Raw genomic sequence first — 72,089 nt, forward strand, 5'->3', positions numbered from 1 at the left:
GCAACGTTTACGGTTAGTGGTAAACTGTAAGCATTGGGTTCTCGTATCCCCATCTCTTTTGAAAAGACATATAAAAACCATCACAACCTATTTTGAATTTAGATGATTTGTTTAATAAACAGCATGAATCCAAAATAATTTTGTACAATGTATCCTGACCAAAAGAATGCTTTAATTTCTTGAAATAGCCTTTCTCCATAAGAAAAAGCAGTTAAACTGATTTAATGAATAAATGTGGGAACTTGACTTTCCTGGACTGGCATCCTGGCTCTTGCCAGAAGCTGGGAATTTCAGAGCAACTCCTTTCCCTATACACTTTTAGGGTGTTTTGCCAGTGAAATGAATTCGTGTGAGACTTGGAAAGAAGGGGAGGCCAATATTCTAATGGTCAGGGCAGTCAGACACAAAGATGCTAAGGTGCCTGGTGTACTCCAGCTTTTTCTCAGTCTCCTCCACTGCATATCCAGCTCATCCTCCTGGTTATTGGCCCAGCTGACTAATTTGGGCAGTTAGGTACTTGGCATCAGGTCTACTATGGCTTTGGCTTCCACAAACCTTTCCACATGACCACCTTCGCACCCACTTTGGCAAACAGATATGTAGGGATCCTCAGGTTTTTCAGCAAGCTCCACCCTGTCCAGCAGTACCAGCGCTTCAAGTACAAATGCTTAGGATAGTTCAATTCTTTGGTGCCTCCCTTCTAGACCTTCCATTCCCAGCTTGTCATATACCTATGTAAGCTTGAATGCTGTATTAAACCACTTGTTTCCATAATACCTGTCTCTGTATTCCTTTCTAAATCCGACATGAATATTCGGTCAACCACTACCACCACCATTCCAAGAATGAAAAGGTGGAGCTGTCAGAGACCTGCTTCTAATGTAGAATGTGTGTGTGTGTGAGTGTATGTGTGTGTGTGTGTGAAGGAGGGTGGAGGCTAGGGCTGCTAGTAATGTGGTTACATCTATTTCCATCAAGATGCTGTGAGAAGAAAACTACTTCATCTATCTCTAGGCCAAGAAGCATAGGTACTATCAGAACTAATCAAATAGAACCCATTATCCAATGTAAGCCATATCCATTCATTCTGAAAAAAACTTATGGGTTGTGACACTATTTGACCCTGTGGTCAAAGGTTTGAGGTAAAGAAAATAATTACAATCTCTAGGGCTCTTTTTCTGTTCAGTCTCAGCCATTGTTTCAGGATAATCGTTGTGGAGGCTGCACGGCCATTTCAGGATCTTTCACTAGTTTCAATGTGACTTACATATTTTACAAAGTTCTTTTGTGTCTTTTGGTTTTGAAGCAATTTTATAAACCTAAGACAGCGCTATTGCTCTATACTGAAGGGATACAAGTCACACTTCTTAATGTATTTTCAGCATAAGTAAAATACTTTTGTTCTGTAAACTATGGCAAAGTGTTACTGAAAGAAATCAGATTCCAGGAGTAAATTTTAAAACAAGCAACTCATTTTATTGCTCTTAAATTTTATTAATGCTTCAGTTTGTACATCATTTAAAACAAGATATGTGCTTTAAAAGGCATTCTTATACATAAACAGATCAAGGGACCATTAAGTAATTTATCCCTAAAGCATGCACATCATTTTTTTTCAGTCGTGTTTAAGAAAGGGAGATCAACTTTAAGTCGTTTTCTTTGGATTAAAGGTATTTGGAAATTATTATTCAGAAATGCCAAATGTTTTCCTGGAACAAATGTGTTTTCCAATAGGAAATGCTGACGCAATTAAAAGGCTTACTGATGATAAACAGAACTGAAAAACATTTGTACTATGCATGATCACGAGGAAAAGACTTCTAGTGGATCTAAAGTACATATGATATAAATGAATCCGGTAACATGAATCAAAAGGTTTAGACTGAAGAACAGATAGCATGAGCTAGATTATGTGACACATATATATTCAAGGCACATCACTAGGTAACAAGGTGACTAGGCTTTATTGACTAATTTGTTCTTTCATTTGGAAGAGTCAATTCTATAATTTAATTTCCACTTACTGGCCCTTGTTGATAAATAAACGCATTTAGATCTAGGGCAGCAAATGTCCTTTCAGAAACACAAAGTACATACTAGCTAACAGATGTCAGAGTAGCCGAAGCAGTATGATTACACTCCAGTTTTCTTACAAGGCATTTAAATGAATGTTAAACTATTTTGTATTGTTTCTATGCATCATACTGCCTCCTTTCGTTTCACAAAAGAATTATTCAAAACTAGGCAGTTAAAGAATTTATTAAACCACAAAGGATTCTCAGACCATTATTCAACAGCAGTCAAACCCAAATCCTGGAGTTGACGTTGACTATATTCTGTTTGGGTTTTTCCCAGACTGGAAAAAAAAATTCCCACACTACCTCCCTTCATACAGCTAAAATGCCAGCATATTATTCATTGTGGTTCTCTTTTTTTTTCTTTGGTGAGCCAGAGGAATTTGCCTCCCCACTCCCTCCACTACGTATTCTATTGACTATACAATTACCCTAAATATCAACTGAAGAAAACTGTATAAAAAACCCATAACCTTTAATAATATTTAAACCATCCTCTTCTCAAATCAATTGCAATTGGGAAACAGACAATACCAAGCTCTGTGAGGTTTGTAAATGGTCAAAACTTTCTTCATGAAAGTGAACTAACAGGTCAAAGCCGATGTGCTTCTAATGGGCTAGCAAACTGTTCTCCATATGACTGAGATAAAATGTCTAATCCTGTACTTATTTGGGCTCCTAGAAGCATGCAGCACCAACAATTTAATTACCATTCCCCCAATAATAACGATTCTCCATTTACATTGTTTTCAAGCACCGAAAACTCTTCAGGAGCAAAAGCCAAATCTGTCTCATGAATCCTTTTGTGCGCACATACAAAGTTCACCTCTAGTTACAGGAGACATTTTGTAAGACTGGTGCTTTCCACCTTGGTGATAGCTTTGTGCAATCACAAACAAAAATGTTTCTCTAAGGAGATGACAGTGGTTGCCCAAAGAAATGAAAAGCCTATTAAGGCTACTGCTGGAATAAATGGTTCAATCTGGTGTACTGGAGTAAACTGGTTGACAGGACAAAGATCAATCTGGATGCATTGTATAAGATTAAAAACAGAAAAGAGAAAGAAGAGGATGTAAGAGACTGGCAGACACCATCTGTCAGTATCAAAAGGCTTAATTCACATGGAGCTTTTGGCTCCTTGTTCTCTGATATCCTTGGTTAACAATAACTATTTCTTCTTTACTTGTTCACACAGGTTGGCCATGTAAATCCACCACAGAGAGGTGACACGATGATGTAGATGAACACCTGGAGGAAGGAGGAAAGCAAATTTTATTTCTCGACTCTATCATTAGCTCCTAAATAATATTTAAAGCAGTGTAAAGACCTATGAAAAATACTAGTTCCTTCAGAGTGGCAGTTATGTAATAATACAATACACTAATCTAGTATTTTCAAAGAGAAGAGTTCAATTAGAAGTATTCTTTCTGATATAATTATTACCGAATTGAATTCTACTATGCTTTCCTCAGTGGGAGAGAAAGCAGTGGGGTTGTTTCTCTTTGCTAAAAACTAGGAAGAATCCAGCAAGAATCCAGCTAGATGAGCAACTCTTACTGATGTATCATTAACAGTCCTGAAGACCACAAATTATAATTCACATGAAACATGATTTTATGATTAAGTACATTCTTAGGTTTTACATATGGGTTAATTTTTCATGATTAGGATAAAAAAAATTAAAAAGCATGAGTAGAGAATCTATATTTATATTGCCCATGAGCAAGAATGTTACTAACCTTTCAGTGAATGACACAATAATTATAATTACCAGAGCAAAGGAAAGCTGATGCTAAAAGACAGTAAAAACACTAGTCCTTTTATAGATGTCTTATCTCTTTAGAGTATTGCAATTTTAAATTATGATATTTTTAATAGCATATGTTTGCTGACGTTACTACACTTCAAAAAAACAGATTTATTTTAAACATTAGGTTCATTATATTACATTAGTCATTTTGTTTTCCTTTAAATTATATTTTGAGATCTTTAAGTAACTGATTTCATTACTTGCATGCTTGGGGGAAAAGTTTATAAATTCCATGCCTCTTCCAAAAGTCATGAAAGTGTTTTGCCTTATTTCTCTACAAATGTTGGTGGGGGTGGGTTACAGAAAATCCTGGTTACCAATGAATAGGTAAAATTATTCACATCTTATTCATTCATTCACACACACACATACACACATTCTGATTTGATATAAAGTTGACTGTGAGATGAAATGTAAGAACTTTGAAAGCTGAAGTACAATACGTTAGATGAAAATACCGTTTGGCAAAGATCGACGCTGCATATACAGTACTGTTCTGTGTGTAACAAGTAATCAATAAATACAATGTGAATTTAACAATAAACCAGCTTCACGAATCCATCTAAATTCCCAGCCCAAAGAAGAAACAAAGCTGGAGCCTAGAATATGCCACCTGACAATCCTGAGCAAAAAGACATTTAAGGCCATGACACAATTTTCTTTTTTTTTTTTTTTTTTTTAATAAATTTTTATTAATGTTAATGGGATGACATTAATATTTCAGGGTACATATATTCAAAGAAAACATGTCTAGGTTATCTTGTCATTAAATTATGTTGCACACCCCTCACCCAGAGTCAGATTGTCCTCCGTCACCCTCTGTCTAGTTTTCTCTGTGCCCCTCCCCTCCCCCTAACTCTCTCCCTCCCTCCCTCCTGCGTCCTCCCTCCCCCCACCCCTGGTAACCACCACTCTCTTGTCCATGTCTCTTAGTCTCGTTTTTATATTCCACCAATGTATGGAATCATGTAGTTCTTGTTTTTTTCTGATTTACTTATTTCACTCCGTATGATGTTATCAAGATCCCACCATTTTGCTGTAAATGATCTGATGCATGACACAATTTTCAACGTAAGACCAACAGGTCTCTGGCTGCCCTTCTGTTACACAGGTGCAGCTGTCTGAAGTGAGACAACAGGGGACGAGGAAAAGTGGAGCCAAGTCAGTACCTGCTCTGAGTTAATGTTGGACTTCTGCAGATGACAAGGGAAGAGGGTGGGAAGGCTGCTTTGCCCTGTCAGCAACCGCCCTCAGAGTAAAGCATGCCTCCTCCTTAGAGCAGCAGCTTTCAAACTTATGATTCAGGACTACCTTATACTCTTAAAAATTAGAGAAGACTCAAGAGAGTTCTTACTTAGGGATGTTATAATGATCAACACCGTATTAGTAATGGTATTTTAAAAACAGCTATATAATTCACTTAAAAATAAAAATAGTAAACCCACTACATATAAAAATAATTATACAGGCCCTATCCGGTTGGGTCAGTGGTAGAGCGTTGGCCTGGCGTATAGGAGTCCCAGGTGCGATTCCCGGCCAGGGCACACAGGAGAGGTGCCCATCTGCTTCTCCACCCTTCCCCCCTCCTTCCTCTCTGTTCTCTCTTCCCCTTCTGCAGCCAAGGCTCCATTGGAGCAGAGTTGGCCCGGGCACTGAGGGTGGCTCTGTGGCCTCTGCCTCAGGCGCTAGAATGGCTCTGGTTGCAACAGAGCGATGCCCCAGATGGGCAGAGCATCGCCCCCTGGTGGGCGTGCTGGGTAGATCCCAGTCGGGCACATGCGGGAGTCTGTCTGACTGCCTCCCCGTTTCCAACTTCAGAAAAATACAAAAAAAAAAAAAAAAAAAAAGAAAGAAAAAAAAATAACTATGCATATTTCTGAGAGGTCAGTTTTGTGTCAGATGGTATTGGTATTATAAATTTATCTCATATAGCTGGGGACAATAAAATACAGCCCATGGCCTGTGAGCTAAGAATGGTTTTTATACTCTTAAAGGGTTGCTTAAAAGTAAGAATATGTGACAGAATGAATGTGGCCCACAAAGCCTAAAATACTTATTATCTGCCACTTTACAGAATGTTTGTTGGCTCCTGACCTACAGCATACAGAATAATCAACAAACTATTACAACTAATAAGAGTTATGCAAATTTGCCTGACATAAAATACATCAATTAGAAAATAACAGCAATAGAAAATGAAATCAACTAGAAAACAGAAACATAATTAGAAACTATAGCATCAATTGAAAATGCACTTTTTCTTAAGTGAGAGGGGAGAGGGTGAGACAGATTCCCACAGGCTCCCTGACGGGCAGCCACATGGCAGCCCCTGTCTGGAGCTGATGCTCCAAACAATTGAGCTATTTTTAGCACCTGAGGCTGACACTTGGACTAATCGAGCTGTCCTCAGCACCTGGGGCAAACACTTGAACCCATGGAGTCACTGGCTGCGAGAGGGGAAGAGGGTGAATAGGGGGAGAGGAAGGGAAGAGAAGCAGATGGTCGCTTCTCTTGTGTGCCCTGACTGGGGATTGAATCTGGAACGTTCATACGCAGGGCCAACACTCTATCCACTGAGCCAGCAGGCCAGGGCTGAAAAGGCAATTTTAAAAGAATCCCATTTCAGTAGTGACAAAACATTCAACATCCAGGGATATCTGGAATGATTTGCACAACTCCTTACACATAGGAATTCTAAATAGGAATATGGGGTTTAAGTAGAGGTGGTATTTTCAATGTGACTTCATTGGAAAACCGCTGCTTGTTCATGTGTCACTATGAGAAGTTATATGTAGCTCATTTTAGAGTGCTAATTAATAGAGAAAATCCTAGCACCTAATTTCTTATAGATTAAAAAATAAAATCACACACAAAAAGGACAAAAACTTACAATTGATACAATGATGATGATGACAGTGAGCTTGAGATTCTTCATACACATGGCTCGGGCAAGATTTCTGCTGGTTGTTTTGAAGGTGACAGACTAGGGAAAAAAGCATGAATTGTTTGAGACCTGGAACTGAGTACATGACTGATTTATAGCAACACCTCCAAAATATTTACTTTCGTGAATTCGGTTAAGTCACAGTGCTCTTTATCCCTTCACTCTCTTCCCATGTAGAGATGGCCATTTATAATCACTAGTTCCCGAAAGCAGAACTCTGTCAGCTCTATGGTAAACAGCATGAGCCATTTGCAAAGGCTTCTCTCCATTTTCTTTTTTTTTTTTTAACTTTTTTTTTTTTTTTTTTTTTTTTTTTTAGCAAGTGAGACACAGAGAAAGAGAGAGAGAGGGACAGACAGACAGGAAGGCAGAGAGATGAGAAGTATCAGTTCTTCATTGCGGCAACTTAGCTATTCATGGATTGCTTTCTTGTATGTGCCTTGACTGGGGGTTGGGGGGGATTGGGCAGACTCCAGCTGAGCGAATGTCGTTGGGCTTCAAGCCAGAGACCTTTGAGCTGAAGCCAGTGATCATGGGGTTATGTCTATGGTCCCACACTCAAGCCAGCAACATCATGCTCAAGCTAGTGAGCCTGTGCTCAAGCCAGAAACCTCAGGGTTTTGATCCTAGGACCTCTGCATCCCAGGATGACACTCTATCCATTGCACCACAACCTGGTCAGGGGCTTCCCTCCTTTTTCTTCTTCACCATAGCCATGCACGAGATGTCAAGCACAAGAAGTGGTTCTTTCTGTCAGTAGAAAAACCTTATCCTCTTTATGCTTCCAATAAGAAAGGCTCCTTCTAAGCCAGTTGGCTATGAACACATTTGCCTATTCTGCCCAGCATAGTCCTGGGATTTTGGAACATAAAACCTGCTCAATTTCCATAATATGTGTATTTACTTATATGAGGGTCCAAACCCAAAAAACTTCATGCCTTCAGTTATCCATTTTTTTTTTGTATTTTTCTGAAGTGAGAAGCAGGGAGGCAGAGAGACAGATTTCTGCATGCATCTGACCGGGATCCATCCAGCATGCCCACCAGGGGGCGATGCTTTGCCCAACTGGGCCATTGCTCCATTGCAACCGGAGCCATTCTAGCACCTGAGGTGGAGGCCATGGAGCCATCCTCAGCACCTGGGCCAACTTTTGCTCCAGTGGAGCCTTGGCTGTGGGAGGGGAAGAGAGAGATAAAGAGAAAGGAGAGGGGGAAGGGTGGAGAAGCAGATGGGCGCTTCTCCTGTGTGCCCTGGCTGGGAATCGAACCCGGGACTTCCATATGCTGTGCTGACGATCTACCACTGGGCCAGACGGCCAGGGCCTCCATTTGCTTTTGAAACAGCAACTTCTCAATATCTACTGAGCCATTCCTACCCAAACAGAAGCAGTTCAAAACAAGCAAACAATAAAATTTCTTAATAGCCTAGGAATTCTATTCTTAGGTTTATACCAAAATAAAAGTGTATGAACAAGTTCACCAAAAAACATATACAAAAAATATTTCCAACTGTACTATTTGTCTTATCTCAAAACTGAAAGCAACCCAAACACCCATCAACTGTACTGTGTAGTGAAGAACTTAAATTTGCCCCCAAAGGAGTCTGACTTTTGCCTTGAGCTCCTGGGAAGTAAAATCTTTGCTTGCCTAGGGTATATGGGCTACTACCAAATAGCAACAATGTGATTTAGGGTAGGGACTAGTCACTACCAAATGACCAACTAACTATATGATTTAGGATAGAGGCTTTGGGTCACACATAGAGAAGCTGGAGACGAAAGATTAACCAGGTTAAGTGGGTAATCAGTGAACTGGGCCTACATAATAAAATCTCAGTAAAAACCGAACACCAAGAGTTGGGCAAGCTTTCCTGCCTGACAACACTCTACGCATGTTGTCACACAGCTATGCTGGGAGACTGACGTATTCTAACTCCATGAAGACAGGTCAACAGAAATTCTGGGTTTGGTACCTCTCCAAACCGCCCCCCCACGTGCTTCATTGCCTTGGCTGAGCTTAATCTGTATCGTCTGCCTATAATAAATCATAATGGTGAGTATAACAGCTTTCATGGACTTCTGTGAGTCCTTCTAGTAAATGATCAAACCTGAGAGTGAATTTGGAAATAAACTTGCAGCTGGGTGTCAGATGTGAGCGCTGTCTTAGAAACTGTGCCCTTTAAACTGAAGGGTTCATAAATTTCTCAGCTGCCTGAACACTTTGAAATTACTCACAAAATTATAATAAAGATTTCAAGAAATATGAACATAATGTGGATAAGAAAAAGTAGCGAGCATTAAAACTAATAGGCCTAAATATACTCATGTAATTCATTAGGCTGGGGTACAGAGGCCTCTGCAATCCTCAAGTCAATATTTAACCATTCACAAATCAACTATTTTTTAAATGTTATTTTATTTAAATTAAATTTATTGGGGGTGATATTGGTTAATAAAAGTATATAGGTTTCAAGTGTACAATTCTGTGATAAAGATGGAATTTTTAAAGCCCTCAATGAATCAAACAGAAGGCAGAAAAAGAGGAAGAAGGGAACAAAAAACAGATGGTGAAAATAGGAAACAAATGATCAAAATGATAGATTTAAAACCTTCAAGGAAAACTGCAGGCAGAGACTGCTTCACTAGTGAATTCCTCCAAACAGCTAAGAAACAGATAATTCCAATAGTACCTAAACTCTGTTGGAGGATAGCGAGAGAGGTAAGACTTCCCAACTTGTTGGATGAGGCCAGCATATCCCTAATGCCAAAGTCTAAAAACAGACCCACACACATCCTTTATGAACCCAGATGCAAAATTCCTAAACAAAACAGTATCAAACCCAATAAGGTGTTATATAAAAAGGATAATATACCATGACCTTGCAGGAATGCAATGTTGTTTTAACATTAAAAACAAATGTTAACTAATTATGTTACATTCAGTAATTGTAGCTAACAAAGAAGAAAAACCATACAAGCCTCTCAATAGATGGAGAAAAACATCTGGTGAAAATCATGAATAAAACTCTCAAAGGAGGAACTGAAGGGAATTTCTTCCACTTGATAAAGGATATCTAACTTAAAAAAATCTGCAGTTAACAATATAAGTAAAAACACTGATTTTTTTTCCACACATGATGTACCACACACAAGAATTTCCACTGTTACTACTTGTATTCACTATTGTGTAGAAGATTCAAGCCAGTGCAATACGGCAAGGGAAATAAGTAAAAGGCAGGAATCTACAAAAATGCTCTCAGGACTAATAAGTAAATTTTGCAAAGTTGCAGGATATAAACCAGGCAATATACAAAAATCAATTTCATTTTTTTTTGAATTTCCAAATGAGTATTTAATTCAGAGGTATGGTTTTTTTTGTCTTTTTCCCCTTGAGATCATCCACTCCCAACACCTGCATTGCAGTAGCAGTTTATTTTTTTCTATTTTACTTTTTAAATTAAATTATTGGGATGACATTAGTTCATAAGATTGTACACACAGACACACACAGACACACACACACATCTCTCTCTCTCTCTCTCTCTCTCTCTATATATATATATATATATATATATATATATATATATATATTTTTTTTTTTTTTTTTTAAGTGAGATGAGGGGAGATAGTGAGATAGATTCTACATGCACTCCAACCGGGATCCATCCCACAACCCCTGACTGGGGCTAATGCTTTAATCAACCAAGTTATTTTTAGTGCCTGAGGCTGACACTGGGACCAACTTAGCTATCCTCAGCTGGGGCTCACGCTTGAACCAATCGAGCCACTGTGGGAAGGGAAAAAGGAGAGAAGGAGGAGAGAGAGGGAGAGAAAAGCAGATAGTCGCTTCTCTTGGGTGCCCTGACAAGGAACTAAACCCGAGATATCTGTGGACGTTTCTTCTTCATTCCCAATTTGGATGCCTTTTATTTCTTTCTCTTGCCTCATTGCTCTGGTGAGGACTTGCAGTACTAAGTTGAATAACAGTGAGAGTGGTCATCCTAATCTTCCTGATTTTAGAGAAAAGCTTTGTTTTTCAGCATTGAGTATGATATTAGTTGAGGGTTTGTCCTACTGGTCTTTATCATGTTGAGGTACTCTTCTTTTATACCTATTTTATTGGGTGTTTTAATCATAAATGAATGCTGAAACCTATCAAATGGTTTTCTGTATTTATTGATAAGATCATATTATGTTTTTCACTGTCTTGTTAACGTGTTGTATTGTATTGGTTGATTTGTACATGTTGAATCATTCTTGTGCCCCTGCAATGAATCCCACTTGATCATGATGTGCTTTTTTTTTTTTTTTTTTGTATTTTTCTGAAGTTGGAAACGGGGAGGTAGTCAGACAGAATCCCGCATGTGCCCGACCGGGATCCACCCAGCACGCCCACCAGGGGGCGATGCTCTGCCCATCTGGGGCGCTGCTCTGTTGAGACCAGAGCCATTCTAGCGCCTGAGGCAGAGGCCACAGAGCCACCCTCAGTGCCCGGGCCAACTCTGCTCCAATGGAGCCTTGGCTGTGGGATGGGAAGAGAGAGACAGAGAGGAAGGAGAGGGGGAGGGGTGGAGAAGCAGATGGGCACTTCTCCTGTGTGCCCTGGCCGGGAATTGAACCTGGGACTCCTGCACGCCAAGCTGATGCTCTACCACTGAGCCAACCGGCCAGGGCTGTTCTTTTTTTTTAAAATGTATTATTGTATTCGATTTGCTAGTATTTTTAGGATTTCTACATCTGTATTCATCAGATATATGGGTCTGTGGTATTCTTTTGTTTGTTAGAATTCACTAACAAAGCTATCTGGTCCAGGACTTCTGGGTTTTTGGAGGTTTTTGATGGTTGTTTCAATATCCTTATCATTGACTGGCCTACTTAGATTTTTCAGTTATTCATGATTCAGTCTAGGAAGGTTATATATTTCTAGGATGTTATCCATTTCTTCTAGGTTATTGAATTTGGTGGCATATAGTCTTTCATAGTATTCTAGTATGATCTTTTGTATTTCTGTGATATCTGTGGTAACTTCTCTTTCATTTTTGATTTTACTTATATGAATCTTTTATATTAGCAATAAAAATTGGAAAATGAAACTTAAAAATTTACAATAGGATACAAAAGCATGAAATTGTCAAGGGTAAATTTCACAAAATATGTGCAAGACCTGTATACCAAAAATTACAAAATATTATTGAGAAAAATTAAAGAAATCCTACTCCAAAGCAGAAATGTGCCATTTTATGGATAGGAAGACTCAATACTGTCAAGATACTAATGTTCCCTATATTGACCTATAGATTAAATGCCATCACAATCGAAGATATAAGATTTTTTTAAAAGAAGAAAATTAACAAGCTTACTGTGAAATATAAATGGAAATGTTAAGTACCTAAAATACCAAAGATAATCCTGGAGAACACAGTTGGAGGACTTAGGCAATTTTAAAAAGCTACAGTTATTAGTGTGGTATTGGCATAAAGGTAGACAAACAGATCAATGAAATAAAACAGAGAAATCAAAATTAAAGCTCCACAGAGGAGAATTTAGAAACAAATTTTGGTAGGTAGATTTATACAATTGAATAATAGGAAACAGTAAAAAAGAATAAATTATTACTATATCCAACAATGTGGATGAATCTTACAGGTACAATGGTAGGCAAAAGAGGCCAGACACAGAAGAGTACGTAACATGATTTCATTTCTATACATTTTTTTTTGTATTTTTTTTTCTGAAGCTGGAAACAGGGAGAGACAGTCAGACAGACTCCCACATGCGCCTGACCGGGATCCACCCGGCACGCCCACCAGGGGGGGACGCTCTGCCCACCAGGGGGCGATGCTCTGCCCCTCTGGGGTGTCGCTTTGTTGCGACCAGAGCCACTCTAGCGCCTGGGGAAGAGAGAGAGAGGAAGGAGAGGGGGAGGAGCGGAGAAGCAGATGGGCGCTTCTCCTGTGTGCCCTGGCCAGGAATCGAACCCGGGACCTCTGCACGCCAGGCCAACGCTCCACCACTGAGCCAACCGGCCAGGGCCCATTTCTATACATTTTAAGAACAGGCAAAATACTGTCAAGGGTGATGCAAATCAGAAAAAGTTCTCTTTTGGGGATTATTAACTGGAAGGAGCTTGAGCAAGCCTTCTGAGGTATAGAAAATGTTTCATATCTTGACGTAGGTAGTATTACAATGGGTATAGAGATATAAAAATAACTGAACTGTACACTTATTAAAAGTAATATACTTGCTGTACTTCACTGTATATATGTTATTCATCTAGAAAGAGAGACATCTGTGAGTTAATGAGCCCTTTTTGTTATTCTAGAACATGTTAAAATTAAGAAGACTTTTATTTGGAAAGTACAGACTATACTAATACTGGTCAAACGCAGACCATTCCGATATTAATTTTAGGATTAAGAATAACTAAAAGATGGACTGGAAGTACCAAAGAAATTAATTGGTTTGCAGATCTGGGATTAGATAATTCTTTGCCTTCTTTACACCCCAGCAATAGTTATAAAGTGAGCTATTATGGAACCCTGGGGTTTTGACTTCCTGTATGGTGCCACCTTTCCTTCAATTACCACGTTTTGATGAAAGAAACTGTTATCCTTCTAAGATCAACTGTTAACAAATGTCCCTGTAAAACTAACAATAAACATTTAAATAGCTCTTACTTTTTACCAGACACTGTGTTAGGCACTTTGCATGCATTATCTAATTTAGACCTAAAAACACTATTAAGTAGGTACATCTCTATTTTACAGATAATGACCGAGGCATAGCTAAGTAACTTTCTTGAGGTCATACAACTAGTTAGTGGCAGAGATGGGATTTAATCCTAGGTCACCCAACTCTAGAGCCTGTGCTATTAACTACTACAATACAGCTGCCAGTAGGAATGAACATGAACACTTATTGATCTGTTTCAAGGTGTAATCTGCATTTCAATTTGTGAGGGTGCAGGCCCAAGTTGTAACTGATCTCTGCCCTCTTTCTATTCACCCTATATTATCATCTTTCCTCAAAACTTTCACCCACTAAGTGAAGAATGCAGATTCACATAATTGTAGCATAACTAGGTCACAGGGACACACTGACTCCTGAAGACTCAATGGCCCTTCCCAAGCTCTGTCTCTTGTTTGATAAAAGGAAAGTTCAAGCTGTCACAGTAAGCAAGAAAGTGACTAAACTGTCCAGGTTTCAGGATTCATACTGGGCCACAAGTGGCCTGAAAATTTCTATTTTCATGTTTTTCAAAATGAACAGAAGCGAACAGACTGGTATGTGCAGCTGAGGTGCTCAATTATATAGGCATCAATCCAAAGCTTAAAAATGTTTCTGTAAACTGAGTATGTTTTCTAAACCAAAGCTTCCTTAATGGCTATTAATGGGTCATGTTTTCTTTTTTCTATGCCTCATTGTTATCCTCATAATCACAATGTAATCACATAATGGAGGTCAGAACAAAAAATACTACAGTAATGAATTTAAGACATTTCCTTATTAAATTAGCCATTTATCAGCTTCTCTACTTTACATCCTGAAAAAAATGATCATATCCCGTACTTACCGAATCCACGAGATTTTCTGTTTTATCTATCAATAATTCCAATCTTTCTCCTCGCTGGGCTACCAGATCTAAAAATATTGGAAAAACAGAAAATATCATTTTTATATTAAAGATGTGCTATTTTGTCTTGTTTTAAGCCAAATCTGATTTCAATTATAGTTCGTACTCTTGACAACTCATATTTACTAGAGGAACATTTCTATGTTTAAGTAATAAAAGACTTTAGTAAAGCTTATCAACTAAAGTAGGGGCTGGCATTTTTTGTTTGTTTGTTTTCTGTAAAGGGCCAGATACTAAATATTTTAGGCTTTGTGGGCCAGTCACAATCATTCAACTCCATCAGACATAGACAATATGTAAACAAATAGGCATGACAATGTTCCAAGGAAACTTTATATATAAAAAAGTAGGCCATATTTGATCCAAGGGATGTAGTTTGCAACCCTCTAAATCAAGGATATAATCTGAGCATGAAAAAAAAGATACCAAAATGGGAAAGAGTTGGACACTTCACGAATTCTGGTGTGAGGAGCTCTACAAAACCTCTCTCCAATAAAACAACTATAACTGGTCAAAATTACAAAAATAAACAAATAAACAGCAACACCATTCAAAGTCTCTGAAAACTGTGAATGTCCTAAGGACATACAGCAAGTGAAGAAACATTTATACAAGAAAATCAACTAACTCTCAGTAGGAACAGTGAGAGTCTATGGCATTTAAGCCACGACCTGTGCCAAACCTCTGCTCAGTGAGAGGGAAGTGCTACTCCCGACAAGTAAAGCCCGGGGGGTGCTCATTCCCCTCAGGTCCCAGGAAAGGCTATACTTTCTCCCCAGGAGGGGCAAGTCTGGGAAAGTCATCACTATTTCTCCTCCTACCCTGCCCCACCTGATACAGAAGTTCTATTCCAGCAAGGTGCCCCCTTCCTCTACCGAGCCCCAACACACACGGCAGAGCTCTACATCAGGTGGCAGGCCAAGAATACGGGGCCCCGAGTGTCCCTGCCCTGAATTACTCCTAGGGCAGAGGCCCCGTGCTGGTAGAGGCAAGCCAGGATACCAAGATTACCCAGCACTTCATGGGTAGAATAAGCATGTCACTACAGAGAAGCAGTCCACTGACCCTATCCATAACTCTAAAGCAGTGACTCAGACACTGTTCCCAGGGGGGTGAGACGGGACTTAAGAGTTCCCTGAGAGAACAGACTTTATTTGGAATAGAGCAGGGGTCCCCAAACTACAGCCCGCGGGCCTCATGTGCCCCCCTGAGGCCATTTATCCGGCCGCTGCCGCACTTCCGGAAGGGGCACCTCTTTCATTGGTGGTCAGTGAGAGGAGCATAGTTCCCATTGAAATACTGGCCAGTTTGTTGATTTAAATTTACTTGTTCTTTATTAAAAATATTGTATTTGTTCTTGTTTTGTTTTTTTACTTTAAAATAAGATATGTGCAGTGTGCATAGGGATTTGTTCATAGTTTTTTTTTATAGTCTGGCCCTCCAACGGTCTGAGGGACAGTGAACTGGCCCCCTGTGTAAAAAGTTTGGGGACCCCTGGAATAGAGTATGTTAAGGTTCAAGCCTAAGGGTGCTGTCAAAAACAGTAGAGATTTTGGAGGCAAGCAATTAAGATACAGCTGGTAGCTTCATGAGAATCTCAAGTTAAACCATAGGTGAGCTAGAGGTTTAATAGGGAGTAAGTACCAGGGAAAGAAACAGCTAATAAGAACCCTCCTGAGGTCAGAACAAATATCTAAGACTAGCAACAAAGACAAGGGAGCTCAAATCTAATTAGATCAGACTGGAGCCATTTATGTCTGGGGGACTATTGGGAAAAAAATAGGGCAATTAACCTGCAATTAGTGAAGGCTAATTGCTGGGTGGGACACCAACAGAAGCGGACCAGCTAGAAGCATAACAGGGAGATCAAGAAAAGAGACAATCAAAACGAGTCATGTAATTTCAGGGTGACGGTGTGTATGCCCAAGATTGTTCCCTCTGAGAAGTGACATTAGAGGCTGAACACTATGGGAAAAACAGGCTTCAGAAAGTAAATGCCAGCACAATCACTAAACAATTAAACAACAAGCTCGAGTGGGTGGGAATCAGTACCCAGAGTTGCTACAGCATATCATCTAAAATGTCCAGTTTTCAGCAAAAAAAAAAAAAAAAGAAAAAAAAAGAGAGAGACAGAGATATGAAGACAAACAGGAAAGTGTGACCCTGTTACCCTGTTACACAGGAAAAACAGCAGAGATTAGAAATTTACATTGAGGGGGCTCAGCTGTGGGACTTAGCAATAGACTAAAATTAGAAATCAACAACAGAAGGAAAACATATGGGATGAAGTCAGAGCAGTACACAGAAGGAAATTTATAGCAGTAAACACCCACATGAAAAGGAAGATGTTATAGACGGAATTAAGCCTTGAAGCCCTAACAAACACTGTGGTGGTATTTGGACATGGAAACTTTGGGAGATCATTAGGCTTATACGCAAACATGAGGTGTCTCTTTTTTTCTCCCCCACCCCCTTCATTCAAGGACAGTGACAAGGCAGCAATCTAGAAGCCAGGAAGACAGTTCTCACCAGAGGGAAGGAAATAATACAGATTAGAGCAGGAAAAATTACATAACAGGAAAACAATAAAACCAAAAGCAGATTTTTTAAAAAGTTCAACAAAATTGGTAAATCTGCAAAAACAAACCACGACAAAAAGATAAAAGACTCAAATTACTAAAAGAATCACTATCAACTTCATAGAAATTAGAGGGATCCTTAGAGAATATGTCAACACATTAGATAACTTAGATGAAATAAACTTGTAGAAAGACAGAAACCATCAAAACAGACTCAAGAAGAAACAAAATCTGAGTTAGAGCTACATCACATTAAATAGAGAACAGAGATTGAGTCAGCAATTTTAAAATTTTGCACAAAGAAAAGCCCAGGCCCAGATGGCTTTAAAGTGAATTCTACCAAACATTTCAAGAATTAATGCTAATTCTTCACAAACTCCTCAAAATATAGAAGAGGAGAGAACACTTTCTAACTCAATCTATGAGGACAGTATTATTCTGGTATCAAAACCAAAGACAACACAAGAAAACAACAGATCAATACTTTCTATGACTATAGACATAAAAAAATCCAATAAAATACTTGCACAATGAATCCGGTAATATATAAAAAGGACTGTAGACCGAAATGAAGTGGCATTTATTTTAGAAATGCAAGGTTGATTTAATATCCAAAATCAATTATTGCACTATCCTGTATTCATAGAATAAAGGACAAAAAAAGTAGGATTTCAATAAATGCAAAGAAGCATTTGACAAAAATCTAATACCTTTTCATTATAAAACCACTCAACAAGCAGGAAATAGAAGGGAACTTCCTAAACCGGGTAAAGAGCATCTATAAAAGAACCACAGCTAACATACTTAATTGTGAAAGACTTCCGAAAATCAGAAAAACAAGCAAACAACAGGAATAAAACAAGGATGTCCACTCTTGCCCTCTTTAATTAACACTGTACTGGAGGTTCTAGAGAAAGCAACTAGGTAGGAGAAAGAACTGAAAGACATCAGATTATAAAGGAAGAGTTAAACCTATCTTTATTTTCAGAATGTATGATCCTATATATAGGCAATCATAAATAATCCTGGAGATGTTTTCTTTGAACATATGTACCCTGATTTATTGATGTCACCCCGTTAAAATTAATAAAATTTAATAAAAAAATAAGTAATCCACTAAAAAGCTGTAAGAACTAATGAGTTGTACAAAGTTGCACAGTATAAAATCAGTATACAAAAATCAATTGTATTTCTATATACAAGCAATGAACAATCAAAAATGGAAAAGAAAAACTTCATTTACAAAGCATAAAAAATAAAATGCTTACAAACAAGGCAAGAAGAATGTTGGAAGAGAGATACTATAAAGAGAATTATTGATACTTGTCAAAATGGTAAGGAAGACTTTATTCCAAGACTAGTAGTCAAGAGGTCTAGTCTTGACTAGAGGTCAAGACTATCACAAGAGGAAAAAGAGATTGAGCCCATTCTAGCCTTGAACCCTGAGCTGCCAGGATTGGCTCCAGCCAACTGTAACCCTGAACTGGAATTAAGTGGATTGGAAAACAACTCTACTTGTTTTTATTACTTTCTTAAATGTGTGTATAGTTCACATTTATTGTAATGTTTAATATTAGAAATATTTGGGGTCTTTAGAAGTTTGATGATGTTCTTGTGACCAAAAATATGCTGTAGAAACTTAACTCTTGTTTATATCTATTAGCCTAAGGTAAAACTGGTTTCATTATATGCTGTTTTTCTCAAAGTTGCAGTTTCCAAGGACCTACTGACAATATTACATGAGGACTTACTGCACACCATTCAAAAAAATTAACTAGAAATGCATTCAAGATTTAAATGTAAAACTTGAAACCATAAAAGTCCTAGAAGAAAACATGGGAAGAAGGTCATTGACATCGGTCTTTGCAATATTTTTTAGGATATGACACTAAAGCACAAGCAACAAAAGCAAAAATCAACAAGTAGGACTGTATCAAACTAAAAAGCTTCTGCACAACAAAACAAAACAAGAATCAATCAATAAAGTAAAAAGACAACCTACAGAATGGGAGAAAATATTTGCAAACCAGATATGGGATAAGGGGTTATTATCCAAAACATATAAAGAATTCATACAACCCAGTAACACAAAAACAAAGAAGCCAATAAAAAAAAATAGGCAGATGAACTGAATGGACATTTTCCCAAGGACATACAAATGGTCAACAGGCACATGAAAAGGCATTTAATATTATTATCATCAGGGACAAGCAAATCAAAACCACAATGACAGGAGGCCACAGGTGGAGCCGGTATGCTGTGTAGCCATACGCCACCATGGGCTATTCTCAGATTGATCAATTGGAATTCGGTTCAGGCTTTGTGCCACAAGTCACATCGGCCCCTTTTTGCCTCCTTCACTGCTACTCCCCAAAGCTCTGGGCCCCTCTGCTCTCCAGTTCTAACCCCTCACAGTTCCAGCACAGGCAATGAGATTTTCAGATGTAAAGCAACATTAATAAAACCACCCTCCAGCCTGCAAAAGAAAGAATGAAAAACACATACGTGTTAGAATGGTCATCACCAATACAAGAGATAACAAGTGTAGGTAAGTATGTGGAAAAAGGGATCCTTTTGTTCTGTTGGTGGAAATGTAAATTGGTTCAGCTAGGTTTCTCAAACAATTAAAAATACAACTACCACCCTGGCTGAATAGCTCAGGTAGTTGGAGCATTATCCCAAGGGGCAGAAGTTGCCGGTTCTATCTCCGGTCAGGGCACACACGGGAGCAGATCAATGTCCCTGTCTCTCTCTCCCTCTCTCCCTTCCCTTCTCTCTCTCTAAAATTAATACAATAAACATTAAAAAATACAACTACCATATGAACTAGCAATTCCACATCTGGGTAAATATCCACAGAAAAGAAAAACAGAATCTTGAAGCGGTATCTGCACTCCCATGTTTATCACAGTATTATTCACAATAGCCGAGACATGTAAACAACTGAAATGTCCATCGTGGACAAATGGATAAAGAAGATGTCTCTCTCTCTCTCTCTCTCTCTCTCTCTCTCTCACACACACACACACACACACACACACACACACAATGGTGTATTATTGAGTCATGAGAAAAAAGAAAATCTTGCCATTTACAATAACATGGACAGATTTCGAGGGCACTATGCTTAGTGAGATAAGATGGAGAAAGACAAATAGTGTATATTAGTTACATATGTCATGTAAAAATGCCAAACTCGTAGAGATTAGAATGGGGGTTACTGGGGGTGGGGGTTGGAAAAACTGGGGAGATGTTGTTAAAGGGTACAAACTTGCAACTAGAAGTTAAATAAGTTCTGGAGATTTAATGCATAGCACATCAATTATTATCAACAACACTGCAAGATATACTTCAAAATTGCTAAGAGATTAAATATTAAATGATCTCACCACAAAAAAATTTATGTAATAGATATTAGCTAAAGTTAAGGTGTTAATCATATTGCAATATATAAATGTATCAAATTAACATGCTATATACCTTAAACTCACAGGATTTGTATGTAAATTATACTTCAATAATGAAAAATAATACAAATCAGGATTTATAGCCAAGGAGGAGAGTGAGAGGGTGGCCAGTAGATGGAAAATTACAAGGATAAGAAATCAAGGGTAAGGGAATCTTGCTAAACCAGCGGAAAGGATTTCAGTGGAGGCCAAAGATTTACACATCAAAGGTAGGGGATAAGGAACTTAAGCAGCTATCAAGGGTGATCATATACCACGGGTAGGATTGACTTAGCAGGATTCTTTGCAACAGCTGGCTTAGGCAGGCCAAGGACAGAGCTCAAGGATGAAGCCTAGTCAAACAGGACTCAGAGGAGACTGGTTAACCTTTGGTCAAGCATAGTCTTTGTCATGTAAGACTTGTGTACAGTGAAAACTACAAAACATTGTTGAAAAAAACTTAAAGAAGACCTAAATAAATGAAAATGTGTCTCATATTCATGGGTCAGATGTTTAATAATGTTAAACTGGCAAGACGACCCAACTTGACCTACAATTTCAACACGGATCCTTAACAAAACCCCAGTTATTTTGGTTTCATAAACTGACAAGCTCACCTTAAAATTCTTATGAAAATGATAAATACTAAGAATAGCCAAAGCAAAAAAAAGAACAAAATTGGAAGACTAATACTTCCTGATTTTAAAACTTACTAAAAAGTTACAATAATCACGACAGTGTGGCACTGGGATAATGACAGCCATACAGTACTGGAACAGAATGGAGAGTCCAGATAAACCCATATATCTATAGAGAATTATTTTTTGATAAGGGTGCTAAGACCATTAAATGGGAAAATAAAAATCAAATGGTGTTGGGACAACTGAATACACACATTTGAGAGAATTAAATGAGATCCCTTCCTTACTTTTTATACACAAATATTAACTCAAAATAGATCATAAACCAAGTGTAATAGCTAAAATTACAAAATTCTTAGAAGAAAACAAAGGAGTAAATACTTGTGACCCTGACTTAGGCAATTGTCTGTTAAATATGACATCCAAAGGACAAGTAACAAAAGGAAAAAAAAAGAAATTAGACTTCATCAAAATTAAAAACTTCTGTCCTTCAAAGATCACTATCAAAAAGTGAAAAGACAACCCATATAATGTGAGAAAATATTCGTAACTCATATGTCTCATAATGATGTAGTACCCAGAGTAGACAAGAATTCTTAAAGCTCAAACAATAAAAAGACAACTTACTTAAAAAATGACAATGGATTCTGAATAGACATTTCTCCAAAGATATACAAATGGCCCATTAGTGCATGAAAAGATGCTCAACACCATTAGTCTTCAGGTAAATAGTCAAGGCCACAAAATGATACTATTACACACATATAACACTGGCTATAATAAAAAAAAGACATACTGAATTTTGGCAGGAATGTGGAGGAACTGGAATCCTTATGCATTGCCACTGGGAATTTACAATGATGCAGCCACTTTAGGAAAGTTTGGCCTTACTTAAACATGGTGTTCCCATGTGACACAGCAATTCTACTCCTAGGTATGTACCCAAGAGAACTGGAAACATATGATCACACAAAAACTTGTATAGCAATGTTCGCAGGAGGATTATTCATAATGAGAAAGTAGAAGGTGCCAAAATTTCCATCCACTGATAAATAAAATGTATCAATACAATGGAATATTCAGCCATAACAAGGAATTAAGTACTGATACATGCTACAATATAAAACTCAAAATCATTATGCTAAGTGAAAAAAAGCCAAGATATAAAAGGCCACATATTATACGATTCTATTTATATGAAATTTCCAGAATAGGCAAATCTCTCCAGACAGAAAGGACGTTAATTGTTGCTTAGGTCTGAAGGTTGAAGGGAAAAGAGGAGTGACTGACTATAAGTGGGTACAGAATTTCTTTTGCAGGTGATAAAAATGTTCTAAAATTGATTGTGGTGATGGTTGCACAACTCTTATAGTAAAGACCATTAGAATGTATACTTTAAATGGGCGAATTGTATGGTCTGTAAATTGTATCTCAATAAAGCTGCTAAAAAATCAAAAGAAGATGATTAGACATGTTTTGCCACCTACTTAATTCTCTGTTTCTATTATTCTAAAAATAAGTAAGTCATTTAAAAGGAGTTAATTAAAAAGTTTTATTTTCTGGAAACATTATACATCTGCAATAAATAATATTGTAGTAGCTGGCTGCTTCCACTTTAAGGCAAAATAAATACATTCGGTGACCAAAAAAAGGAAAAAGAAGATCCTATTTTTTAATAAGTTCTGAAGTCTGCACCTAGACATGTAATAAATCTAAAATCAATGAAAGAAAATCACTTCAAACAGCTAAGAGACATACATATCTATTCAGAACCACAAAAATGTTTCTGCTTTGTGATTATTAAAATTATTCTGGAAATTAATTTTAAGAAAATCATAATGGCCTCCAAACCACTTATAACAGAACTGTTATTATAACACAAAACTCCAAATCAGGGCTATCTAGAAGTGCTCGCTACTGCTTTGACAAATCTCTAAGCACACTGTTCAGTTCAAGTGAGATTTTTATAGTAAGATGTTCTCAGTGAAGGAAGTACAGCATGGACAACAGGGAAGCAAGCTCCTTATCTGGTTGTAAAACAGCACTCTGAGTACTACTGCTCTACAGAATCAAAGTGTCCAAAATAAGGACATGATAGAACTCAACAGAATACTGTGTGAGCATAAAGTAGACTAACAATAGCTAACAATCATTCAGCTCTTGCCCGGCACTGTATAAAGCTTTTCATACATTACCTCTTTTATTCTGGTATCCTTAGGTTCTATTATCTCATTTTTGCAAATTAGGAAATAAGACTCGGAGAGGTGAGAGGACTGATCAAGTATTAACAGAAAGTAGGAAGTGAAGTCAATACTCAATCATAGGCATGTATGACTTCAAAATGTGATCGCTATATTATACTGCCTCCAGAAAACTAAATATAAGCTATAATTACAACTATGTGGATAAAAATTTAAAGGAAAGAAAATGGAAATAAATCTTTAGAATGGTGAGACAAAGAATAAACTTTTTAAAAAGTCTTTTTTCAACATGTAACTGTTCTAATATTATAAAAAGAATTCAAATAGTATATCCAAGAAACAAGTAAATATACATTTATGCAATTTGACAATGTCTTAATTAAATATTTATTGAGCAATGATATCCTTTCTGTTCAATTGTATAGAAGTTGTTATCTGTAAGCTATTCCCCTTAGAAGATATGTTTTAAAGAGTGGTTTTCAAACTTGAGTGTGCATTGGAATCCTTCAGGCTTGTGAACCACAGATTGCTGGGCCCCAGTTCTAGAGTTTCTTATTCAGTAGGCCTGGGGGAGGGCCTGAAAATGTGCATTTCTAACAGAATGCCGGGAGATGCTGACTCTGCTGGCCCAGGGACTACACTGTGAGACCCAGTGCTTTGAAAAAATAATTAGCATCATCTTAAATCTAAATACCATTGAATAATCAATTTAAAAATCAACTTTATGCATTTCTCTACATTATTTTAATGTACTAAATAGATTCTTGACAAAACACAGGCTGATCAAATTTATATATATCATAGTTCATACATTTGAAGAATATAACAGTTTTTGGTTCTTTCAATCAAGAGCTACAAAGTGTCTAAGGAGATTAAACAGTCATACTTTAAGTTATCTACTGATAATATCAGCTACCTAGGTATCGCCAACCGAAACTGACTAAATTATATGCAATTGCTGCACTGTTGTGAGGGCCTCAGAAATTAGTCTCATTAAGCAGACCAACAAATTTAGAATATAGAACAGTTATAAGTACTAAAAACAAACCATTCCTACAGTAGACAGCATTATAAGTAATCTCTGTAGCTCAGCTGACAGTTAGCTTCCAACAGTAAGAATAAGGAAGTTCTGTTTCAGTCTCACTAGAATAATTTGACCCCAGTCAAGTAATCTATTATTACTTTTGCCTACAATAATGTGGACTATGCCACGAGACATACCTATGTTTCTGACCATGATTCCTTTCAGTTCATCCACTTGGGCTTGAGTCTCCATCACTTTGTCTACGCCCTTATTCTCAGAGTGATGCTTCTATAAGAAAACAATATTAAACTTATGATACCCAGACAATATTTACAATAGGAAAAAAAAACCCCAAGAGGAATGACATTGAGGAATACTATGAAATCATGTCTGCATTGATACAGAAAAAGAAGTCACTACGTTAAAAAACTGTTACCAGACCTAGGAAAAAATATAGACTGCATAAAAATGCTACTGTATGAAATGTAAGTGTGTCTCCGGCCATACCACCCTGAATGCGCCCAATCTCGCCTGAAGTGTGTTTATGGTATAAAAATACCACCTTGTTTTAAATTAAGTAAAGCTAAATGTATAATATGTCAAATATACATCTGAGACTCTTAGAGCAGAAGTAGGGGGTTTAGACTAGGAAGAAAGAATAACAGAAGACTATAGTTAGGAAGGAGGAACAGGATACAGAAAGGGTACACTAAATTGTTCCCCACTTCTAGGGTATGATGAGGTAGGAGATGGCTCAGCTTCTAGGCATCTGCTCTTATACTGTTAGAATCAGGGTATGCATCCTATTTGCAGTGGGTTTTTAGAGGATCTAGAAATGTAAGACACTGATGACATTATATATTTTAAAATTATTATCCATAGCTAACTACTACAGAGTACTTAATATACAATATTCCAGTCACTTCATTGTGCTAAATGCCTCAAGTAGGGGATATTATTTAATTCACCCCAAAACTCTTGATGAAGATATCATCATTATTAGCTCCATTTACAGATGAGGAAAGTATTCAGAGGGCCAAACATAAAACTGGAGCTAATGACAAACCAGCTGAATTGTAAGTTAGCTGCCAGCTGACTCTATTTACTTTTGACTGTGCATTGGTGTGTGTGTGTATGTGTGTGTGTATTTAGTGAGAGGAGGGGAAGGCAAACATAGACTCCTGCATGAGCCCCAACAGGGATCCACCTGGAAAGCCCACCAGGGGGCAATGCTCTGCCCATTTGTGGCCCTTGCTTGCAACCGGAGCCATTTTTTAGCACCTGAGGCAGAGGCCATGCAAGCCTGCAAGCCGTCCTCAGTGCCTGCGGCCAACTTGCTCCAATCGAGCCACGGCTGCAGGAGAGGAGGGAGGGAGGGAAGGAGGGAGAAAGAGAGAGAAAGAGAGAGAGAGAGAGAGAGAGAGAGAAGCAAAAGGGGGAAGGGTGGAGAAACAGATGGGTGCGTCTCCTGTGTGCCCTGACCGGGAATCAAACCCTGCACATCCACACTCCAGGCCGATGCTCTAACACTGAGCCAACTGGCCAGGGCCAGTATATTTTTTGTTGGTGATGTTTTACAGTTTCATATATATTAATGTTTCCTAGTGAGAAGTTTAAAGCAAATCAACTGATTAAATAATAAAGATTTACAACTATTTAAAGAAACTTCATCCCCAGATTAACACATATTTAAAGTACAGTATAATATTCAAAAAGAGTATTAAAAAGAACACTTGATAGAAGTGAAAAGGATTCAGTCACAATGCTTTTTTTCTTATTCACACCACAATCATATATAGAACTTATGTTTCTGCACTCAAAGAATTGCATGAATAAAAGGTAAGCATTTTTCAAGGTCTCAACATCATTAGTCATCAGGGAAAGGCAAATTAAAACTACAAGAATCCAGCTATCCCACTTTTAGGAATATACCCCAAGAACACCATAGCACTGTTCCAAAAGGAGAAATGCACCCCCATGTTTATGGCAGCATTGTTCACAATAGCAAAGATCTGGAAACAGCCCAAGTGTCCATCAGTGGACGAGTGGATCAAAAAGCTTTGGTACATATATACTATGGAATACTACTCAGCCATAAGAAATGATGACATTGGATCACTTACAATAACATGGATGGACCTTGATAACATTATACGAAGTAAAATAAGTAAATCAGAAAAAACTAAGAACTGTATGAATCCATACATAGATGGGACATAAAAATAAGACTCAGAGACATGGACAAGAATGTGATGGTAATGGGGGAGGGGGAGAACCAGATAGAAGGTGACGGAAGACAATTTGACTTTGGGTGAGGGGTATGCAACATAATCAAATGTCAAAATAATCTAGAGATGTTTTCTTTGAACATATGTACCCTGATTTATCAATGTCACTGCATTAAAATTAATAATAATAAAAAAATCATTAAAAAAAACCCACAAGAAAATATCCCTAGACACTCACTAGAATGAATAAAACTAAAAAGACCATCACGAGTGTTGGCAAGGATGCAGAAACACTGGAACTGCTGGTGGGAATGTAAATGGTACAAATACTTTAGGAAAAGTTTGATGATTTCTTATAAAATTAAGTAACAGCATATGACCAGTAATTCCATTCCTAGGCATTTACCAAAGAGAAATGAAAACTCACATCTGCATAAAGACTTGTAGATGGATGTTCATTAAGAGCTTTATTCATGATAATTGAAAAGTGACAGCAAGTCAAATATCCAGCAACTGGTGAAGGGGTAAACAAATTGTGGTATATGCATATAATACTACTGACACTGAGCAAAACAAGAAGAAACAAAAGAGTATATAATATGTGATTCCATTTACAGGCAATTCTAGAAAAGACAAACTATAGTGAAAGAAAATAGAGCAATGGTTGCCTGAGACAGAGTGTGAGGGAGAGGAATGACTACAAAGAGACAGGAGGGAACTTTTAGAGTCATAGATATTTTCTAGCTTGAAAAGGGTGACATTTCAGTTGTGTACATGTGTAAAATTTCACTGAGCTCACAATCAGGTATGCATACAGATAAACCTTCAACTGATTACCTTGAGCTGTTCAAAAATTAACTTGTCTCATGGTAGAAGGTCAATGAATAGGCTGAGGCAATCTGACATGTTGAATGCATTTATGCATTAGATGGGTAGTTTAAACAGATGATTTTTAATATCCTTCCCAATCCTGAGACACTCTGATCATTAAAGAGAATATTACAAACTCTATTAGCTTTCTACCCTAAAATGGGTCCTTTAATTTTTTTTTTCAGGAAAATTGTGTTATGTTGGCATATAATAACACAGTCAGAAAACTCTGGCCTTGGCCAGTTGACTCAGTGGTAAAGCATCGGCCTGGTGTGTGGAAGTCCTGTGCTCGACTGCTGGTCAGGGCACACAGGAGAAGCGACCATCTGCTTCTCCACCTCTCCCTCCCATCTCTCTTTCTCTCCTCCTCTCCCACAGCCACTACTCAGAATGGTTCTGAGCAAAGTTGGCCGTAGGCTCTGAGGATGGCTCCATGGCCTCGCCTCAGGCACTAAAATACCTTGGTTGCTGAGCAATGGAGCCGCAGCCCAGACAGGCAAAGCATCGCCTTGGGGTTTGCCGGGTGGATTCCGGTTGGGGAGCTTGTGGGAGTCTGTCTCTGCCACTCTGCCTCTCAATTAAAAAAAAAAAACTGTATTGCAGGTCAATGTCCTCTATATTCATGGTGCTTTAAGGTAATAAGATGTGAATTAAAATACTATATCCTGAGAAAGATCTTACCAGCTGTGCAGCCAGGACACTGGAGAACTCACTATTCATGGCATATGGGAGCGCTGTCTGTGCTCTTGAACCATATGTAGTCTGGAACCTCTTCTTTATCTCATTCAGAAAATTAAAGGCTCGGGACCGTTCAAAATCCTGAAGAAAGACCAACACAGAGTTCAACGGTAAACAAAAGATGACATGGATGATTAACAACAACCATAAGAACAGCTAACATTTACTGAGCAATGATTCCATGAGGAGGAACTAACAATGACCTCATTTTCCAGATAAGGAAAGAAGTCTCTGGCAAGAATAAACTTGCCAAAGGTCAGACAACAAGCAAAGGAATGAGCTGAGAGTCTAATCCAGACATGTTTGTTAACTGCCAACTGAAGATAAAAGAACCCAGGCTAGCTTTGTGAGATCAGGAGTTGGATTTTACTTCCTCCATATCTTTCACAGGATCTGTTAGATGACGCAGCACAAGCTGTTTAATAAATCCAGAACAGTGCAGCTTTTTACACACAAAGATTACACTTCTGACATAAGATTCGATGTTTTTCAAGAGTGGTCATCCATTTGAAAAAAATCAAGTGATGTACTCTTGTCTAGTCAAAAGTATTGGTACACATACACACTTACACACACACAATTATAGTTCAATAAATATAAGACTCAACTCTGACCATCCCAAATTAGTAATATTTGTTCCTCAGATACTCCAAGCCATTTCACATCCATCATTTCAGATATAGCTGGATTTTTAAAAATAATTTTAAAAAACACTCTGAAACCAGGGATAAAAATCACTGTGATGATCACTACAGTTCACACTCATCTCCACTTCTCCTAAGATGATTAGTCTAGCAAAGCGTTCTTGAACTGGGTTCAATGATCTAAATTCAAGGGGCCTATGTACTTGCATAGAAAAATATTATTGTTATTTTTACCAATCTTTAAATTATATTTCAATTGTGAATGTATATAACAAATAAGACTAATATTATTAGACAGTAGTTGTGGCTGTCACAAACAGGAAGTCTTTTTTTTTTCATATACCATAAGTTATAGACATCTTAAAATACTGTCTATACTCACTGCCACTTCAAAGTTATTAGTTATTAGCTCCATGACTAGATCTTTAATGAATTCATTAAAGAAGCATATACATCCCTATGTCAATTTTTAAAATACTGTGAATAGTATCTTCCAACATACTTGGTTTGGTTTGTAGTCATGTACTGTATTTCATATTTTAAAACATTCTGAGAGGGGCCCATGAGTGTCAAGGAGTCTGTGACATAATAAATGCTAACAACCATACCTATGGCAATCACATCAATTCCATGCCTCCTGTCAGTGATTGACTTAGAAATAAGTATGTAGCTTAGTCCTAGCCAATACAACATGAAAAGAAGTCCACTTGAAAGCAGGGGTAGGGGAGAGTGTATTTCTGGGAAAAGGTTCCTCATTCCTACAATAAGAGGATTGAGAACACATATTCCTCTTCTCTGGTCATGAATAAAGAAGTGTGTGGCTACATTCAACCATAGGGGAATGGGGAATGTGTTTAGGAAGAAGCTGACACTAAGGCTAGCAGAGGAGAGAAAGGACCTTAATGACATTAAGTTACTGAACATTTTTTTTGTATTTTTCTGAAGCTGGAAACGGGGAGAGACAGTCAGACAGACTCCCCGCATGCGCCCGACCGGGATCCACCCGGCACGCCCACCAGGGGCGATGCTCTGCCCCTCCGGGGCGTCGCTCTGCCGCGACCAGAGCCACTCTAGCGCCTGGGGCAGAGGCCAAGGAGCCATCCCCAGTGCCCAGGCCATCTTTGCTCCAATGGAGCCTTGGCTGCGGGAGGGGAAGAGAGAGACAGAGAGGAAGGAGGGGGGGGGTGGAGAAGCAAATGGGCGCTTCTCCTATGTGCCCTGGCCGGGAATCGAACCCAGGCCCCGCACGCCAGGCCGACGCTCTACCGCTGAATCAACCGGCCAGGGCCAGTTACTGAACATTTTGAGTCTAGAATCTACAAATACTCAAGCACCAAGCTACCAATGTGAACTACAGGTTTACAAAGCTGATCATTGTGTACTGTGATTTTCCCAAAGTTCATATACATTAAAATATTGGTTGGTGCCTGACTGGGAGGTGGTGCAGTGGATAGAGCATTGGACTGGGATGCAGAGGACCCAGGTTCGAGAGGTCGCCAGCTTGAGCGTCGGCTCATCGGGTTTGAGCAACGCTCACCAGCTTGGACCCAAGGTTTCTGGCTTGAGCAAGGAGTTACTCAGTCTGCTGAAGGCCCGCGGTCAAGGCACATATGAGAAAGCAATCAATGAGCAACTAAGGTGTCGCAACGAAAAACTAATGATTGATGCTTCTCATCTTTCTCCATTCCTGTCTGTCTGTCCCTATCTATCCCTCTCTGTGACTCTCTCTCTGTCACTGTAAAAAAAAATATTGGTTGGGGGAATGAAATAATTTAATATTCCAGATAAGTTTTGAGAGGATTTGATACCAAAGTCATAATTATGAACACCAATTCTCACTACACAATAGGACAAACGTGGCAGTTGCAAGAGGTTAAGCTAAAACTCTACCAAAGCCACGCTGATTTCCATCTATCCAGATATCAACTTTTCTTGTTATTTGCTGCTCTATATGATAAATGCAAAGTATAGAAAAAAATTACCAGCTGTGAACACTTATATCCATGGTCCTTTACCCGCCATACATATAATTAGGAACTGACTCCATTAATAGTACACATAGTTAAGTAGCAAATGTCTTCAAATTACTTACATCATCAGTGATACAAAGGTATACAATCCTGTCTTGGCAGATGTAATGAAACAAATAACTGTAGAATAAAAAATATAAAAATTATGTGGTTATGAGTAATATCTATTTCACTTGTATCTTCTTTCCATGTATAAGCAAATTCATACTGCTAATGTGACCATATTACTTACAGAAACTGTCTATTCTCTCTCTTGCCTTCCCCTCTACATACCACCTGCTCTTCTCAAGTCAAACTGATAAGAATAAGAAATTAAAAGAATGTCTCTACCCTAGCTGTATGTGCACATAACTCATTAAAATGACAGCTGCAGAAGCATAATTGGATTCTTAAGCCCTAGCCAAGATATGACATCTTAAGAAGGACACATAATTAAGATGAACCCCCAATGACCCATATGGTCTTCCTTGTCTTCTCCAAAAATCTCAAAGCAAACTTTTTTTTCTACCAAATATTCAACAATAACATTTGTTTGGTATCTGCCTTTGAGTCAGTTGCTGTGCTGGGTACTGAGGATACAAATAAGCAAAATCTTCAGTGAAAGAAATTAAAGAGCAGCACTGTATGTAGGATAAAGAGCTGAAGTCAATACACGGTGCTCTGGAGACATACAGGAGGCACCTAACAGAGTTTTGCTAAGGGTAATGGGAAGGGTATCCTGGAGCAAGTGATGTCTAAGCTGAGACCTGAAGAACAAGTAAGATATGGCAAGGTGAAGAGCAAGTGAAGTCTTCCAGAGTGAGAAACCAACAAGCATTAGGGCCTGGAGAACATAGTGGGTTTAGGAAAGTAAAATCAGTTCAAATAACTAGAGTATAAAATATAAGGAAAAACTAAATTAACTGTACAGATGAGGTGGGAGAAGTAAGCAAAACCCAGGTTCAACAAGACTTTAAAACCTCACTGCATTATTCTATGAACAGTGAGCAAGGGGAGAGTGATATCAGGTTTTCAATAAAAGAGGATGCTTTGGCTAGAGCATGGAGAACTGAGTGAAGGAGGACCAGATAGGAGACTCTCCTGCAACAGACCAGGTAAGATACAATGAGGGAAATCAACTAAAGTACTATAGGCAGCAGAAGGGACAAAGAAGAATAGAACAGAACCTGGTGACTGGCTATTGGGAGGCACAGGGATCACTCAACTTTGCCTCCCCGATTTCTACCTTGGGCAAGTAGATGGACAGGAGTATCTGTTGAATTATATTATTAATGTTCACATACAGGCTTGATAGGAATTATAATGACACACTGTATGAGATACAGGTATGAGAACGCAGATCAAATATCTTCCTCCGGCCCTGGCCGGTTGGCTCAGCGGTGGAGCGTCGGCCTGGCGTGCAGGGGACCGGGGTTCGATTCCCGGCCAGGGCACACAGGAGAAGCGCCCATTTGCTTCTCCACCCCCCCTTCCTCTCTGTCTCTCTCTTCCTCTCCCACAGCCGAGGCTCCATTGGAGCAAAGATGGCCTGGGCGCTGGGGATGGCTCCTTGGCCTCTGCCCCAGGCGCTGGAGTGGCTCTGGTCGAGGCAGAGCAACGCCCCGGAGGGGCAGAGCATCGCCCCCTAGTGGGCAGAGCGCCCCCCCCCCCCCGTGGGCGTGCCGGGTGGATCCGGGTCGGGCGCATGCGGGAGTCTGTCTGACTGTCTCTCCCCGTTTCCAGCTTCAGAAAAAAAATAAAATAAAAAAAATAAAAACAAAACAAAACAAAACAAAACAAAAATATCTTCCTCCACTACTCTGAAACTGTTCGCATCAATTCCACAAATGACTTCTACACTGCCAATCCAGTGGCTCTCTCCAAAACACTGGAGAGTGTTGACCACTTCCTTTCTCTGGAAACTGTTTTCTCTCCAGTAGATTTCTTGACATTGTTGTTGTCCAGCATCCGTAGCTCCCTGCTTTCCTCACACACATTTCCTGAAGGGAAGCATCCGCTCTCACGTTTTGTTGTTGATGTTTATTTTCATCTACAACAATTATGATGCTGATTCCTAAATTTAGATCTGACCTATTTCATGAACTCTAGGCCTGCATATGCTACTGTCTACTATACATATACAATTAGATGTACCATAGACAACTTAAACATATACCCAGATTGGAAGTCATCTTTTTCCCTACAAAATGTATTTCTCCTAAATCACACTTGGGAGTAACTTGGTGCAGAGAGAGCTAAAGGTAATGAGGGATAATCCCTGCCATCAAGGAATCTACAGTCAGAGGACAGACCAAAAATAAAGACTACAATTATAATAATACAGTGTGATAAGTGCTACAGTATGAAAAAATTCCAATCTATGAAGACACATAAAAAGGGGGTACCTGGCTTTTCTTGAGATCAGGGCTTTCCAGGAAAGGAAACATCTTAGCTCAAGAAGATATAGTTAAAAATTTTTTTTTTGTATTTTTCTGAAGCTGGAAACAGGGAGAGAGAGTCAGACAGACTCCCGCATGCGCCTGACCGGGATCCACCTGGCACGCCCACCAGGGGCGATGCTCTGCCCACCAGGGGGCGATGCTCTGCCCCTCCGGGGCATCGCTCCGCCGTGACCAGAGCCACTCTAGCGCCTGGGGCAGAGGCCAAGGAGCCATCTCCAGCACCCGGACCATCTTTGCTCCAATGGAGCCTTGGCTGCGGGAGGGGAAGGGAGAGACAGAGAGGAAGGAGAGGGAGAGGGGTGGAGAAGCAGATGGGCACTTCTCCTGTGTGCCCTGGCCGGGAATCGTACCCAGGTCCCCCGCACGCCAGGCTGACGCTCTACCGCTGAGCCAACCGGCCAGGGCCATAGTTAAATTTTTTAAACATAGGACAAACACATAGAGTAAGACAAAAGAAGGTTTGCAGTTGTGAGTACACGAAATACAGAGTCTAGTCTTGTGTTGTTATTTATTATTGTAGTATTTTTCATACGAATCACTGTAAACCCACTTTTGCCAACCCCTGTATTCCAGTGAAAGGTACTAGCTATTGCAAAGTTTTCTCTCTAGGAAGAGAAAAAGAACCAGGCACTGAAATGCAAATAGCTGAGTATGACTGAGAATAAAACCGAGGGCTAAAGTAGTAAGAGATGAGGCCAGAGAAGGGACATATCTTAAAGATCTCCCCAAGTCCTGTTAAGAAACTTTAGTACAAGGTCAAGGAGTACCTGCTCAAGGAAGGGACGTGCCCTTTTAGAATAAAGTGATAACTAAGAAAGTATTTCATCTGAGACCTGAAAAGTGAGCAAACATTTACCAGGGGGCCTAAGAGGGGAAGCGCATGTCAAGATCCAAAAGCTTTATACTAAAGCTTGAAGTAATCTGGCTAGATGAAGGAATGACAAGGAATCCTATAGAAACGAGAATAGAAAGGTCAGCAATGCACAAAATTGTCAAGACCAAGTTTGGGCTTTATTCTAAACTTAATGGATTTTTTTTTTTTTTTGTATTTTTCTGAAGCTGGAAACGGGGAGAGACAGACAGACTCCTGCATGCGCCCGACAGGGATCCACCCAGCACGCCCACCAGGGGCAACGCTCTGCCCACCAGGGGGCGATGCTCTGCCCCTCCGGGGTGTCGCTTTGCCGCGACTAGAGCCACTCTAGCGCCTGGGGCAGAGGCCAAGGAGCCATCCCCAGCGCCTGGGCCATCTTTGCTCCAATGGAGCCTTGGCTGCGGGAGGGGAAGAGAGAGACAGAGAGGAAGGGGGGGGGTGGAGAAGCAAATGGGCGCTTCTCCTATGTGCCCTGGCCGGGAATTGAACCCGGGTCTCCCGCACGCCAGGTCGAAGCTCTACCGCTGAGCAAACCGGCCAGGACCTAAACTTAATGGATTTTAAGAAAGAAAGTGACATCAGAAATGTGAAATACAGATTAAGGAGACAGAGAAAAACAAGTCAGGAGGAGGCTATGAGAAATGAGAAACAATGAAGGCCTGAAGTAACACTACGACAAGTGGGGACAGAGGAGAGGGAAGGGACTGGAATACTCTTTATGGGAGAATGGCAAGGCTTTATTTAGTAAAGAAGTCAAATACGATGCTGAAGTGTGAGGCTCAGCCACCTGGACGGCTGCTGGTGCTGCTGAAGAGGAACAGCAAGCGGAAGATCCGATTTCAGGGGGCAGGAGTGATTGTCTTACAGTACAATGGACTTGCTTCTTTTAGTGTACAGTAATGAAATATACTTTTGATTAGGACGATGGAATATGATTATAGGAAAGAGACCAAGGCAGAAGGTTAAAAGGAAAAGAACAACTCAGTGATAGAGCCTCTCTCCAGAGAATAGTGGGCAGGACTGGATCAGAATGCAGGTGGCAAGGCACTGCAGATGAGTAACGTCGCCTTCTTGTATCCTAACCACGTCTGCATTGAATTACATAGTCTAGTTTACCTTGTAGCTAGAGAAGGCTATGGGACTAAGTTCTGGCTGATAAAATGTGAGTGGAAGGCATATACCCTACTTCCTGCTCTTGCCTATAAAAAAACACACAACTGCACGTGCTTTCCCGAGCATTCTCCTGGGAACCGGCCAGAAACACACAGGTAGCAAGCCTAATAAATTTCCGAAGAACTAAAAGGCCAAACCACAAAAAGCTGGCTTTATTTAATTCCTAAGGCAACCTGTAGGTCTGTAAAGCACATCAGCAAGCAGAAGGCTACAAAACCTGTGCAGTCCCTGAAGACGACACTCTGAACACCCATTCTGAATAAGACAAGAGAGGATAATGGACCCGGAAGAGCCTCCTGCAGAACAAAGCCAGGAGTCAGGGAGAAAAGACAAGGAAAATTTTCTAATAAAGCTGAACCACTAGTCATCCCTAGGTCACAACAGGGAGTCTTTGAAATTGCTGTGTAGTTATTTTAATATTGCTAGGAAGCGGTGACTTCTACATATTTCTTGTTCTTCCAGTTTCTGAAGGAGGAATTTGTAACTTCCCCTGTGGTGACGCTGTTCTTACTTCACAACTGTCTACTGGGTGGGCCCGGGGGAGCAGGAGGAACACATGCCATGTGTTTAAATTTATGATCAATGCGCCACAGGAGTCATCCCTGGGCCTTATGTGTTGCCCAGGCATTCTGTACTTGGAGTTGGACACAGTAGCTAGATGAGTCTTTGGGGCCACCTCCTACAGAGAGGAGGTGTGTTCTGTATTTGGGAAGAAGAGTATACCTAGATATTTGGGTGGCCCAGAAGAGCAGACTGGAAGGCTGCAAGTTGTCTCCTGATATCCTAAAACTTCCTCCAGAGTAACAGAATTTTAGCTGAGCATATGGTTGCACAGCTAGAAATGACAAATCCTAGCTTCCCTTCCAGATAGATTAGCTACATAACTACACAGCAAATAAAATGTAAGCAGAAGCTTCTGAACAATAAAATATCAGGCCGCTTATGGGCTTTGGCTTTAAATATACTGAGTAACCACAGGGAGGTAACAAGAACTTAAAAAGCTGCCTTGCCCAGAGCTGAAAAGTACTAATTAAAAATGGCTGAGCCACTCCACCAGCCCCGAAATACTGAACTCTGGGCTATCTAACTTATGTTAACACTGTATTGGGGGGGGGTCTCTCTCTTATAGTAGCTTACATGAGATCCTGAGTTATAGAAGGACTTATCCCTAGAAAGCAATAAGGACCTCCTTCTGAGACAAGAACTAAGAAAATTAGCATGAGTAAAGTAACAAAAGGGTTTTTGTTTTTTTTTAAAAGTATTGATGAGGAAGGTTTAGGTACTTTTTATCTGATTACTAAGATTGCCTATCCATTCCATTCTTAAACGAGCCACCAGAGCAATCTTTCTAAAGCAAAAACTAATCATGTCAACCCCGGCTAAAAACCTTCAATGCCTTCCCACTGCCCAGAGGGAAAAGTCCAACCTCCTAACATGGCCTATATGACTTCTCCTCTAGCCATCTTTCTAGCTTTATGTTCACCATGTTGCGCACCAGTCACAGAAAACTGCCTGCAGTTCCCTAAACATGCCCTTTGATCTCACGCCTCCATACTTCTCTACCAGTTGTTTCTTCTACCTGGAATGCCATCCCCCTAAGCATGACCTCCTGCCCTCTACTACAATTATCTATGGGTTTGCCTGTCCCCTTCATTAAACTATAACCTCTATGAGGGCATATGCCGCAGAGTATATTGTTGTATCCGCGCACCACCCAAAGTAGTAGGCAGTAGTCAAGTACTCAATAAGTATTAACTAAAACAATGAAGCAAGAAATATATATCTTATCTCTATCAAGTTTCACATATTCTTGTGCTCGATAGCAAAGTCATTGTTACATCCCACATTGCTAAATTTTTATTTAAAATATAAATATAATTCAGATGATAGAATAAAATAATTACAAGTTAAATTTATAATTAATAGCACTAGACATGTTCTAAGCTGGTAAAGGTTACTGTTCTGTCAGCTTATTCAAGTTATCCACCAAAAAGTTTCTTTTCTAGTTTTACACTGTCCTGATTAGAATAATAGAATTCACTTCCTTCACCCTCTACCCATGCACAGAACTCACTTGCCATGTGAGTACGTTAGTTTGTTATTTTCAGAAGGTATCTTAGCCAGAATCTGCTCTGTCACCTCCAGAAAGTTTCCTCCACACCAAGCATGTTTGGCAAGGATAGTGGTTCCCCTGGCAACGACAGCAAAAAGAATGGCCATGGCTTCAATCTATCAAAAGGAAAAAGACATACAGACTTAGAATATTTCTGTGACATGATCTTTCAGAAGGCACTTACCATCATTTATCAACATCTACCTGGAGACAGTACTGTCCAAGGCACTACAGCATTAAACATAACACAGTTAATTACAGGCTTAACAAGATCACAGTCTTGTACAAGCTTACAACCTAAACCATGCTGATATACATACATATACAGAGACATACCAAATATCTACCTATATTTTTATAGGAGTGTATACAGTGTAATGTATATGTGATATTCACACATACAGTACATTGCTATATATGTAGGTTGCATTTACAAATTATACTGCAAAAACTCTTATTACCCTTTAAAAAGCAATGGCTATAGATAGCAAAGGGACATAAAGAAGTCTTCATCCTTTAGGAATGCAATCCTGAAAATTTATCCTTGGAAAACAGTTCAACAGAAGTTAGATTGATAAAGATAACTATTAACAATAATAATACTCCACATTTATTTATTTGTTTTGTGACAGAAACAGAGAGAGGGACAGATAGGGACAGACAGATAGGAAGGGAGAGAGATGAGAAGCACCAATTCTTCATTGCAGCTCCTTAGTTGTTCATTGATTGCTTTCTCACATGTGCCTTGACCAGGGGGCTACAGCAGACCTAGTGACTCCTTGCTTAAGCCAGAAACCTTGGGCTCAAGCTGGTGAGCTGTGCTCAAACCAGATGACCCCGCACTCAAGCCAGCAACCTTGGGATTTCGAACCTGGGTCCTCCACGTCCCAGTCTGATGCTCTATTCATTGCACCACCGCCTGGTCAGGCTTCACACTTATTAAGTACTTACTATGTGCCAGGCACCATTTTAAGCATTTTACAGTATTAGTTCACTTAACACTCATGGCAATGAAATTATCCACTATTATGATACTTACATTAAAATGAAAAATCTGAAGTATAGATGACTTATATAATTTATATAAATTATATAATTTACCCCAAATTACAGAGCTAGTAAGTGATAAGAGCTGGGATTTAAACCCAGGCAGCAGGTTCCAAAATCCTCAATCTTATTCCTGTATGTATACTGCCTCTACTAGAAAGGTATTAACTACCCATAATAGAAATGAAGTGAAAATAATCCAAACTTTCCACAAGGGATGCATGCTTTTCTAAATTATGGTTAGATCCTTCATAAACAAAACATTTTTAAAACAATGCAGCATGAATTTAAGATTCTTTTTCTCATGTTTATGATTGGATACTGTTGTTTTCCCACATAACAGCCCAGTTTCTCCTATTTAATGACATAAACTTATAAAAAGAGGTGAAAATAAAATGCCTTTCAACTAACTCTTTAACTTAATGTTATTTGTTAGCATTTCAGTTTCATTCAATAAGCCAGTGGTTCCCAAACTGGAGAGTAAATGAGCCATCTGACGTAGCAGGGTCAGTCACTTGTTAAAATTTCGTATTCTTGGCATCATCCCCTGAAATTCTGATTTGGCACACCTGAGGTGGGGCCTTGAATATGTATTTAAGACAAGCCTGCCTGGATGCATGTGATTCACAAAACCATATTTTGTGAAATACAACAGATGTAAAGTGTTTGACATCACGGTATCCTAGCACAGAAGGACAGCATGCAGAGTTGAAATGCTCATCTGTCTCTTGAACTGAACTCATCTCATTCCACTCTCTAGATGAGGGTGTTGCTCACAGTTACATCCTCAGCCATCTTCTTTCTGGATTTCTTCTTACCCATATGTAGCACGTTTTGATTTCCAAATCACTTTTCATATATTATGTCCCTTGATTCTGAAAGCCCCAAGTGACCTTGTAACATGCTCCAGGTCCTGCTCCATTTGTTAAAATCATAATCTGTACACTCTCTTTGCTTCTCTATTTCTTTTTAACTCTTCAATTTACTATAACCTGGCTTTTGTGCTCAACACTCCATGAAACCATGCTTGCTAAGATCACCAACAGCCTCTCTGTTGCAAAATGTAGCGGTAACTTCTCTATTCTCACCTTCTTTGACCTCTCAGAACAGTCAACACCACTGATTAAACCCTCTTTCTTGAAACAATCCTACATGTCTGGCTGTCCTTCTGTCTTCTTGCTGCACCTCCTCCTCTAGGTTACCTCTCAGGCAGGGGTCCCCAAACTTTTTACATAGGGGGTCAGTTCACTGTCCCTCAGACCGTTGGAGGGCCGCCATATACAGTGCTCCTCTCACTGACCACCAATGAAAGAGGTGCCCCTTCCGGAAGTGTGGTGGGGGGCCGGATAAATGGCCTCGGGGGCTGCATGCGGCCCACGCGCGGGCCGTAGTTTGGGGATGCCTGCTAAAGGCTGAATTTCCACAGGGATTGGTTTTACACTCTTGTCTTGATGAGCTCATTTACTGGACATTTTAAACGTAATTGACTTTCTGAAGACCATACATTGCATGGAAATAAAACAAAGTAAAATTAAATAAGTAAATAAAAAGAAAGAAGACACACCAAAATTGGGGGTAAATCAAAGATAAAACCCAAGGTGCAACAGATAATTGAGAGAAAGATGAAGAAGGAACCACAAAGACTGGGAAAGAGAAAGGAAAGCCAGAGGAGTGTGGTTTCCTGGGAGCCAAAGGGAAAGAAATCTTCATGAAGGAACAAGTGTCAGCTCCTAGCTGTGTTCACTGATGCACAGGATGATGACTAAAACAGTCACTGCAATTTTAGAAGGAAGGAGGTCATTGGTTCGGGTCAGAGAGACCGACAGTGGAGTGAAATAAAAACACAAACAGAAACCGAGATGAAAATATGGTTCCTGACAGAGATGAAAAAGTAGTAGCCTCAGTCCCTTCAAGAGGAAAACTGAGTTTGGCAACAATACAAAAACATCTAGTGTCTTAGCGGACCGTTATGAACTGATATGAGGTAATTGCTTAAAAAGCTTATGTAATCTTAAATTACATTAAGAAAAGGGTATCTTAATCTCTTTGAGTACTACTGCCATTATATGCTGTGGTGGTTAGAACACAGGTGGAATACTGAGTTCAATTCTCGGTATGGTATTTCAAGATTGCACTGAAGGGCAACAGTATGGGTGAGAGGCCTGGAGATTTTATCATTTGAAGAATGAGGAACTAGAAATAACTTCACATGAAAAAAAGAGAAGACTTTGAGGGAATGTGACAGCAGTGTTCAAGTTTATAAAAAAGTAGTCACCTGGAACAGGGTGCATTATTCAGAATATAACTAGGAACAATGGATCTAAGTAATAGGGAAGCAGTGTTTTCCTCAATTAAAACAGTCCCCAATTTAAAAATGCCTGACTATTAAACATCAAGTACATAGCAACAGAAATTTTATTTTCCTCTCAGATGTCACTAATAGGAATTTCTTCCTCTCGCCTATACGGTTAAAAATCCATACTATAGTCAAGTCTCAACTGCCCCAACTGTAGATCTCTTGCATCTACATCTTGAATCTGTAATGCTTTCATGAGTATTGAGATAACAGAAACATCTGTGACAGAAATAATACTGCATTTGAAATCAGAAAGCCTGGCTCTAATTATTAGCGGTATGTGATATGACTAATAAACCATAGAGTGCTATACAAAAATAATAATCAAGAAGAAAAGGAGCCTGACCAGGCAGTGGCGCAGTGGATAGAGTGTCAGACTGGGATGCAGAAGACCCAGGTTCGAGACCCAGAGGTCGCCAGCTTGAGCGCGAGCTCATCTCACTTGAGCAAAAAGCTCACCAGCTTGGACCCAAGGTCACTGGCTCGAGCAAGGGGTCACTCGGTCTGCTGAAAGCCCACGGTCAAGGCACATATGAGAAAGCAATCAATGAACAACTAAGGTGTCGCAACAAAAAACTGATGATTGATGCTTCTCATCTCTCTCCATTCCTGTCTGTCTGTCCCTATCTATCCCTCTCTCTGACTCTCTCTGTCCCTGTAAAAAAAAAAAAAAAAAAAAAAAGAAAATTAAAAGGTAAATCAGAGAGAGAAAATAAGAAAAAAGATAATAGAATATAAAGGAAAGCCCTGTCTCAACACTGTTCTTCCCTGTCCTCTTATTCACTGATTACTTAGTCCCAGAGTCATCACTGCAATTCTACTTCATTCCTGTTAAGAACTGTGTATAAGTTTCCCGTGGCTTCCATTTAAAAAAAGAGTACCTAAAGTGGCAAGGCTCAAAACAACAGAAACTATTGTCTTATAGTTCTGGAGGCCAAAATCAAGATGTAGGGAGGGCCATGCTCCCTTTGAAATCGGTAGGGGATAATCCTTCCTTGTCTCTGTCTAGCTTCTGGTGGTTTGCTGGCATCCCATGGCATTCCTTGGCTTGTAGCTGAAGCACTTCAGTCACTGCCTCCATAGTCAAATAGTGTTCTTCATGTGGGTCCATATCTTCACCTGGCATTCTCTGTGTTTTCTCTTCTTATAAGGACACCTACTTCAGTATGACCTCATTTTAACTTACATATTTCTTACTATACCTGAAAATATCCTATTTCCAAATAAGGTCACATTCATAGATACCAGGGGTCAAGATTCAAAATATCTTTTTTGAGGACACAATACACGCCCCATCTTAGAGACTAACTGTTCATCCAAAATCACTCCTACTCACTTCCACATATTCACATTGGCCGAACTTGCCTCCCTCTCCTCTTCAAAACCTCTACCCCACCTCTTTCCTTACTCTGAGAGTCCTTAGAGCAATGGGCCGGAAGGGCAACCTCCAACAGCTTGGAGTTAGAAAGGTCTGTTTCTATTGCCGAGAAGTTTCCAAGGAAAGGACATTTTGTTGCATTTTGTTCCAAGGAAAGGACATTTTGTTGCTTGGATTAAAAAAAAAAGAAAAAAAGATATGCTATGGGAGAGATGTGTTTTTATAGGAGAATTATTGCAAATTGTGGTGAAGGCCTTTAAGTCTATTCAATTTAAGGTTATATAAGATGCTACTGATTGGCATAACAGTCAAAATGTTATAAATAAGCATCAGTTTATGTAAGGACCAAGAGAAGATCAGAAAATAAGCAGGGCACTAACAAGCAGGTCCTGCTCCTGTTCTGTTAGGAATAACATGTTCAAGGTCGTTCAAGAAGCAGAGACAGATAGGGACTCTGGGAGGCTGAGAAGAAAAAAAAAGAAAAAGAGACAAACGTTTGCATTCTATTGGTTAAAAGACCCTTATCAGACGTTTACGTTTGAAATTCGCCAATGAGCTAGACCCCAGCCCCTGTTGCTATGCTATGTGCAGCCCCCTTAGCAAATAGGTTACCGCCACATCTGCTTCTGTATTAGGCTTGCTTGCTTAGCTTATAAAAAGATTTAGCTGTGAGTGCTAGGTGCAATTCCCATCTGCAGCTCCTTGTGAGCACAGTGTCTCTGGACACTTCGGGAATTTGCCCCTGCGCAGGTAAAACTGGCCAATAAAGTTACATCTATACTCCTGAAAGTCTCTGACGTTTGTTCTTGTACCCGGTGGATGTTACATTTACAAAGGAACCTGCATTGAGTGCCAAACAATACTCTTATAAAGGAAACTTTGGAATATATCTGTTTGTAAGTTAGAGATTGCCTGTATTTAGAAAACAAAACAAAACTGCAATGATGCAAATGCTCCTCCTCAGTGGAGGCATCTTCAAGTGGAGGTTGAAGGGTTTCAGGTAACTGACGAGGAAACAAGGTCTAGTCAGTGTTTCTCACACTCCAATCCATGTGTTGAGAAATTTTTAAATTCCACATTTTTATTTTGATAATATTTTAAAATGTATATGAATATTCTGGATCATCTACATGTATGTATACCTTATAAATGAGTGATGGCAGACAATTCAGTACTCCACCTGCATTATGAAGGCATAGGTACCAAGAAATTCCCTAAAATGACAGTGCTTAATTTTTAATGTATTGGAAGTATGTCTGGCTGCTCTTAGGCTGGCATACCCTAAAATCATAATGACAATCATAACTCAACCACTCCTGTATTTCTGTTGTGTTTTCAAATCAGTTATAAAGATGAAATATATCTTTTATACTAACAATTTACAACCGAAAGATTTCTGCATGGGAAAAACTTTTATTTTAAGAATTGACACTTTTGGCCCTGGCCGGTTGGCTCAGTGGTAGAGCGTCGGCCTGGCGTGCGGAATTCCCGGGTTCGATTCCCGGCCAGGGCACACAGGAGAAGCGCCCATCTGCTTCTCTACTCCTCCCCCTCTCCTTCCTCTCTGTCTCTCTCTTCCCCTCCCGTAGCCAAGGCTCCACTGGAGCAAAAGATGGCCCGGGCGCTGGGGATGGTTCCTTGGCCTCTGCCCCAGGCGCTAGAGTGGCTCTGGTCGCGACAGAGCGACGCCCTGGATGGGCAGAGCATCGCCCCGTGGTGGGCGTGCCGGGTGGATCCTGGTCGGGTGCATGCGGGAGTCTGTCTGACTGCCTCCCTGTTTCCAGCTTCAGAAAAATACAGAAAAAAAAAGAATTGACACTTTTATTTGACATTCCGAAAATGACAATGTGGCAGAATAACATGAACATGTACGTTACCTTAGGCTAAAGAGAAAATAATATTCAAAGATGTGTTTGATCCAAGTGGGAACCGAATGATATAATGTGCTGTATAAATAAAGGCTGTGCAACTGTTCCAACAGAAAAAAGTGGAAGAATTAACTCATTACATAACACATGGTAATAGTCAATGCAAAATAAAAAAGTATTCTGTATCATTATCTATATTATTGCAAGGGGATGTATTATGCCAATTCTTGCAATAGCTTATTAGCACAATGTTTCATAGGAAATACACAATGGATATTAAATCTTTTACACCCTTGTATGGGTCATACTACAGTGTGTCCGTAAAGTCATGGTGCACTTTTGACTGGTCACAGGAAAGCAACAAAAGACAATAGAAATGTGAAATCTGCACCAAATAAAAGGAAAACCCTCCCAGTTTCTGTAGGATGATGTGGCAGCATGTGCGCATGAGCGGATGATGATGTAACACCATGTATACAGTGAAGCAGCCCACGGCCATGCCAATTGAGATGTGGACAGTACACAGGCAAGTTCAGTGTGTTCTGTGGCTCGCTAAATTCGAATCTGTGACCAAAGTGCAATGTGAATATCGGCGCGTTTGTAACGAAGCGCCGCCACATAGGAATAACATTACTCGGTGGGATAAGCAGTTGAAGGAAACCGGCAGTTTGGTGGAGAAACCCCATTCTGGTAGGCCATCAGTCAGTGACGAGTCTGTAGAGGCTATACGGGATAGCTACCTAAGGAGCCCTAAAAAATCTGTGCGTGATCCCACATTGAACTGCACTGAATAGGTATGAAACTGGGAGAGTTTTCCTTTTATTTGGTGCAGATTTCACATTTCTATCATCTTTTGTTGCTTTCCTGTGACCGGTCAAAAGTGCACCATGTCTTTATGGACACACTGTATTAAACTGGCCCATTAAATGAAATGGGTAGAAGCATGCAAGGTGTTGAGAAAAGAGATGGGAACTCATTTTAGAAGAAAGCAGTGGAACTAGAGAAGACCAAGAAATGAGAACAAGCTAGGGAAAGTAAAAAAAAGAAACAGTCTGATGAAATAGAATGGTCTACATTTTGATTAATGATAAGGTTTTGAGAGAAGTGTAATGAGTTTATATAAATAAGACCTTTTATAAATTAAGTATTTTTGATTGGGTCAAATAGTTTTTCTATTTCAGTTCAACACATGTTCTCAAGGTTTACTATGTGGCAATCAATGTAGTAGACACTGGAATATGAAGACCAGTACAACAAGACCTCTACACTCAAGGAAGCCATAGTGTAATGGGGAAGACAGATACAAGCAAATAAATGCAACAAAATGTAATGAGTGAATAGTCTAAGAATGTACACCATTGTTCAGGATATTTCTTAAAATTTTGTGTTTATCTCACCTTGAATGAAGAAAAAAAAAGATGCAGGTGTCAACCTATGTATTAGGAATTTTCTCGTATACTGTTACAACTATTTCTCCTTGGAAGAGAGATCAAAGTAACTATTTTATCTTCACTAGGTTCCCAGTGTTCAGCACAGTGCCTGGCATATTCTATTCCCTCAAATTATCTGTTAAATAAATGAATGAACACTAAGCATGCTTTGGTTTTAAATATACTATGAATGATAGCTAGCTTTATTAGTAGGATTTAGCAAAAATAATATTTTGATTACCAACTATCTCCCTAAGTAAGATGAAGCAGTTGATCTGAGAATAGTCCAACCCCCAACTACTCTGTTAGGGTTTTAGGAGGAAAGAAGCCAACAACAGATAAACTAATAATTCTAATGTAACAGACATGGAGGAGACAGCAGAATGGAGAACAAACAGTGATATGACAGAAGAAGCGTTTATATTAAGCCTTATATCTGATCACAGCTCAAGGATGTTCTTGGTATTGTAAATATTATCTTCGGGGTGATATTCTTAGATCCAACCCAGTGCCTCTGACTTTCTCAGGACAGAAACCCATCCTGTCAAGTCAACCATTTGTTTTATTTTACACTAACTACCACTACCACCATATAACATGACTTTAATTATTTCTCTTTGTTCCCACCCACAAACACGTAAGCTACTGAGAGTAGCAGTTTCCTATGTCTTGTTTCCAACTATATCCCTTGCACTTAGAAGAGTGTCTGGCACATATTAGCTCTCAAATACAGCTATTTAAAGGTAAAGAATGCCTCAAACATGACAGTATTCTCTGGGATCCAGGATAGGACAATGGAGGCACAGGTAGTTTATCACAATTAGTAAGACATAAAAGGGTTTGATAACTGATTGTAGGTGTTATGGGAGAGGGAGATGAAAAGCATGTACCAAAGAATCTGTTAATGGTCAAAGTTTGTTAAATATTGACCAATATTAATAACAGCAACATCGTACATGTCTTACGTTGAGAAAATAGGTCTGGTGGAAATAAGAGTTCTTATCTGAATTGAGGTAGAATAATGTCAACACTGAGATGTGGAGGAAGGGCACGCAGACGACTAGAAGCCCAGGTAAGAGCTCAGGAGGAGGTAAAGCAGAAAGTGACATCATTGAAACAAGGGCATAGGGAGTTTTCAGAAGACTCAAGAGATGTGAAGAGATTCAAATGCTACAGAAAGGTCTTGCAGAATGCCAGTTGAAGAAGGAAAGTTATCATTTTCTTCCCTCTTGTAAGTGACGCATTCTGACACTCTTTAACTCGAGGCCTTTTCAGTGGCATAAAACTCACTTTGCCAAAACAGGACCTTCCGGACAATTAGCACTGTCGACAGCAAGAGGAGCACAAGTCTCCGGTGCACTGCCTCATCGTTTCACCCTGCACGTTCACGTCGACACCTCTGCCCTCCCTCCGCTTTTTCCCGCCTTCCGCCAAGCGCACCCCGCTTCATTTACCTGTCGGGGCACCCTTTCAGAGCGCGCGGGCTCTGGATGGAGGGGCGCAGGTCAGCAAAGGGGGGCCGCTGACTGCCCGCTCCCACAGAAGACTGGGACCGGACACCACCAGCTTCCGGGTACAGAGCGCCGCTCGCGCGTGGCCTCCTGGGAATGTGGGCGCTCCTCCAATGGGAGTGGGCGGAAAAGCTAAGCCTGTGCGTTCTCAGCCACCGCACTTCCCAAGAGCCGCACTGCATTCCGGGAGTGGTAGTTCCGACTGGCACATCGCCTAGCTAGCCCTAGTCTGGCACGAGTAGACAACTCTTGTAAACAATGTTAAGCGCTATTTCTCCAGGAAAACGAGAGGATTCAGGGCCACAAAGAATCTATCAGGGTTGAGTTGGCAGGATAAATGAAGAGCCGATCTTGTCCCACTATCTCCCTTCTTAGTCTCAGCAGATAATGTCTGTTATTTTACTTCACATACAAAATAGAGTTTATCTGGCAGGAGCTCCCTCTACTTTAGTAACAAAATTTTCTAACCTCCTTGGACCCGTCATAATTCCTTTCTTCCATTCTTTTGCAATAACTCCTACTCCTACTCCTACTCCTACTCCTACTCCTACTCCTACTCCTACCCCTACTACTACTTTATTTGATCTCAGCTCCCACATCTGCTTTACATCCCCTTTTGCGGACTCTGAGTCTAGCTCTAGTAATGAACACTTCTGGCTACTGACTTGTCAATGGCTCCCTGCTAATTCGCTCTTTATGACCAGCACTTAAAGATTGTCAATGCTTTTTTCACTTAAAATGCCCCCAAATCCTCTTTCTCAACCCCACACCCCTCAACCCTTCACCACACACAGACTTAACTTTGTGGTTTTTCTCTCACATCTCCTTTCCAGTCAAAATACTCAAGTGTTGCTAAAACAAATAGGCACTTTTCAACCATTACCATGATTTAGTTTTGCAATATTTTACATTATTTTCTTCCTTACTGATACCTTTAGTCTTAGTTCCAGCTGTTTAAACAAAAACAAAAATAACATAGATCAGATGGCTTAAACAACAGAAATTTATTTCTCACAGTTACAGAGGCTAGGAACTTTATGACCAAAGTGCCAGTATGCTCAGGCTCTGGTAAGGACCCATTTCTTGGCTTGCAGACTGCTGCATCCTCACATGGAATAGAGGCACCACCATTTTGACATTTTTATAATGCCAGAAATCCTAGTCATGAGGGTTCCACCCTCATAATCTAGGCCCAACCTCTAAGTACCATCACCTGAGGATCAGGGCTCAAACATAAATTTGGGTGGGAAACACAAGCATTCACTTCATAACCCTCTCTAGTCTCTTAGCTCTTCCTAAGATGTGGCATTCTTCTGGTTTCTCTCCCATTCCTGTGGCAGCTCATTTTCCTTTGAAATATTCATGTTCCACAAGACTCTGCCCTAGACTATCTTCTTTTCTTCCTCTTCACACATTCTTTAGGTGATCCTAACCATTACCATTGCTTTAGTTGTCATCAGCCATGCTGATTATTCCCATATACAATAAGCCCAGGCAAGACTGCTGTAACTGAGACTGAATTATCTAAATGACAGCAAGGAATCTCTTTAGGCACTTAAATCAACATAATATTTGGTTGGCCTAATATGTTTCCACTCTCCCCTTTCCCATAACCTGCTCTTTCTTCTCTAATCCCATTTCAGTGAATGGCACAACCACGCAGTCAGTTGCCCACACTAGAAAATTGGGTATCATTAATACTATCTCTTACATATCTCACCATGTTCTTCCATGCCTCAGTGCCTTTGCATATGTTTCCTCCCATCTAAATTTTATTTATTCTTTAAGATCTATCTCAGGAATCACCCCTTCACTTTCTTTTTCTTTCTTTTCCTCCCTTCCTCCCTTCCTTCCTTCCTCCCTCCCTCCTCTTTTTTCTTTCTTTCTTTCTTTCTTTCTTTCTTTCTTTCTTTCTTTCTTTCTTTTTCAGGAGAGAGAAGGCAGGGGGGAGAAAGAGAGAGAGAAATATTGATTTGTTTTTCCATTTATTTATGTATTCATTAGTTGATTCTTGTATGTGCCCTGATTAGGGATCAAACCTGCAACTTTAGTGTGTTGGGATGACACTTTAACCAACTGAGCTATTCAGCCAGGGCCCAGCTCTTCATTTTCTAGCAAAGCATATACCTCTTTTCTCAACTTTATTTTTAATTTTTATTTTTTTTGTATTTTTCTGAAGCTGGAAATGGGGAGGGACAGTCAGACAGACTCCCGCATGTGCCCGACCGGGATCCACCCGGCATGCCCACCAGGGGGTGACGCTCTGCCCACCAGGGGGCGATGCTCTGCCCCTCCGGGGCATCGCTCTGTTGCGACCAGAGCCACTCTAGCGCCTGGGGTAGAGGCCAAGGAGCCATCTCCAGCGCCCGGGCCATCTTTGCTCCAATGGAGCCTCGGCTGCGGGAGGGAAAGAGAGAGACAGAGAGGAAGGAGAGGGGGAGGGGTGGAGAAGCAGATGGGCGCTTCTCCTGTGTGCCCTGGCTGGGAATCGAACCCGGGACCTCTGCACGCCAGGCCGATGCTCTACCACTGAGCCAACCGGCCAGGGCCTTTTTCTCAACTTTATTAATCTTCTATAAAGGTTTACTTTTCATATTAATATTATTTTTATTCAATACCGACTCTTTGAAAGACAGCATAGTATCTTAGAAATAGAATGAGTTTTGGAGCCTAAATTACTTCAGGTTATCTCCTAAAGTATCATCAGTGCTATAATTTTTTTTATTAGTATAGACCTTTATTTTGGTAAAACAAAGAAGGTTTCTTTGAGGAGGTAATAATTAAGCTAAAACCTGAGTGTTTAGAAGCAATCATCCACAAGAAGATGAGAAGGAACAGAAATAAATCCAGGATGACTGATAGTAATGGAATTGAGGGGAAAATGGCAGGAGAGGATAACACATTAGCTTTCTTTCTGCTCCTCAAATGTGTCAAACTCCTTCCCATATTATGATTTTTGCACCAGCTTTCTTTTCCTTCTTATCGTCTTATAGCCAGAAGGTCTGCCTGGCTGTGTAAGTTAGGATAAAGAGATTGGATTTTATATAAGTGTAATGGAAAAAAATTAGAGAGGTTCAAATAAAGGAGAGCTATGATCTGAGGTATGGGTTTAAAAAATATCAGGCTTTATTTAGCATGGCAATACATTGTCTATTCTGAATATAAGTCAATGGGTATAGCTTTCCAAGTATGTTCGTTAGTTTCCAAGAAAATTCTTCTGGATATGTATATACATATGTGGAACCATTTAAATAAGTGTTTGATAATTTTCAATTTTAGAAGTTCTGGGCCCTGGCCGGTTGGCTCAGTGGTAGAGCATTGGCCTGGTGTGCGGAAGTCCCAGGTTCGATTCCCGGCCAGGGCACATAGAAGAGGCGCCCATCTGCTTCTCCACCCCTCCCCCTCTCCTTCCTCTCTGTCTCTCTCTTCCTCTCCCGCAGCCGAGGCTCCATTGGAGCAAAAGATGGCCCGGGCGCTGGGGATGGCTCCTTGGCCTCTGCCCCAGGCGCTAGAGTGGCTCGGGTCGCAACAGAGCAATGCCCCGGAGGGGCAGAGCATCGCCCCCTGGTGGGCAGAGCGTCGCCCCTGGTGGGCGTTCTGGGTGGATCCTGGTCGGGCGCATGTGGGAGTCTGTCTGACTGTCTCTCCCAGTTTCCAGCTTCAGAAAAATATGGAAAAAAAAGTTCTGTTACCATTTCATCAAGTTAATAAAGAATGGAAACTATTTCTTTATACTAAATAATTTTAGATAGATTGTGTTTATGGAGTATAGGTTTCAAATTCCATTTTAGTTCTTGCAGCTACCAAGCCTGGAATTAGAAATGATGGATTAGATAACTTAATCTAGTCTCTTAATTGCACACATGATAAATTTTCTGGTCTTCACAAAGACAACAAAGCTAAGAAGAGATGGAACCTGGATTACAAACCAGCTCATGTATACTAAATGCTCTAGTTGGAGGCAATGGAACAGAATTGAGAGCCCAGAAATAAAACCACATATATATGCACAAATAATCTGTGACAAAGGAGCCAAAAATACACACTGGAACAAAGAAAGCCTCTTCAATAAATGGTGCTGGGAAAATTGGAAAGCCACATGTAAAACAATGAAACTTGACTTCACTTTCTCCTCATGCATGAAAATTAATTCAAAATGGATCAAAAGCCTAAATATAAGATCTGAAATAAGAAATTACATAGAAGAAACTATAGGTACTAAACTCATGGACTTTGGCCATAGAGAACAATTTATGAATTTGACCCCAAAGGCAAGGAAAGTAAATGCAAAAATAAATGAATGGAATGATATCAAACTAAAAAGCTTCTGCACAGCAAAAGAAACCAACAGCATAACAAATAGTCATCCAACTAAATAAAAGATGATATTTGAAAACAACAGCTCTGATAAGGGGTTAATATCCAAAATATATGAAGAACTCAGAAAGCTCAGCAACAAACAAGCAAACAATCTAGTTAAAAAATCGGGAAAGGATCTGAACAGACACTTTTCTCAAAAGGGCATTTAAAAGGCCAACAAATATATGAAAAGATGCTCATCTTCACTAGCTATTAGAGCAATGCAAATCAAAACTACAATGAGATACCAGATCACATCTGTTACATTGGCAATTATCAACAAGACAGGTAGTAACAAGTGTTGGAGAGGGTGTGGAGGCTCATTCATTGCTGGTGGGAATGCAAACTAGTACAACCATTATGGAAGAAAGTACGGTGATTCCTCAGAAATTATGAATAGAATTACTGTATGACCTAGCAATCTTTCTACTGGATATCTACCAAAAAAATTCAAAAACATTGGTATCCAAAGATACATGTACCCCCATGATCATCACAGCATTATTCACTGTGGCCAAGACATGGAAACTACCAAAGTGTTCCTTAATAAAGGATTGGATAAAGAAGAAGTGGTACATATATACAGTGGAATACTACTCAGCCATAAGAAATGACATATTGACATTTATGGCAATTTGGATGGACCTTGAGAACATTATACTAAGTGAAATAAGTAAATTTGACAAAGCTAAGAACTATATTATTTTAAACATAGGTGGGATACAAAACTGGACATAGTTAAAAGTGAAGTAGTTACCACAGGGAGGGGGGTGAAGGGGAGAGGAGTAAAGAGGAACAAATATACAATGACAGAAAATGATTTGACTTTGGGTGATGGTAACACAACACAATCAACAGTTCAAATGCCATAGAAATGTTTCCTTTAAACTTATGTATTCTTATTGATCAATGTCACCCCATTAAATTTAATTTTCTAAAAAAAAAAAGAAATGTCTGTTGGGCTAAAATAAGATACATAATTTGCACAGAGCTCTAGTCACATCTGGGATACCCTAGTTTTACATTCTGCTTACCACGATTGGATGTTAGTGTGTTATTTTATGGTTCACAAACAAATCTCATGGCTTTTGGTTTGGCATCAAAATCACTGACATTATTGTAGTTTATTACTGATCACCAGTGCTGCTTACGCTTCCTTTTTCTGGATTGGATTTGTGCAACTTTTCGTCTTGTCATCAATGTTTAAAACAGACCTTCATCAATAATGTCTATTTTCCTTTGAAATTCATAAGTAGCAGAGGAACTGACATGTTATCAATATCTATAAAATCATTGACATTTGAATGTGGGACTGTTTGTTTCTCTTTTCAGCTCGTTCCAGTCAGAGTCATCACATATCTTGTTCTGTTCATCTAAGTCATCAGCGGTTCCAACACCAGCTTTGGCAAAGCAGTTGTGGATTACTACTGAGTTGTCTATCCCACATAACCATAAAATTCCTCATATCAAAACATACCTTTTCTAAAAACAAAAACAAAACCCTTTCCTTACATATGCAATAGAACAACGCTTCCCATAATCTACCAAACACTTACACACTTACAGCATCCAACTTTTTCAAATTATTACTTCTCAGTCTAATGGCTACACATAGCCATGGTGCTGTTAGGCAAAACAAACAAAATGCACAGACTTCTTTTAATTTAAACCTCTCGTGTCTTGCAGTTATCAGTAATATAATATTCACATTCTAGTAAGCCATTTTTCTCTCTGGTTGCAAGATGCATTTCCCAAACGAATTGCCAGATGTCAGTGTATTTTTATTTTTTTCTCTTTTTTATTCTTATTAATTTTAATGGGTTGACATTGATAAATCAGGGTACATATGTTCAGTGACAACATCTCCAGGTTATTTTGACATTTGATTATGTTGCATACCCATCACCCAAAGTCAAATTGTCTTCCATCACCTTCTATCTGGTTTTCTTTGTGCCCCTCCCCATTTTAAAACTTTATTTACACAAAGGAAAGTTGTTTATATAAAGGTACTTTTCAAATTTCTATATAAGTGATTCTAACTTCTTGCTCCTCTTAGCACTGTAATGAAGGAAAGTTCTCCAGGATGACATTTTTCTTTCAAAGTGGGCCTCTGGTTTTATTGCAAGCTATAAAGGTGCATAGATGTGCACTCATAGGAGTATCTGTTCAGATTTGGCCTTCCATTTTCAAGACAATCATCAGCAGATTTATTGTAGATGCTTCACTTTTTGGGTGAAGTGACATGATATTGTCATAATGCTGAAAGTGTTGTTGCCAGCCATAAAGACTTGAGAAATCAACTCCCATCTGGAGATTAATTTTATTAGCTTTTTCTAAAACTGAAGGAGCATCCAGATATAGAAATATCTGTTTTTGTCTAGCTAAATTATTTAAGCATCTTATTTATTAAGTTGGCATATGTTGGTTCTCTTATTCTAATAAACGTTACCTCCATTGGATGCTTAACTTTTATCTTTTCTTAGTTTTAAAGAAACATACAGAATATTCATAAGAAGATTGCAAATTTTGTGACCTTTTCATTTTTTTACGTTTCTTTCTTATTTACTAACTTCTAATTCTAGAAAAAGCAGGGGCTCACTATATATTCTCTTTACTGGCATAACAGACTGGATGGAGTATAACAGAAAAGGCCTGCTTCACCGGAACATTTTAAAAAGGACAAGACCAAGAGCAAGACTGAGACTTGGTGCAGGAGATGAAAGTGCAGTATTGACAAGGCAACTCATTTTTTTTTTTATAAATTTTTATTAATGGTAATGGGATGACATTAATAAATCAGGGTACATATATTCAAAGAAAACATGTCTAGGTTATTTTGTCATTAAATTATGTTGCGTACCCCTCGCCCAAAGTCAGATTGTCCTCCGCCACCCTCTATCTAGTTCTCTGTGCCCCTCCCCCTCCCCCTAACTCTCTCCCTCCCATGTCCTCCCTCCCCCCACCCCTGGTAACCACCACACTCTTGTCCATGTCTCTTAGTCTCATTTTTATGTTCCACCAATGTATGGAATCATGTAGTTCTTGTTTTTTTCTGATTTACTTATTTCACTCCTTATAATGTTATCAAGATCCCACCATTTTGCTGTAAATGATCTGATGTCATCATTTCTTATGGCTGAGTAGTATTCCATAGTGTATATGTGCCACATCTTCTTTATCCAGTCTTCTATTGCGCAACTCATTTTTTAAGTTTCAAAATTTCTAAAGCAAAGGTGACCTTAAATTACAAGAATGATTAAATTGAATTACCTTAATTTTCAAGTCAAAAGTAAGGGATAATAATGACTTTAAAACATAAAAATGATGAAATGGAGAGGGAAAAAGCAATGATTTGAAATTATAGTCCTTCAAAATTCTGATGGGATATTAAGCATACTTCCAGTTTAAACTTTTAAGCATAAAATTCAGGCATGTCTCATCTGTTGGCTCACATCTAATTTAATGTAAAGAATTCACATTCTAATGGTATAGCAAACCACAAAGAACTGGTGTCTCCGTGGAAAAGCCTTGTAACTTGGCATTTTTTTTCCACTTTGGCTCATTCTCAGTTGTGCGGGATTTTGACTCCTCAAGCATTCAGCATTTAATCAATTATTTGTTGGTGGAAAGGGATGGGGCACACATAACCTTTGTCATCAATCACTTTTAAAATTAGGGAACATCCAAGACACATATCCCTTTCTTCTCCCATTCTCCAATTCTTCCTTTTTGGTAGTTTATACGCCCATGTTCATTATCCGTACATGCGCGGTGGTACAAATATATCTCCAAGGTATGATCACATTGCAAGTCCATGATTTCCACCTTGGAACAGTCTAAGTATGTTCTCACTTTTTTGCATCAGCTATTTACTCAGTACTGAATGCTGAATCTCCAGATCTGTGTATATGTCTTTCTTGTTATTCAGGTCCCAGTTTATACCACCCCTCCTCAGATAGGCTCTTTCTGACCACAGATCACTATACATTTTTCTGTTTTATTTGCTTTACAAAATTTATAATTATGAAAATATTTTTTTCATTGTTTATTTGCTTATTGTCTGTTTGTCTTGTTAAATTTTATTCAATAGTGGAAAATGTAATTTCCATATGGGCAAGTGCCTCATTACTCTTTTTTTGTGACAGGACAGAGAAAGACAGAGAGAGAAACAGATAGGGACAGACAGGATGGGAGAGAGATGAGAAACATCAGTTCTTTGTTGAGGCACCTTAGTTGTTCATTGATTGCTTTCTCATATATGCTTTGACCAAGGGGGGGTGCTACAGTAGACCAGGTGACCCCTTGCTTAAGCCAGCGACCTTGGGCTCAAGCTAGTGAGCCTTGCTCAAACCAGATGAGTCGGCACTCAAGCTAGTGACCTCGGGGTTTCAAATCTGGGTCCTCCGTGTCCCAGTCCGACACTCTATCCACTGCATCACCACCTGGTCAGGATTCATTTTTCCCCCCACCATTTTGTCTCCTCAAGGTGGCACAGAATAGGTGCTCAGTTGCAATTTGTTGACCCATACTAATGAGAAGGGCTAACATTCCTCTGGTAACAAATAATATTATAAGATAAATATATACTATTGCATTTAATCACGGCTGTAATGGTGTAAAGTATTGTAATTCTTATCATCAACCTCTTTTGCCTAGGTCTTGGTTTCCTGATAGAATCCTTCTTGTACATATTTCAGAAGCACCTCAAGAGGGAACACAAGGAGGGGTGTGGGCAATCAGTATTGGTTTACTAAATCTAACAGTTGCAGACCAATGCACAAACAGTTTTTGTCTGGATTCCTCCTCCGTTTCCATTCCTGCCTCCTGGGACAGGTTTCCTTGAGAGCGAACGATTACTACCAAGACTCCAGGATAGGCTGGGGGTTGAAGGGAGCCAACATTTCACAGCAAAATGGTTGGAAGACAGTAAGTACATGCTAGCGAAGGGTATTTCTGAGTCCACACCCCAGGGAAGCAGAACTTGAATTGATGCTGACGGTGCTGTTTCCTGGACCCATATTCTCCTCAATGCACCTCAAAGCTTTTTATCATTTTCACTGCAGCCTTCAATTTTATTTCAAATCCAATGGCCATGGTGGTTCCCTGTAAAGAGAAGAACAAAAGCTTCAGAGAACTTGTGTAAAGGTAAGGATTTTCATGTTATATTTTAAAGTATTTGAAAGCTGTTAGTCCATGTCACACAAAGGAAATCAAGGAATATATATTTTTAATTTGCCCATCTTTCTCTTTTCTGTAAAGTAATTGCAAGTTATTTCAGAATCTCTGTAAGAAAGTGAATGGAATTCATTTATATCCTGTGGCTCAAAGGATCACTAGTATATACTCTTGTTCTATTCTATATTGATGATTACTACATCTTCACACAGTTGTGCATGTCATTAACTTTGTTAAGAAATGGAAATACTGTTTCTTTGTTTGTTTTTTTGTGAAAAGACTAAGTTTCTAAGCATAACAGGACGTCAGATAGGAATTTAAAAGAATTGAAGAAACATACAGACTAAGCATTTATTGAAGCCTGCTGAACTTGGTGACTACAAACAAGGATAAGAACCTTTATTCACAATGTTGGTGGAGGTGTAAAATAGAAAAACTTATATGCATGGTACAATGATAATTGATATGATAGATATTTTATGTCAAAGTAGACAAAGAAGGAAAGAAAACAGGTACCATTTTATTTATTGAATATAAATGTATCGAGTTTCTGATATGTCCAAGACACTAATACAATAATACACAAAACACAGTTCCTGCCCTCTTGGAGATCGTATTTGTTGAGGTCCTACTGAATGTCAGACAAATGTTCTTACTTTCTGTTTTTGTTTTTTTAAATATACGTGGTCCCAGTTAATATTTCACCAACTCTGGATAATATTATCTTGAGGTATATCACTTGAAATTTCAGCAACAACTAGAATTTTATAAACAATCCAAAGACATCTCCTTACATAGCTATATAAAAGGACATGGTGAAAAATAGTGACAAAACTTAGGTTAAAAAGGGTTAAGTACTCTGTAAAAGGTTAACAGCAAAGCTAAAATTAAAATTCATTGTCTATTTTGACTCCAAAGTTCTCTATATATCTTTATACAATGCAGCTTCCTGTGGGGCCAGCCGAAGCTGACTTCACAGATTGTGTCTTAAAGGATGAATGGGGACAGAAATGTAATAGAGATAAAGGTTACTGCTTATGTAATAAATCCCCCAGAAGGAACCTCTTTTTTTCCAATCATTAAGGTAACATGTTTCGGTTGTCCAGATTCACTGACCATTTATACAATTATAGCCAGGCAAATTAGAGACAATATTCTGAAAAATTTTAGAAGTTATCACTGACTTTAATTTTTTTCAGTACCTGCACTTACATAAAAAAATTCAGTTCAACAAACTTTTACTGAAGCATCATGTCAAAAAGTATGGTAACTCCTAAGATACATGCTCTCCAGAAACTCATATAAGATACATAATTGATTCATTAAAAACCATGCAAGTGTCAGAGTCATTGTGTCCTAGATTTTGTTACACCTCCAGTTTCAATACAGTTCAGATGGCTTCACCTTTCTGACTCAGATCTGTAAAATTACAAGGTTGTTTTAACTGGTCTTTAAGAACAACTTTTACTATATAACTATGTTGGAAGCTGGCAAAAAAAAATTTGCTTTACTCTTTAAAATTTTGCTGCATTTTATTGGTTGGTACTTGATACTGAGCAATAACACTGTTATCCTTTGCTTTCTCTTGGTGAGGAAGTGCTGGAAGTTGATACAGATAGTAATTTTATATATTTGTATTGACCAAGGAGACCATACCCTAAGAAATTCTCTCATTATATGATCATGGAGAAGTGAGTTTAAATGTCCATTCACCAAGAGTTTGGTGATTTCTTTCCAAACTATTAAACTAAAACATGGATTCCTTAACACCAGTATATGAATGGGCTATATCAGAATCACCTGGGGTGTTAGCTGTTAACACAGATTCCTGTCCCACAAAGTCACACTTTTTAGGGTGGAATATGGGCTCTGTATTTTTAGCAAGGGACCCAAGTGATACTGATAAACTTAAAAATACTAGAAAAACAGAGGCTGTAAAACCTATTTATTTAATGCCCCAACCTCAAAATAGGATCAGATTTAATCCTAACCTAGGATCAGATTCTTCAATTTTCAGTAGTGCCTACCAGACTTAACAACACAAACTGTCAGAATGTTATTTGTTAGCTATAACCTAAATTTTTCACTCTGTAGTTTAAATTTCATTTACTGTCCCTGGTAATGGGTACCGTATAATTCTGGGCTTAATGGCTCTGATATACTGATATCTAGGTCTAATTTCTTTTATTTATTTAATTAATTGTGTTTATATAGATTCTAGGGTCACCCTGAATGCATCTCCCCTCCCCCCTAATCCCCTCATCATCTTCCTTGCCCCCCTCCCAATGACGCCCTCCCCCCTTCCCTTCAGTTTTATCCCATCCTATCACCCTCTTTCCCTCTGTCCTCTTTTCCTCTGGTCCCTTTGATTCCTCCTCTGTCTCAATTCCATTCCTCAGTTCTCATTATTCCTTGGATTCCTCAAATGAGTGAGGTCACATGATATTTTTCTTTCTCTGCCTGGCTTATTTCACTCAACATAATAGTTTCCAAGTCCCTCCATATTGTTGCAAAAGGTATATTTCCTTCTTTTTCATAGCCCCATAGTATTCCACTAGATTTCATTTCAGTCACCAGTTAAAACTAATGCAAACAAAATCTGTCACTAAACAGATCCTTTAAGCCTCAATGTGTACAAATATTATTCAAAACCTACTTTCACTTGACATCATAAAAGTTTTGTAGTTATACAAGTAATGCATAATAAGTAATAGAAAAATTAGAAACTGCAAGTAGATAATAAGAAAGATATACAAATAAATCTTAATCCTAATATTTAGGCTATGTATTTCATAAGATTTTATATATACATATATAGACATGTATATGTATGTGTATGTATAGAATTACTTTAAATATTTTCTGAGTACTTATTTGAGGTTGTATAAAAAAGCAAAATTCATTATATGATGGAAAAAGTCAGCAATAAATTGATAACTTTTAAAATAGTCCTCCTCAAAAATCATCACCTGCTAAACAATAGCATCTATACCCTCTATCACATAATTGATCCTTAGTTGACTACTGATATTAACAATGCAAAAATTACAAATAATTGCAAGGTAAAATTATAAATCTCGCAAAAGATACAAGATTTCATGAAATTGAAAGTGGTGTTGGATAACTGCTTCAACACACCAAAGCCACTGACATATGAATTAGATCAGTTACCAAATGAAGAAAATTTACATGAATTAATAAGTGATGAATATTTTGATATCAAATGAATAAGGGGTCTTTAAAAGAAATAGAGAATTATTCAAATGTTTTCATGAAAATAATTCTTTTTATACTAAGATGATCACAAATTAGATGTATAATGTGGTACATTTAATGGAAAAATGCCTCAAATCCCCCAAACAATTTTTATTTCATTTACTTGTCCATTTCTTTAAAACTTTATTTAGAAAATTAAACTTAATGGGGTGACACGGAACAATAAGAGTACAAAGGTTTCAGGTAAACATTTCTATAACATTTGAATGATTGATTGTGCTGCATACTCATCACCCAAAGTCAAATCATTTTCCATCACCATATATTTGTCCCTCTTTACTGCCTTCTCCCAACACAGCCACATCCCTCTCCCCCTGATAACCACTTCACTTTTATCTATGTCCATGAGTCTCAGTTTTATATCCCACCTATGTGTGAAATCATATAGTTCTTAGCTTTTTCTGATTTAGTTATTTCACTCAGTATAATATTTTCAAGGCCCATTCACGTTGTCTTAAATGGCAGTATGTCATCATTTCTCATGGCTGAGTAATATTCCATTGTACATATGTATCACATCTTCTTTACTCAATCCTCTATTGAAGAAAATTTTGGTTATTTCCATGTCTTAGCTACCATGAAATATGCTGTGATGAACATGGAGGTGTATGTGTCTTTACCTAAAAATATTTTAGAATTATTTTGGGAAGATATACAATAAAGGGATTGTTGGTTCATAAGGTAGTTCTATTCCTTTTTTATTGTATTTTATTTTTGGTATTTTTCTGAAATGACAAGCGAGGAGGAAGAGAGACAGAGACCTGCATGCACCTGACTGGGATACACCCAGCAAGCCCACTAGAGGGCGATGCTCTGCCCATCTGGGGCATTGCTCCATTGCAACCGAAGCCATTCTAGTATCTAGGCTAGGCCATGGTGCCATCCTCAGTGTCCAGGCAAACTTTGCTCCAGTGGAACCTTGGCTGCGGGAGGGGAAGAGAGAGATAAAGAGAAAGGATAGAGGGAAAGGGTGGAGAAGCAGATGGGCACTTCCTTTGTGTGCCCTGGTCGGGAATTGAATCCAGGACTTCCACATGCTAAGCTAATGCTCTACGACTAAGGAAGGTAGTCCTATTCTTTTATTTTTTATTTTTATTTTTTTATTTATTCATTTTAGAGAGGAGAGGGAGAGACAGAGAGAGAGAGAGAGAGGAGAGACAGAGAGAGAGAAGGGGGAGGAGCTGGAAGCATCAACTCCCATATGTGCCTTGATCAGGCAAGCCCAAGGTTTCGAACCGGCGACCTCAGCATTTCCAGGTCGACGCTTTATCCACTGCGCCACCACAGGTCAGGCCAGTAGTCCTATTCTTAATTTTTGAGGAATAATAATACTGTCTTCCATAATGGCTGTACCAATTTACATTTCACATGTACACTGGAATTTAACAGGTGTGAGGTGGTATCTTATTGTAGTTTTGATTTGTGTTTCTCTAATAGCTAGTGAAGATGAGCATCTTTTTATGTATCTGTTGGCTATTTGTATATCTTCTGGGGAGAACTGTCTGTTCAAGTCTTCTTCCCATTTTTTAATTGAATTGTTTGCTGGTTTGTTGCTGAGCTTTGTGAATTCTTTGTATTTATATATTTTGATATTAAACCCCTTATCAGAGCTGTTGTTTGCAAATATCATTTCCCAATTTGGATGGCTGACTATTTTTATTGTTGTCAGTTTCTTTTGCTGTGCAGAAACTTTTTAGTTTGATACAGCTCTATTCATTTGGTTTTGCCTTTACTTCCCTTGCCTTTGGGGTCAAATTTATAAATTGTTCTCTACAGCCAACATCTATGAGTTTAAGTACCTATATTTTCTTCTATGTAATTTCTTATTTCAGATCTTATATTGAGGTTTTTGATCCATTTTGAATTAATTGTTGTGCAGGGGTACAAACTATATTCAAGTTTCATTCTTTTGCATGTGGCTATACAATATTCCCAGCAACATTTATTGAAGAAGCTTTATTTTCTCCATGGTATGTTTTTGGCTCCTTAGTTGAAGATGATTTGTCCATATATATGTGGTTTTATTTCTGAGTTCTTGATTCTGTTCTATTGGTCTGTATGCCTCTTTTTCTGCCAATACCATGCTGTTTTGATTATTATGGTTCTATAGAATAATTAGAAGTCAGGTAGTTGGATGCATCCAGCTTCAGTCTTTTTACTTAGAATTTCTTTGGGCTTTCAGAGTTTTTCAGGGTTCCACACAAACCTGGTGATTTTTGTTTTAATTCTTTAAAAATGACCCCTGGCACATTCATTCAGCAGTAGTGTTGGGCCGGTGTGTGGAAGTCTTGGGTTCAATTTCTAGTCAAGACACACAGGAGAAGCAACCATCTGTTTTACCACCCCTCCCTCTTCTCTCTCTCTCTCTCTCTCTCTCTCTCTCTCTCTCTCTCACACACACACACACACACACACACACACACACACACACGCACCCTCCTGCAATCATGGTTTGAACTGTTAGAGCAAGTGGACCCAGGTGCTGAAGATGGCTCCATGGCATTCCAGCAGGCACTGAAATAGCTCGGTTGCTAAGCCAAGTTGCGGTGGCAAGGGATCGGCAGAGCACCACCCTGTAGGTGACTTGTCAGGTTGATCCCGATGGGGCACATGTGGAAGACTGTTTCTCTGCCTCCCCACTTCTCACTTAATAAAAATAAAATGACATTGGTATTTAATGGGGATTGCATTAAATTAGAATATTGCCTTGGGTAATATGGCTATATTAACAATGTTGATTCTTCCAATCCATGAGCATGGAATATTTTTTTCCATTTCATTTTTTCCTTGGTATATTATTTAGTTGTTGCTGTTACAATTGTAAAAGGAATTTTTTTAGCGGGGTTCATTATATGAAGTTTCATTGTTGGCATATAGGAAAGCAAAAGAAAGACTTTTGTTATTGATTTTGTATCCTGTGACATTACTGTATTGGTTTATTGTTTCTAATAGTTTTTCACTGGAATCTTCAGGGTTTTCTATATACAGGATTGTGCCAGATGCAAAAAGTGATACCTTTACTTCTTCTTTCCTGATATGGATGCCTTTTATTTCTTTCTCTTGTCTTATTCCAGAACTATGTTGAATAAGAATCGAAAGAGTGGGCAGCCTTGTCTTCTTCCTGATTTTAGAGGAAAATACTTCATTTTTTTAATCATTTAATATGGTATATTTTACCATTTGGCTGGTGATTTGTCATATATGGCCTTTATTATGTTGACATCTTTTCTGCTATACCCATAATATTGAGTGTTTTAAACATAAATGGAGCCTGACCAGGCAGTGGTGCAGTGGATATAGCATCAGACTGGGACACGGAGAACCCAGGTTCGAAACTCTGAGATTGCCAGCTTGAGCAGAGGCTCATCTCATTTAAGCAAGGCTCACCAGCTTGAGCAAGGGATCACTCGGTCTGCTGTAGCTCCCCCTTCCCCCGTTAAGGCACATATGAGAAACCAATCAATGAACAACTAAGGCTCCACAACACAGAATTGATGCTTCTCATCTCTCCCCTTTCCTGCCTGCTTGTCCTTATCTATTCCTCTCTCTTTCCCTCTCTTTGTCTCTGTCACACAAAAAAAGAAAAAAACAAAAAAACAAACAAACCATAAATGGATTTTGTGTCTTATTGAATGCCTATTCTGTATCTGTTGATAGGATCATACAATTTTTGGTCTTTGTTTTTTTATTTTTTGATGTGGTATGTTACATTGACAGATTTACATATGTTGAACCATCATTGTGCTCCTGGAATGAATTCCACTTGATCATGATGTACTATTTTTTAAATGTATTGTTGTATTTGATTTGGTAGTATTTTGTTTAGGATTTTTGCATCTGTAGTTATTAGAGATATTGGTCTGTAGTTTTCTTTGTTTGTGTTGTCCTAGCAAGGTTTTAGTATCAAGATTATGTTGGCCTCATAAAATGTGTTAGATAGTATTGATTTTCTTCTATTTTTTGGAATACTTTGAGAAGGATACATACAAAATCTTCCTTGAATGTTTAGTAGATTTCACTAGTCTAGCTATCTGATCCTGGACATTTATTTTGGGGAAGGTACTTGATAGTAGTTTCTATTTCCTTCTTGCTTATCAGTCTATTTAGGTCTTTCTCTTCTTTGTCATTCAGTCTAGTAAGATTGTATAATTCTAGGAACTTATTTAATTCTTCTAGATTATTAAATTTTGTGGCATTAATCTTTCATATTATTCTAGTATGATCTTTTGCATATCTATGATGTCTATAGTAACTTCTCTTTTATTTTGAATTTTGTTCACATAAGTCTTTTCTCTATTTACCTTAGTGAGTCTAGCCAGGGGTTTGTCAATTTTATTGATCTTTTTAAACAACCTGCTATCTTTTGTATTAATATTTTCTATATGTTTATTGTTTTCTATTTCATTTAGTTCTGTTCTAATTTTTAATATTTCCTTTTTAGTGTTGACTTTGGGTTGCCTTTGTTCTTCATTTTCTAGTTTTTTAAGATGTAATGTTAGGTTGTTTACTTGGGATCTCTTTTATTTCTTGATATAAGCCTGTAGTGATATAAACTTGCCTCTTATTACTGCTTTAACTGCATCCCAGAAGTTTTGACATGTCATGTAGTCAGTCTCATTTGTCTGTATATATCTTTTTACTTCTGATTTCATTTCTTCTTTGATCCAGTTATTTTTTAGAATTGTATAGTTTAATTTTCACATTTTTGTGAGCTTCTTTACTTCTGTTTTGCAGTTGAATTCTAATTTCAACGCCTTATGATCAGAAGATATACTAGGTATAATTTCAAACTTCCTAAATTTGTTGATGTTAGTTTTGTGACCCAACATATGATTTATCCTTGAGAATGTTCCATGCACATTGGATAAAGATGTATAATCTGATATTCTCGGATGAAAGTTCCTATAAATGTCCCTTATGTTAATTTGGTCTAGTGTGTCATTTAAGAGTGATATATTCTTTTTTTTAAAGATAATTAAATTTACGGGTTGACTTTGATCAATAAGAGGACATAAGTTTCAGGTAAACATTCCTTTTTTATTTTTTAAAATTATTTTTATTTATTTATTCATTTTAGAGAAGAGAGACAAAGAAAGAGAGAAGGAAACAGAGAGAGAAGGGGAAGGAGCAGAGAGCATCAACTCCCATATATGCCTTGACTGGGCAAGCCCAGGGTTTTGAACTGGTGACCTCAGTGTTCCAGGTCAATGCTAGATCCACTGAAACACCATAGATCAGGCCTCAGGTAAATATTTCTCTAGAATTTGAGCAGTTGATTATGTTGTATACCAATCACTGAAGGTGAAATCATTTTCAGTCACTATACATTTGTTCCTCTTTACAACCTTATCGCCACCTCTCCACCACATTACCCTCCCTTTGGTAACCACTTCACTTTTATTTATGTCTAGGAGTCTCAGTTTTATATCCCACTTATGTGTGAAATCATACAGTTCTTAGCATTCTCTGATTTAGTTATTTCACTCAGTATAATGTTCTCCAGGTCCAACATGTTGTCCCAAATGCCCACATGACATCATTTCTTGAGATGAATGGTATTCCATTATATTTATGTACCCCATCTTCCTTATCGAATCCTATGACAAAGGACACTTTGGTTGTTTCCATGTCTTGGCCACAGTGAATAATGTTGCGATGAAGATGGGGGTGCCTGTGTCTTTGCATACCAACGTTTTTGAGTTTGGGGAATAGATACTCAGTACAAAGATTGTTGGGTCATAAGGTCATTTTATTCTTAATTTTTTGAAGAACCACCATACTTTCTTTCATAATGGCTGTACTAGTTTAATTCCCACCAGAAGTTAATGAGGTTCCTTTTTCTCCACAGCCTCTCTAATACTTGTTACTAACAATCTTGTTGATAATAGCCAATTTAACACATATGGGGGTATCTCATGGTAGTTTTGATTTGCATTGCTCTAATGTCTAGTAAAGATGAACATTTTTTTTTCCATATATCTGTTGGCCATCTGTATGTTGTCTTAGAAGAAGTGTCTGTTTGGGTCATCTCCACATTTTTCAATTGGATTGTTTGCTTGTTTGTTGCTGAGCATTCTGAGTTCTTTATATATTTTAAAGGTTTTATTTTATTTATTCATTTTTAGAGAGGAGAGAGACAGAGAGGGAGAGAGAGGAGAGAGAGACAGAGAGAGAGAAGGGGGGAGGAGCTGGAAGCATCAACTCCCATATGTGCCTTGACCAGGCAAGCCCAGGGTTTCAAACCAGCAACCTCAGCATTTCCAGGTCGACGCTTTATCCACTGCGCCACCACAGGTCAGGCTCTTTATATATTTTAGATATTAAACCCTTATTGGAACTATTGTTTGCAAATATAATCTCCTGTTTGATTGGCTGCCTATTTTTTTTTGTTGTCAGTTTTTTTTGTTTGTTTTTTTGCTGTGCAGAACTTTTAAATTTGATATAGTCCCATTTGCTTATTTTTGTCTTAACTTCCCTTGTCATTGGGGTCAAATTCATACATTTTTCTTCATGGCCAAGGTCCATGAGTTTAGTATCTAAGTTTTCTTCTGTGTAATTACGGTTTCAGATCTTATATTTAAGTCTTTGATTTATTTTGAAATAAGTTTTGTACAGGGGGACTAACTGTAGTGAAATTTTGCTCTTTTGCATTTGGCTATCCAATTGTCTCAGTACCATTTACTAAAGAGGCTTTCTTTTTTTTATTGTGCGTTTTTTGTTCCCTTGTTGAAATTATTTGTCCATAAATTGGTTGTTTTACATTTGGACTCTCAATTCTGTTCCATTGATTTGTATTTCTCTTTTTCTTCCAGTACTCTGCTATTTCATTTAGTGTGGCTCTATTGTATAATATGAAGTCAGGTAGTGTGATATCTCCAGCTGTATTCCTTTTTCTCAAAGTTACTTTGGCTATTTGGGGTTTTTAAAGGTTCCATATAAACCTGGTGATTTTTGTTCTATTTCTGTAAAAATGACATTTGGATTTTGATGGGGAATCCATTAAATTTGTATATTGCTTTGAATATAGTGGCCTTTTAAACTCTATTGACTCTTCCAAACCATTAGTTAGAGATGCTATGGGCAGAAGAGGAAAAGAGAGATGCACAAATTTAAAACAAGTGCTCTATATGAATTGTCTGACTCCATCAGAAAAAGCTGTATAAGAATAAATAATAGTTATATCAGAAAAAGAGTAGAAGGGAATGGAAAGCCTATTCAAACAAATTATTTATTTATTTTTACAGAGACAGAGAGAGAGAGAGTCAGAGAGGGGGATAGATAGGAACAGACAGACAGGAACAGAGAGAGATGAGAAGCATCAATCATTAGTTTTTTGTTGTGGCACCTTAGTTGTTTATTGATTGCTTTCTCATATGTGCCTTGACCATGGGCCTTCAGCAGACCTAGTAACCCCTGCTGGAGCCAGTTACCTTGGGTCCAAGCTGGTGAGCTTTGCTCAAACCAGATGAGCCTGCACTCAAACTGGCGACCTCGGTGTCTTGAACCTGGGTCTTCTGCATCCCAGTCTGATGCTCTATCCACTGTGCCACCACCTGGTCAGGCTCAAACAAATTATTGATGAGAACTTCCTAAACCTATGGAAAGGGTTGGAGTCTCGTGTCCAAAAGCTAACAGAATGCTGAGTTACATCAACCCAAAACAACCTTATTTACAGCACACTGTAATACAATTTTCAAAAATTAATGACAAAGAAAAAATAGTCATGACTGCAATGGATAAAAAGAACATAACGTATTAAGAAAGGTCTATTAGGTTATCATTGACTTCTCAGGAGTAAATGTACAAGCCAGAAAAGAGTATAACCAAACATTCCAAGTATTTTAAAAGAGAAATTAACAGCAATGAATACTCTTTCTGTCAAAGTTATCCTTCAAATATAAATGAGAAATAAAATTTTTTACAGACACACAGAAACTGAAGAAATTTATCACTAGAAAATTTCCACTGCAGGAAATACTAAAGAGGATTATTCAACCAGATACAAAGAACAAAAGAAATCAAAACTACAAGTAAAAACTTCAACAATGTCACAATAAAAACCAGGGTAATCTATGACAATAATAACATAAAAAAGGAGCCTAAAGATCTTCAGTAGGAAAGGAAGATGAGTGTAGAAGAATTCATAATGCAAAAAACTCATATATATAAATATTTTTTCTTTTAATAACCTAATGGTAATAACCCTTCCAAAAAAGGAACTACTAAAAAATATAGCTTAAATTAAAAAAGAAACAAGGGAAAGAAATACAGAATACCACCAAATAAAAACAACTGACAGAAACACAAAAGAGAAGAACCAAACAAGACATAGAGCTACCAGAAAAAAACATAAAATGGCAGGAGATAATCCTCAAGCATCAATGATTACCCTAAATGTAAGTGGACTGAACTCACCAATAAAGAGCAAAGAGTAGCCAAATGGAGCCAAAAGAAAAACCCAACTGTATGCTGTCTTCAAGAGACACATCTAAGTTGCAAAGACAAAAATAGACTCAAAATAAAAAAGTTGGAAAATGATTCTCTAAACAAATAATACCCAAAGAAAATCAGGTATCGCCATATGAATATCTGGCAATGCTGACTTCAATACAAGAAAAGTAACAAGAGACAGGATGTACATTTCATAATGATAAAGGGGAAATTGTATCAAGAAGACATAACACTTCTTGCCTGACCAGGCGGTGGCACAGTGGATAGAGCGTCAGACTGGGATGCAGAGGACCCGGGTTCGAGACTCCGAGGTCGCCAGCTTGAGTGCGGGCTCATCTGGTTTGAGAAAAAGCCCACCAGCTTGAACCCAAGGTTGCTGACTCCAGCAAGGGGTTACTTGGTCTGCTGAAGGCCTGCAGTCAAGGCATGTATGAGAGAGCAATCAATGGACAACTAAGGTGTTGCAATGTGCAATGAAAAACTAATAATTGATGCTTCTCATCTCTCTCCGTTCCTATCTGTCTGTCCCTGTCTATCCCTCTCTCTGACTCTCTCTCTGTCTCTGTAATAAATAAATAAATAAATAAAAAGAAGACATAACACTTCTTAATATATATGCACCAAATCAGAGGGCACACAAATATATGACACCTACTAACTGATCTAAAAATAAAAACAAACTAAAACACAATTATACTTGGAAATCTCAACACACTGTTAATGGCTTTAGATACAACATACAAAACAGAAAATCAATAAAGAAATATTGGCCTTAAGAGACACACTTGACCAAATGGACATAACAGACAATTAGAAGACATTTCATTACAAAACATCAAATTGTACATTCTTTTCCATTTTGCATGGAACATTCTCAAGGATAGATCAAGTGTTGGGCCACAAAACTAACAGCAACAAATTCAAGAAGATTGAAATTATACCAAGTGTATTTTCTGACCATATGGCTTTGAAATTAGAATTCAGCTGCAAAAAAGAAGTATAGAAACCCACAAAAATGTAATAATTTTTCAACATATATCTAGAAATGACTGAGTCAAGGATGAAATAAAAGCAGAGATACAAAATACTATACAGACAAACAAAAATGACAACATGACATTAAAATTTCTGGAATGCAGCAAAAGCAGTAATAAGAGGGAAGTTTATATCATTACAGGCTTATATCAAGAAACAAGAGCATTCCCAAGTAAACAACCTAACATCACATCTTAAAGAACTAGAAAAAAAATAACGGCAACCCAAATTTATGAATAAGGACAATAGTAAAAATTAGAGTAGAACTATATGAAATAGATAGTAATAAAAATATAGAAAAAATTACCACGTTCCTAAAGATACCCGAATAGCAGAAGTGATGCTGAGGAAAAAGAATGAAGCCTGAGGTATCACATACCTGACTTCGAATTATACTATAGAGCAGGGTTGGGAACCTATGGTTCGCGAGCAAGATGTGGCTCTTTTGATGGCTGCATCTGGCTCGCAGGCAAATCTTAATTCAAAAATAATAACGTTAAAATACAAAACATTCTCATGCATTACAATCCATTCATTTCCTACCGCTCATGTTTAAGGTTGCAGGTGGCTGGAGCCAATCACAGCTGTCCTCTGGGACAACACTAAATTTTTATTGGATAATGCCTAATGTACACAGGTCGCTGTGAGGTCAGGAAGTAAACTTCCCACCTTTTAATCAAGTAGTCAGCTAGCTAATTGCAGAAACCCTTTTGATGAAGAAGATGGCTAAAAGAAAAATAGATGAGGAGTATCGTACTTTTCAGCAGGAATGGACAGAGGAATTTGCCTTTGTGGAGAGAGCAGGTTCTGCAGTGTGTCTATTATGCAATGATAAAATTGCATCAATGAAATGGTCAAATATAAAGCGGCACTTTGACACACGCCATACTACATTTGCATAGAAATATCCAGTGGGTGACAGCAGGAAGAAAGCATGTCAAGAGCTACTGTGCAGAGTGCAAGCTAGTCAGCAGCAACTCCGTGTTTGGACCCAACAAGGTGACTGGAATTCGGCAAGCTTTGCTGGTGCTTTAGCAATTGTGAGAAACGGAAAGCCATTCACAGATGGGAAGTATGCCAAACGTTCATGCTTGATGTTGCCAATGAACTTTTTGATGACTTTTCAGATAAAGACAAGATAATCAAAAGAATAAAAGATATTCCTCTGCCAGCAAGAACTGTTCATGATTATACCATCATGATGGCAAATCAAATTGAGACAACTCAAATGAAGGACATAAATGCAGCACCATTCTTTTCTCTCGCTTTGGATGAGTCAGCAGACGTAAGCCATTTATCCCAGTTCAGCGTGATTGCAAGGTATGCTGTAAGTGACACACTACATGAGGAAAGTCTTGCTGTTTTTCCTATGAAAGAGACAACAAGAGGGGAGGATTTATTCACATCTTTCACTGAGTTTGGTAAAGAAAAAGTATCTACTGATGGATAAACTTATTTCGGTGTATACTGATGGTTCTCCGTGCATGGTGGGGAAAAACAGGATTCGTAGAGCTTCTTTGTGAACATGAAAAGAGACCCATCCTAAGTTTTCACTGCATCCTACATCAGGAGGCGCTTTGTGCTCAGATGTATGGTGAGCAGCTTGGTGAGGTGATGTCGCTGGTCATTCGTGTGATCAACTTTATTGTTGCCTGAGCTTTCAATGATTGTCAGTTTAAAACACTGCTGGATGAAGTTGAAAATAATTATCCTGGTCTGCTTCTGCACAGCAATGTGCATTGGTTGTCAAGAGGGAAGGTGCTCAGCTGTTAGTGGCTTGTCTGAACGAAATCCAGACTTTTCTTGAAATGGAAAACATTGAGCATCCTGAGTTAGCTAACACTTAGTGGCTCCTGAAGTTCTACTAACTTGTGGACATGACTGAACATCTGAACCAGCTCAATGTGAAAATGCAAGGCATTGGAAATACAGTCTTATCCCTTCAAACAAGCAGTGTTAGAATTTGAAAACAAGCTGGAACTCTTCATTGCTGACATTGAAACAGGTCGTTTACTACACTTTGAAAAACTGGGAGAGTTTAAAGATGCATGCACAGCAAGTGACCATGCTCAACATCTTGATCTCCCACAGCTAGCTGGCTTCACATCTAATCTCCTGTAGTCATTCAAAGCACGCTTTGGAGAACTTTGTGAGCGCACTCGTCTTTTTAAGTTCATCACCCATCCACACGAGTGTGCAGTGGACAGCGCCAACCTGAGTTACCATCCCCGGTGTCTCAGTCAGAGATTTTGCTCTACAAGCTGCTGACTTGAAGGTCTCAGACATGTGGGTGAATAAGTTCAAGTCACTGAATGAAGATTTGGAAAGACTTGCACTACAGCAAGGAGAGTTGGCGAGCAAACACAAGTGGGGAGAAATGAAAAAACTTCAACCCGCAGACCAGCTGACTGTCAAAACTTGGAATGTGCTTCCTGTCACATACCACACACTACAGCATGTGAGTATTGCTGTACTTACAATGTTTGGCTCTATATATGCATGTGAGCAGTTTTTCTCACATCTAAAGAACGTTAAGACCAACTTACAATCACGTTTAACGGATAAAAGTCTCAACGACTGAATGAAGCTTACTTAATCTCACCACGTATCAACCAGACTACAAAGCCATCAGCAAAACCATGCAGCACCAGAAGTCACATTAATAGTAAGAAGTACTTTATTCATCGTTGGTTAGCAACAACGTAACAATGTTATTAAAATAATTTAGAGACTTACTGTAC

The 72,089-nt window shown here is 38.7% G+C and overlaps 1 protein-coding gene across 1 annotated transcript; it reads right to left on the reverse strand.

Annotated features, from left to right (window-relative positions):
* Positions 1 to 1,450: 1,450 nt before the first annotated feature.
* Positions 1,451 to 47,132, reverse strand: VAMP7 (vesicle associated membrane protein 7). Its single transcript, XM_066249766.1, has 8 exons — positions 46,996 to 47,132; positions 37,424 to 37,578; positions 30,924 to 30,981; positions 28,131 to 28,268; positions 24,549 to 24,639; positions 14,401 to 14,468; positions 6,776 to 6,868; positions 1,451 to 3,323 (listed from the first exon to the last, which is right to left on the reverse strand). Exons 2-8 carry the CDS (start codon positions 37,567 to 37,569, stop codon positions 3,255 to 3,257), a joined length of 663 nt encoding a protein of 220 aa, XP_066105863.1. The 5' UTR covers positions 37,570 to 37,578; positions 46,996 to 47,132; the 3' UTR covers positions 1,451 to 3,254.
* Between the last annotated feature and the right edge of the window lie 24,957 nt (positions 47,133 to 72,089).

Source organism: Saccopteryx bilineata, chromosome X, assembly GCF_036850765.1.
Source record: "Saccopteryx bilineata isolate mSacBil1 chromosome X, mSacBil1_pri_phased_curated, whole genome shotgun sequence".
In the NCBI taxonomy this organism is placed as follows: Eukaryota; Metazoa; Chordata; class Mammalia; order Chiroptera; family Emballonuridae; genus Saccopteryx; species Saccopteryx bilineata.

Coding starts and splice junctions, on each gene's coding strand:
- VAMP7 (XM_066249766.1), bottom strand. CDS start 37,569: ATGGCCATTCTTTTTGCTGTCGTTGCCAGGGGAACCACTATCCTTGCC. Junction 30,982..37,423: donor CTAACGTACTCACATGGCAA/GTGAGTTCTGTG, acceptor TTTATTCTACAG/TTATTTGTTTCATTACATCT. Junction 24,640..28,130: donor GTGTCCTGGCTGCACAGCTG/GTAAGATCTTTC, acceptor GTTTTCTTATAG/AAGCATCACTCTGAGAATAA.